At 40.4% G+C, this 72,089-nt stretch overlaps 1 protein-coding gene across 4 annotated transcripts; it reads left to right on the forward strand.

Annotated features, from left to right (window-relative positions):
- Window positions 1-1,337: 1,337 nt before the first annotated feature.
- Window positions 1,338-59,832, forward strand: kbtbd8 (kelch repeat and BTB (POZ) domain containing 8). 4 transcript variants are annotated; one of them, XM_072582501.1, is made up of 4 exons: window positions 1,338-1,399; window positions 34,022-34,229; window positions 35,172-36,289; window positions 54,645-59,832. In XM_072582501.1, exons 1-4 carry the CDS (start codon window positions 1,384-1,386, stop codon window positions 55,106-55,108), a joined length of 1,806 nt encoding a protein of 601 aa, XP_072438602.1. In that variant the 5' UTR covers window positions 1,338-1,383; the 3' UTR covers window positions 55,109-59,832. The 4 variants fall into 4 exon arrangements, with proteins under 4 accessions (XP_072438602.1, XP_072438603.1, XP_072438604.1 ...); XM_072582502.1 differs by having other exon boundaries at window positions 1,387-1,403; XM_072582503.1 differs by lacking the exon at window positions 1,338-1,399 and adding an exon at window positions 17,113-17,159.
- The last annotated feature ends 12,257 nt before the right edge of the window (window positions 59,833-72,089 follow it).

Here is a 72,089-nt window from a genome sequence, read left to right on the forward strand (position 1 = left end):
ATTGGTGAGCCTGTGGAATTCTTTGCCACAGAAAGCAATTGAGGCTAAAACATTGAATGTTTCCAAGAAGGAGTTACAAATAGTTCTCAGAATTAAAAGGATAAAAGGACATGGGGAAGATGCAGGAATAAAATACTGAATTAGACAATCAGTCCTGAATCATATAGAATGCCTGAGCAGTGTCAAAGGACTGAATGGCCTACTCCTGCTCCTATTTTCTATGTTCCTAAGTTATTTCAAACTCAATCCAGGGGTTAGTCATGGTCATTCATCCACTTGAGCCGGACATTGTCAGAGAATATATCAGAATACTGACTGGGAGTGGACAACTGTGCTGGACGGTCAGCATTAGCTATCATGGAATCGCAAAGCTCCATGTGGTGGGTCTCTACATGTTGGCTGCCTGGGCACAGTGAAGTAAAAAGGGGGATGCAGTTCCTGGGGTGGGAGGCAACAAAACAGAGCCCAGACTACACTGAGCTGTGTCTGTGTCACCTCATCCCCTTCTTATTGCACAATCCTACTCTCTCTCAGGAATCAGTCTGGTGAATCATCACTGCACACCCTCTACAGCAAGTATATGCTTCTTTCGGTATTGAAGACCAAAAACGCATATCCAGTGTTCCAGTTGTCCTTACATCAAGACTCTGTACAATTGAATTAGGACACCTTTAGTCTTGTATTTAGAGGAAAATACTGCAGACGCTATAAACCTGAAATAAAAACTGAAAATGCTAGTGAGACTCAACAGGTCAAAGAGAAAATTTTCGAAAAGTTAAAAGTGTCGAGTCGTGTGTGTATTTCTTTTTCTGGCTTTATTCTTGTACTCAAGCCTTCATCCGAAGAGCTCCGGGCAAGTGGGACTATCTCAGCTCCTCTTGCAGAGAGCTGGGACTTAGATGGACACTCCACAGTCTATCTCTATGTGTGCTGTAACATTTCCAGGATCCCAAATGATGACAGTGGGATCTATAGATCCTTCCACACCTACATATCCTGCAGGAAAAGACAGCTGCGGTGGTGAACCGTCAGGTTTAAAATGCACCCTCAAGTCAGCTGAGGTGCTGGGGGTAGGGGAAGGAGAGAGCGCACTCACGGCTCCAGCTTATATCTCAGTGACAGCTGCGGGCGCGCGGTGCCGCACGGGCATGAGGCGTGCACACCCGCCGGTCCGCGGACGGGTGGACGAGCACGTGCGCGCGCCCGCGCCTGCACGCACCGCTCGCGCTGATTGGCGGTTACCGTTGCCGGGCGCGCGGGTGCAGCATCAAGAGGAGGAGGAGGAGGAGGAGGAGGCGAAGGAAGGAGAAGGAAGAAGAAGGAGGGGAGGGGGGGGAACGGCGGGGGAAAGGCCGCTCGCCGTTATTCGCAGGCGGTGGTAGAATGGCTGCAGCAGCGGGTCAGTAAGTTGGGTCTCTCCACCGGTTCGGTATTCGGAAGCGAGGCGTGTGGCTGGGACTGAAGGAAGGGGGGGTGGACGGACGGACGGCCGGCCGGCGGTAGTGGTTGGGATCGACCGATAGCGACTTGTTAAATACCGGCCTGGGAGCCTGAGGCTGTGGGAGCGAGTGGGTGGGGGGGTGGTGGATGGGGAAACAATGGGCCGCCGGTTAGAGACTGGGCTGGGCTAGCTCAGGGTTTCGGGGGCTTTGAGAAACTGGGTAGGCCCTGTCCCTGAGGCACCTCCTGGGTAACTTCTGCCTTTTTAAAATATTCTCTCTCACGCTCACACACACACTTTAAAAGAAGTATTTTCCGCGTCGTTGCTTTGTTTGATCATTCCCCTTGAGATTTCTGTCAGGGGAACCTTTCTTGTCAGGGTCTAAACAATTGTTCTACTTTCAAACTCACTCGTTTCATTTCAAGAGAGAAATTATTTTTCAGTGAAACTCAATAGTGTTATACTTGTATTCTACTCTTTGCATCAGGTAAGTATTAAAGTTTCAGTTGATTTGGTTAGGTGGTGATGGGTAAACGCTTGAGTACTTCTGGTCCGATACCCGATGCAACTTTAGGAGATAAATTGAGTACTTTAAGTGGAATAGTAGCAACGTACTTACTTTTCTTGGTTACTAGACTGTATCTCAATATCTTTTAGATGTGAATTTGTGTTTAGGGTAGGAGTTACTGCACTTAAATGTAATTTCATACGTATTGTGTATGAAATTTTAAAGTTACGTTGTCATTTTCATTTGGAAGAAAGTTGAGAGGTGAGTTGTAGGTCTATAGTAGACCAGATAGTCAGTTCACAGGAATAGCTACTTGATTTCTGGTGATTTTGATTTGATTAGAGTGTGGAAACAGGCCCTTCGACACAACAAGTCCACACCAATCCTCCGAAGAGTAACCCACCCTGACCCATTCCCCTATATTTTACCCTTTCACCTAACACTCTGGGCAATTTAGCATGGCCAGTTCACCAAACCTGCACATTTTTGGACTGTGGGAGGAAACCTGAGCACCCGAAAGAAACCCACGCAGACACTGGGAGAATGTGCAAACTCCACACGGGCAGTTGCCTGAGGTGGGAATTGAACCCAGGTCTCTGGTGCTGTGAGGCAGCAGTGCTGACCACTATGCCACTGTGCTGCCCAACCCTGGGGTTGAATTCTAGATGGGTATACTCTACTCAAAGATCAGAGATGGTGACTTATGAGATTAAGCAAGTAAATTTGATTGTCTGTTTATCATATCTGCACAGTGGTATATACAAGGTAAAAACTGCAGATGCTGGAAACCAGATTCTGGATTAGTGGTGCTGGAAGAGCACAGCAGTTCAGGCAGCATCCAAGGAGCTTCAAAATCGACGTTTCGGGCAAAAGCCCTTCATCAGGAATCCTGATGAAGGGCTTTTGCCCGAAACGTCGATTTTGAAGCTCCTTGGATGCTGCCTGAACTGCTGTGCTCTTCCAGCACCACTAATCCAGAACAGTGGTGGTATATAGTCAAGAGGGAGTTGTCATGGAAATTTTCACATTGACTCTGGAACCCATGAAGTCACATGGCATTAGGTAAAACATGGGCAGGGAAACTTTTCAGATTTCTTTACTATCTGCACCTTTGATTGGATCTGTAATCCTCCATGTTGAGCGTAAATTGGGAAAAGCACTGAGGGTGGCAAGCAAACTGAATGTCAACTGGATGTAGAATTTTAATGTCCACCACCAAGAGTGAATTGAAAGCACCACCATTTACCTAGTTGACAGTCCTAATCGAGACAGCTGTATGTGTGGCAAGTGTGAGGGAGCTAGCACGAAGGCAAAACATACTTAACCCCATCCATTCTTATGCATATGTGTTTGACAGTATTGGCAGGGGTAAGAATAAGAATTCCTTGTGGTGACACATTGAGGATGCCTTTCATTGTAGAATAAATAGGGTAATTTTCAACATCTAGCAATTCAAAATGAAGCATCCATGAGGCATTGTGGATCATGAGCAATAGCATAATTGTTTTCAACCACAGTTTGTAACTATGTGCCCTTCATATTCTGCATTAAGTTACTACCAAGCCAGTCAAATGATAACACAGCCACACATGACTATTTGCATGTCAGACAGCAGAGGTAATATGTAACAGACATGGCTAAGAGCTCCTGCAACTAATGGATCAGATGTGAGCTCTGCGTTACTGCCACATCTCAGTGAACAATTAAACAACTGACAAGAAGAGGAGGCTCCACAAATATTCCCATCTGCAGTGATAGGCAAACCCAAAATATCATTACAAAAGTCAAGGCAAAAACATCTGTATAATATTCAGCCAGAAGTACTGAGTAGTTGATCCATCTTGGTCTTCTCAGTTTCCAAGCGTTAACCCATTCCTAGGCTTTAGCCAATTTGACTTGCTCCTTGTGGTATCAAGAAATGTTTGAAAATGCTGGACAGCAAAGGAAATGGGCTCTTAAAATATTCTGTCACTAGTACTGAGCACTTGTGTTAGAGAACCAGTACGGCCCCTAGACCAGCAGATCCATTACAGCTGCAATGCTGGCATTTACTTGCCAATGTGATGTCCAAATAAAGCTGGTCAAACCCAGCCTATTCAATTATAACTGTTACAGTCTACACTCTTTTTCATAAAGATATACAGCATGGAAATGGACTCTTCAGTCCAATCCATACCGATTGGATATCGTATAATAAATCTAGTTCCGTTTGCCAGTATTTGGCCTATCAGCAAAGTGATGAGTTGCGGATGTCAACAGTGCTATCTAGCAGCACTTGCTCAGCGATAACCTTACTGCTGTTCAGATTAGTTTCTACTGATGATACTCAGCTCCTGACCTCATTGCAACCTTAGTCCAAATTCTGACAAAAGAGCTGAACTCCAGAGGTGAGTGTGACTACCCTTGGCATCAATTTGGTTTTAAGGTGTGTTAGCAAAACCAATGTTATTGGAAATTCTCTACTGATTGTGATGATTAGACATCAATCATGTTAGTTCCAGAACATCACTGCATGAATTCCTCAAGGTAGATATTTTCTCATCAATCTGTTCAGAGTTGTTCTTTCATACTTCTGGAGCAGATAGGACTTGAAACCAGCACCTCTGGCCCAGAAGTAGCAACAATACCACTGTCACGAGCAATCATTATTAGCAGCAAAATTAATGCAACCACCAATAATGCTGTTCTGTGGCAATTAATAATAACAACTCATCGATGTTCAATGCCTTCTGCAAGGATTACCCTGCTTCGTTACAGACCTGGCTCAAACACTGACTGAGACTACCTCTTGACAACCTGGCAGCCTTTGTACTGTTTTAAAAAAAAAATTGAGATCTTGGGAAAACTCTCCAGTGGCTGGAGTCATATTAACATAAAAGATGGTAGTTGTGGTTCTTGAATCCAGCCATTATCCTAAGCCCAGTGGTCTTATGAGCTTCATCAATAGCCTCTGTCATGTCAGCAGTAGTGATGATTTTTATACTGATTTTATTCACAACTCTGCAATAAATTAAATGTTAAGTAAAAAGTAACAATTGTGCCACAGAAGTGCAAACTAATGACCATCTTCAACAAGAGAGTCTTAGGTATTCTCTCTGTTATTCAATGATATTAGCATTCTGAAATTATGCCATCTTCAACCTCTTGGGTTCATTATTGACCAGAAACCTAACTGAACTAACCTCAATACCATGGGTACCAGTAAAGGTTAAATATTGATTATTCTGCAGTGTGATTCATCTGATTTTCAAAAGCTTTTTCACAGTAGATAAGTCTGGTAGAAAATGTTACACTCACCTGGTGGAGTGGTGCCCTTATGATACTTGAGCGCAACACCATCCAGAATAAAGCAGCCCAATAGATTGGCATTTATTCACTAATTTTAAGCATTCTTCCCTCTCTGATACAAGTGCACAATGGTAGCATTGTGTGCCAACTGCTATACTATATTACAGTATTTCATTCTGGTTGCTTTCACAGTGCCTGTGGCCACTTCTACCCAGGCATGTAAGGACAATGGGCACATTGAAAACCATCAGCTGAAAATTGTCCTCCAAGTTGCAAATCATTGCAATTTAGAATATATTCCCATTCCTTTACTGTTTGCTGGGTGAAAACCAAGGAACCTCCTATGTAGCAGCTAAGTGCATACACTATACAGCCATTAGAGGTCCAAGAAAACTGCTTAGCGTCAGCTTGTAGCCAGTTAGAGATGAGCAGTGGCAAAGTTTATCCTTCAAGACTATAGACTTTCTGTTCTGCATTCCACGGTTTTTGTAAATATGCTGAAAATTTGTTTAGCTCTGTTTTGAAATATTACATTTCATCTTCTGTCTTCATTCTGAAGCTTTCAACAGTTGGATCTCTCCATCTATTCTGTGTTGTCCCTTCAAAACATTTGTTAATTCTTCCCATACCTTCTGTGGTAAACAGTCCAGTTTCTTTCAAGTTTTATAACTTGTATGTTTTTCCTACAATTCTGTCTTTGGGATCATTGAGCTGGCTCTGCAGAGTCGCATTCATTATCCATAATTGTCTGACTATGGGATTCTAAATTTGAAGATCCACTGACTGACTATTTTCTGAAAGATTGCCAATTGTTAGCTTTATATGCATACCTTGGATTTCTGTTTTACTGGTTTGTGTGGCTATTCAAGGCTGTATGGTGAAAGAGGTCCTTCAGCTTTTCCCATCTTAATTGACTGCAAACGTCTGAAGCATGTCAAGTGGACATTAGCATGATAAATGTGGCAATAATAAAATTAATTAAAACTTAAGGATTGTAGTTCATGTGGTTTCAAGGTTGTGCAAGATGGTAGCTCCTGGATACCCTTGTGATCTAGGGCAAATATATCTGAAATAAGTGTTTGAAGTTTGAGCTGGAGGCTGAACTGTAAACACTGCTGCACATTGGGGATTGGACCAACAAGGCATGTAGCAGTATGAGAGTATAATGAGGCACAGAGTAAAAAAAATTCTCTGCCCAAAAAGAGCAAAAGTCCAGACTACTACACTGTCTGCTTGGTGCCATGAAATGGAATATCTGCTCAGGACCGGAGAAGAGCTTACAGTGGGAGGGAGAAGATCCAGACATCAGGGTCCATGTAGGGTATCCACGATGGAGTAAGCAGCATCTGAGCAGCTTTGCCCAGGGCTTGTCTACTCTGTTCGCTTTTTAAATTTTTTTTTGTCTTTTTTTAGTTTTGCTTAGTTTTTAGTTTTACTTCTGTGTTGCGGCAGAAGCTAAGTAACGAGAAAGGTGATAGGAAGGCAGCTTCATTTGCGTCTGGATTGGTTGCAGTAGCTGATGAGCCCCGAGCCGGACTCTAGTGAAAGGCAGCGAAGGGGCTGGTGAGCCTGCCATGGGACTCTGGCAGCAGCTCTGAGGAGGCAGCTGACAGAGGGGTGAGCACGGGACCCAGTAATAGCTGCTACATTGGCAGAGGCGTCATCAGTGAGGTAGGCCCAACAGTGAAAGCTGGTGCTTGAGGAATGGGAACTTTGTTGAGTCTGGCAGTGTAGGCAGCAAAGCAGTGGTGGAAGAGTTATGGATTGTCTTTAAGCTTTTGTTTTTATTATTAATCTATTCCAAATGGTGAAAGTGGAAGCTGTTCGCTATTTTACTGTTTTTCCCAGTAAAATGCCTATGATAAAATTATCTTGACCCAATGTCAGTCCAACTGACTGATGGACTGACCAACATAGGTGGAATTAGGAAAACCACCGACTAGGCATTGATTTGCCAATAGAATCTCAATGGTAATAATCTTTGGACTATTACCTATGCTCTATGCAAATTGACATCATTTTAAAATTGCAAAAATGAATATGTCTCAAAGATTGGTGTGGGAGAAGTAGGTTCTGTTTCAAACACCACTCTAGCAGAACTGGGGAAAGTAGTATCTGTACTGTTGGGATGGTCCATACATGAACCTTGCTGGGACCAGTCTTCGTCCAAACCCCACAACTAAAGACGTAGAGAGGGATTTAAATTAAATAGTGGAAAGGGATCAAATATGGAAAGATGTGTTCTATGAAGGAGTAGAAGTAAGTAGTAATGTGACCAACAAAGATCAGAGAATGGCAGGAAGTGGCAGGGACGGGAATAAAAAATGAAGTAGACAAGGTATCTAGACCAGATGTTGCAAAGATATTTGGACAATTGGACTGCATTCTGGGGAAGGTGGGACCTGTATAAAGGACGGGTTGCACCTGAACCAGAAGGGCACCAATATCCTGGGGGGTAGGTTTGCTAGCACTCTTCGGGGGGGTTTAAACTAATTTGGCAGGGGGATGGGATCCGGACTTGTAGTCCAGCAAGTAAGCTAGCTGTGTGTCAGGATGCCCAAGACTGTAGGGAGGCTGTGGAGAAGGTAGCACTGACAGGGACTACTTGCGGACACAGATGGGCTCAAGTGCGTATACTTCAACGCAAGGAGTATCAGAAATAAGGTGGGTGAACTTAAGGCGTGGATCGGTACCTGGGACTACGATGTTGTGGCCATCACGGAAACATGGATAGATGAGGGACAGGAATGGCTGTTGGAGGTTCCTGGTTACAGATGTTTCAGTAAGATTAGGGAGGATGGTAAAAAAGGAGGGGGGGTGGCATTGCTAATTAGAAATGGTATAACGGCTGCAGAAAGGAAGTTTGAGGGGGATCTGCCTCTGGAGGTAGTATGGGCTGAAGTCAGAAATAGGAAAGGTGCAGTCACCTTGTTGGGTGTTTATTATAGGCCCCCCAATAGCAGCAGAGATGTGGAGAAACAGATTGGGAAACAGATTTTGGAAAGGTGCAGAAGCCACAGGGTCGTAGTCATGGGCGACTTCAACTTCCCAAATATTGATTGGAAGCTCTTTAGATCAAGTAGATTGGATGGGGCGGTGTTTGTGCAGTGTGTCCAGGAAGCTTTTCTAACGCAGTATGTAGAGTGTCCAACCAGAGGGGAGGCCATATTGGATTTGGTACTCGGTAATGAACCGGGACAAGTGGTGGGCTTGTTAGTGGGTGAACATTTTGGTGATGGTGACCACAATTCTGTGACTTTCACCTTTAGTTATGGAGAGAGATAGGTGCGCACAACAAGGAAGATTTTACAATTCGGGGAAGGGAAATTACGATGCTGTAAGACAGGATTTGAGGAGCATACGTTGGGAGCATGGGCTGTCAGGGAAGGATGTGGTGGAAATGTGGAACTTTTTCAAGGAGCAGATACGACGTGTCCTTGATATGTATGTACCGATCAGGCAGGAAAGAAATGGTCGTGTGAGGGAGCCTTGGTTGACGAGGGAGGTTGAATGTCTAGTAAAGAGGAAGAAGGAGGCTTACATAAGGTTGAGGAAACAGGGTTCAGACAGAGCAGTGGAGGGATACAGGATAGCCAGAAGGGACCTGAAGAAAGGGATTAGGAGAGCTAAGAGAGGGCATGAAAAATCCTTGGCGGATAGGATCAAGGATAACCCCAAGGCATTCTATGCGTATGTGAGAAACCTAAGAATGACAAGAACGAGGGTAGGTCCGATCAAGGACAGTAGTGGGAGACTGTGTATTGAGTCGGAAGAGATAGGAGAGGTCTTGAACAAGTACTTCTCTTCAGTATTTACGAACGAGAGGGACCGTATTGTTGAAGAGGAGAGTGTGAAACGGACTGATAAGCTAGAAGAGATACCTGTTAGGAAGGAAGATGTGTTGGACATTTTGAACAACTTGAGGATAGACAAGTCCCCCGGGCCTGACGGGATATATCCTAGGATTATGTGGGAAGCAAGAGAGGAAATTGCAGTACCGTTGGCAATGATCTTCTTGTCTTCACTGGCAACGGGGGTGGTACCAGGGGACTGGAGAGTAGCGAATGTTGTGCCCCTGTTCAAAAAAGGGAATAGGGATAACCCCGGGAATTACAGGCCAGTTAGTCTTACTTCTGTGGTAGGCAAAGTAATGGAAAGGGGTACTGAGGGATAGGATTTACGAGTATCTGGAAAGACACTGCTTGATTAGGGACAGCCAGCACGGATTTGTGAAGGGTAGGTCTTGCCTTACAAGTCCTATTAAATTCTTCGAGGAGGTGACCAAGCATGTGGATGAGGGTAGAGCAGTGGATGTAGTGTACATGGATTTTAGTAAGGCATTTGATAAGGTTCCCCATGGTAGGCTTATGCGGAAAGTTAGGAGGCATGGGATAGAGGGAAATTTGGCCAATTGGATAGAAAACTGGCTAACCGGTCGAAGGCAGAGAGTGGTGGTAGATGGTAAATATTCAGCCTGGAGCCCAGTTACAAGTGGAGTTCCGCAGGGATCAGTTCTGGGTCCTCTGCTGTTTGTAATTTTTATTAATGACTTAGATGAGGGAGTCGAAGGGTGGGTCAGTAAATTTGCAGATGATACAAAGATAGGTGGAGTTGTGGACAGTGAGGAGGGCTGTTGTCGGCTGCAGAGGGACTTAGATATGATGCAGAGCTGGGCTGAGGAGTGGCAGATGGAGTTCAACCCTGCCAAGTGTGAGGTTGTCCATTTTGGAAGAACAAATAAGAATGCGGAATACAGGGTTAATGGTAGGGTTCTTAGTCAGGTGGAGGAACAGAGGGATCTTGGGGTCTATGTACATAGATCTTTGAAGGTTGCCACTCAGGTGGATAGAGTTTGTAAGAAGGCCTATGGAGTATTGTCGTTCATTAGCAGAGGGATTGAATTCAAGAGTCGTGAAGTGATGTTGCAGCTGTACAGGACTTTGGTTAGGCCACAGTTGGAGTACTGTGTGCAGTTCTGGTCGCCTCACTTTAGGAAAGATGTGGAAGCTTTGGAGAGGGTGCAGAGAAGATTTACCAGGATGTTGCCTGGAATGGAGAGTAGGTCGTACGAGGATAGGTTGAGAGTTCCCGTTGGAACGGCGAAGGATGAGGGGTGACTTGATAGAGGTTTATAAGATGATCAGAGGAATAGATAGAGTAGACAGTCAGAAACTTTTTCCCCGGGTACAACACCGTGTTACAAGGGGACATAAATTTAAGGTGAAGGGTGGAAGGTACAGGGGAGATGTCAGGGGTGGGTTCTTTACCCAGAGAGTGGTGGGGGCATGGAATGTGCTGCCCGTGGGAGTGGTAGAGTCAGAATCATTGGCGACCTTTAAGCGGCATTTGGATAGGTACATAGATGGGTGCTTAATCTAGGTTAGAAGTTCGGCACAACATCGTGGGCCGAAGGGCCTGTTCTGTGCTGTATTGTTCTATGTTCTAAAGCTAAAGGCTCTGTATTTGTCCATAACATTCATAGCAAAATTACCAAATTTGATATTTTTGAAGTATATCATATGATCTGATAGCTATTATGGAGACATGGCATTATGATGAAAGATCCTGGCTGTTGAGGGTACTCAACATTTGGAGAAAAATAAGAAGTTGGGTAAGGTGGAAGGGTGATGAAAAATATGATGCTGGAAAAACACATCAGGCCAGGCAGCATCTGAGGAGCAGGAGAATCGACGTTTCGGACGTAAGCCCTTCTTCAGGAAGGGCTTATGCTCGAAACGTCAATTCTCCTGCTCCTCGGATACTGCCTGGTCTGCTGTGTTTTTCCAGTATCAGGTTTTTCAACTCTGGTCTCCAGCATCTGCAGTCCTCACTTTCTCCTAAGTTGGAAGGGTGGCTCTGTTAATCAATGATGGCACTTTGTGTAGTCGTTGCAGGTGGCCTGCTTTTGTGAGATCAGGATTTGCTTTACGTTTGGGTGGAAATGTAGAATAAAGTCACCAATAGGATTGGTTTATAGGCCACCCAACAGTAATTATAGTGTGGGATAAAATATATAAAAATAAATATTATGTACTGGTGAATAACTGTTGTCTATAATCATGGGTGATTTAAATCTACAAAAAACTGGAAAAAGCAGATTGCTGACAGTAGCTTGAATGAGGAGTTCATAGAATCCTTTCATTTGGTTCCATGATGGAAGCAGAGTAGAGCTTTTCTGCCAGAGCTTGTCGGCACCATTTGTTTCATGTTTTTTTTGTTTCTTTATTGTTTCTTTTCCTTCTCTTCTTGATGTCCTGAACTCGTGCCCTCAGTGCAGCATGACATAGAGTCATAGAGATGTACAGCATGGAAACAGACTCTTCGGTCCAACCCTCCATGCCAGCTGCCAGCACCTGGCCCATATCCCTCCAAACCCTTCCTATTCATATACCCGTCCAAATGCCTTTTAAATGTTGCAACTGTACCAGCCTTCACCACTTCCTCTGGCAGCTCATTCCATACACGTACCATCCACTATGTGGAAAAAGTTGCCCTTGGGTCTCTTTTATATCTTTCCCCTGTCACCCTAAACCTATGCCCTCTGGCTCTGGACTCCCCGAACCCAGGGAAAAGACTTTGTCTATTTACCCTATCCATGCCCCTCATGATTTTGTAAACCTCTATAAGGACGCCCCTAACCCTCCGACACTCCAGGGAAAACAGCCCTAGCCTGTTCAGCCTCTCCCTATAGCTCAAATCCTCCAACCCTGGCAACATCCTTGTAAATCTTTTCTGAACCCTTTCAAGTTTCACAGCATCTTCCCGATAGGAAGGAGACCAGAATTGCACGCAATATTCCAAAAGTGGCCTAACCAATGTCCTGTACAGCCGCAGCATGACTCCTTTACTCAATACTCTGACCATACCAAATGCCTTCTTCATTATCCTATCTCCCTGCAACTCCGTTTTCAAGGAGCTATGAACCTGCACTCCAAGGTCTCTTTATTCAGCAACACTCTCTAGGCCCTTACTGTTAAGTGGAAGTCCTGCTAAGATTTGCTTTCCCAAAATGCAGCATCTTGCACTTGTCTGAATTAATATTTCATCTGCCACTTCTCAGCCCCATTGGCCCATCTGGTTAACATCCTGTTGTAATCTGAGGTAACCTCCTTCGCTGTCCACTACACCTTCAATTTTGGTGACATCTGCAAACTTACTAACTGTACCTCTTTTGCTCGCATCCAAATTATTTATGTAAATGACAAATGGTAGAGGACCACGCACCGATCCTTGCGGCACTCCACTGGTCACAGGCCTCCAGTCTGAAAAATAACCCTCCACCACCACCCTCTGTCTTCTATCTTTGAGCCAGTTCTGTATCCAAATGGCTAGTTCTCCCTGTATTCCATGAGATCTAACTTTGCTAACCAGTCTCCCATGGGGAATCTTGTCGAACACCTTTCTGAAGTCCATATAGATCACATCTACTGCTCTGCCCTCATCAATCCTCTTTGTTAATTATTCAAAAAACTCAATCAAGTTTGTGAGAGATGATTTCCCACACGCACAGCCATGTTGATTATCCCTAATCTGTCCTTGCCTTTCCAAATACATGTACCTCCTGTCCCTCAGGATTCCCTCCAACAACTTGCCCACTTCCGATGTCAGGCTCACTGGCCTCTAGTTCCCTGGCTTGTCCTTACCACCTTTCTTAAACAGTGGCACCATGTTAGCCAACCTCCAGTCTTCCGGCACCTCACCTGTGACTCTCGATGATACAAATATCTCAGCAACAGGCCCAGCAATCACTTCTCTGGCATCCCACAGTTCTAGGGTACACCTGATAGGGTCCTGGAGATTTATCCACCTTTATGCGTTTCAAGACACCCAGCACTTTCTCCTTTTGTAATATGGACATTTTGAAGGTATCACCATCTGTTTCCCTACATCTTCCATATCCTTTTTCACAGTAAATGCTGATGCAAAATAATCATTTAGTGTCTTTCCCATTTACTACAGCTCCACACAAAGGTCACCTTGCTGATCTTTAAGGGGTCCTATTCTCTCCCTATTTACCTTTTTGTCCTTAATGTATTTGTAAAACCCTTTGGATTCTCCTTAATTCTATTTGCCAAAGCTATCTCATGTGTCCATTTTGCCGTCCTGATTTCCCTCTTTAAGGATATTTCTACAGCCTTTATACTGTTCTGAGGATTCACTCAATCTATCCTGTCTGTACCTGACATATGCTTCCTTCTTTTTCTTTACCAAACCCTCAATTTCTTTAGTCATCCAGCATTCCCTATAGTTACCAGCCTTCCCTTCACCCTAACAGGAATATACTTCCTCTGGATTCTCGTTATCTCATTTCTGAAGGCTTCCCATTTTCTAGCCAACCTTTCACCTGCGAGCATCTGCCCACAATCAGCTTTTGAAAGTTCTTGCCTAATACTGTCCAAATTGGCCTTTTTCCAATTTAGAACTTCAACTTTTAGATCTGGTCTATCCTTTTCCATCACTATTTAAAATCTAATAGAATTATGGTCGCTGGCCCCAAAGTGCTCCCCACTGACACCTTGGTCACCTGCCCTGCCTTATTTCCCAACAGTACGTCAAATTTTTCACCTTCTTTCGTAGGTACATCCACATACTGAATCGGAAAAATTTCTTGTATAAACTTAACAAATTCCTCTCCATCTAAACCCTTAACACTATAGCTGTCCCAGTCTGTTTGGAAATGATGGTCTCCCAGCACCCTGAGGCAGTCTTTTGGGTCAGAAGGAGTTTTATTCTGAATTTTTAAATTTTGCTATTTTCCTAATTTATTCCTATGGTTTGTAATTCTTTATTTCTTTATTTTCCTAAGAACTTGTACTGAAGAATCTTTATCCATAATATTGCACCACAAGGGACAAATTGTAAACTTTTCACTGCATTCACTTGAGTACATGTGACAATAAAACCAATTCAATGCAATTTATGGTGGTTTTTGTTTATTTTGAGCAGTGCATTTTCCTTCCAAGGACACAGCAGATTTATCTAGACTAATTGTATTATGTGACAGGATTAATGAATGTCCTCAGAGTTAGAGCACAGAAAAAAGCCTTTTGGCCCATTGTATCCATGCCAGTCAAAAATGACCACCTAATTATTCTAAACCCATTTCCCAACGAGACCCATAGCCTTGTATGCCTTACCATGGCGAGTGAACATTTAAATATTTAAATGTTATGATAAGGCACCTTTAGGTAGCAGCAGCCAGGATATGTTTCAATTTTGCATCCAATTTGAAAGGGAGAAGCTTGGGCTAGTCAAGAATTTTAAATATATTTAAGGGCATCAGTCTCGATTTGAAATCTGAACTAGCTGACTATAATTGGCGTACTAAGCTTGGTGATGGACCAATGGAGAAAGTGAGGACTGCAGATGCTGGAGATCAGAGCTGAAAATGTGTTGCTGGAAAAGTGCAGCAGGTCAGGCAGCATCCAAGGAGCAGGAGAATCGACGTTTCAGGCATGAGCCCGAAGGGCTGAAGAAGGGCTCATGCCCGAAACGTCGATTCTCCTGCTCCTTGGATACTGCCTGACCTGCTGCGCTTTTCCAGCAACACATTTTCAGCTCTGATGGACCAATGGCAATAGTGACATACATTTAAAGAAATATTTCATAATGCTTAGAATAAGTATATTCTTTGAGATTCTGGGAAGATTTGTATGTTCCTACTATAAACAAAAATGCTAAAGAGAGGACCCAGCACTCATGGTTAACAAAAGTTAGGAAATGCATCAAATTTAAGAAAAAAGCATGATTGCACAAAGTTGAGTGGCAGTGTGAGATGATTGGTCGGAGTATATGGAATGACTAAAAGGCAAACCCAAAATTAGAATTTGAGGGAAGCTAGCTAGGAATCTAAAAATGGACAACAAATGTTTATAAAATATTCCAAAATGAAAATAGTAAGTAAAGTATGCCTTTCCTATAAAGAATATAGTAAACACTCCTGTACTACTTATAAGTCAGGAGGTGGAAGCAGGTCAGGAACTTGATGAAATAATAGCAGTTGTAGGGAAACTACTGCAGTTGTGGACTAATAAAGCTCTAGGTCCAGATGGGCAGCATCCTGTGGTCTTAAGAGGTGGCTAATGGACTTGTCATGCATGAGTGTTAATTTTCTAAAATACACTAAATTCAGGCATGTTTTTATCCGAATGAATAACAGACGTAACTCCTCTATTCAAGAAGGGAGCAAGGCAAGAAGCAAGGTAGTTTGACTTTTTTTTTTGTGGAAAAGGTGTTGGAATCAGTCATGGTGTATAACTGCGCACTTAGAAAACTCGACATTAGGGAAGAGTCAATTTATTGAAAGAGTAATAAACACTTTCAATGGAGGTGTCTATAGATGTATGAATGCCTGTGGAAAGCCAAGTATAAATCAGGCACTGCAACAAAGGTTATTGCCAAAAATATGGTTTAGAGGGAATGTATTAGCAATGTCAGAAGATTGACTAGATAGCCAGTCAGTATGTATAAATGAGTATTTATCTGATTGGTGAGATGTGAAAAGTGGAATCCTGCACTGTGTCCGCAGATTCGGCCTTTTACAATTTGGATCAATGACTTGAATGAAGGGAGTGAAGGTATGGTAGCTAAATTTATCGACGGCATTGAGATAGGAAAATATGTTGTGAAGGTGGCACAGTAATTAGCACTGTTGTGTCAGAATGCCAGGGACCTGGGTTTGATTTCTGCCTTAGGCAACTATGTGGCGTTTGCATGTTCTCACTGTGTCTGCGTGGGTTTCCTCTGTCTGCTCCTATTGTTCCCAAAGATGTGCAGGTTAGGTGGATTGGCCATGCCCTGTAGTGTTCGGGGATGTGCAGGCTGGCTGGGTTAACTATGGTAAATGTGGTGTTATGGGATCGTATGGGATGCTGGACAAATGGTTGGTGTAGGCTTGATGTGCTGAATAAACTCAGTCTGCACTGCAGTGATGGCATGATTCCAATAAGACCAGGATCATGCAGGTGGATTGAGATTGTTTGAGTGACAAATCTGGTAGATGGCACTTGGTATGTGGAAAATGTGAAGTTGTTCACTTGTGCATGATGAAAAAGACAAAGTGTTACTTAAATGGTGAATGACTGCAGAGTTCTGAGGTACTGGGGGGGTTTAGCTGTTGTGGTTCATGTGTGACAAAAATGTAGTATGCCAGAACAGCATGTAATCACAAAGGCTAATGGGATATTATCCTCTTTATTATGCAAGAATTTTGTCTTAAAAAATTATACTTTTGCAAAGGGCATTGGTGAGACCACGTCTATGTGGATGACTGCAATTTTGGTCTAATTTAAGGAAGGATTTGATGCATTGGAGGTGTTTCAGAGGAGGCTTACCAGATTGTTACCTGGAATGTGTTGATTGTCTTATGAGGATATGTTGGAAAGTCTGGTTGTGCTTCTACTAGAGTTGAGAAGAATGAATGGCATGTATGAATAAGATTCTGAATGGTCTTATGTTTGACAAGGAAAGAATATTTGTGGGTCAGTCCAGAGTTGGGTTGCACTTTTGCAATTGTGGGGCTCACCCTTTTAGAGGAGAATTATTTTTCTGTTAGAGGTTTGTGTGACTTTGGAACTCTGTCTCAAAGTGGTGTTGGCAGGTTCTTTGAATATTTTTAAGGCAGAGGGGCATAAGTTCTTGTCAGGCAGGCATATTGATGGGAATGTGGAATTTGAAACACCGATTCACCATGTTTTTATTGAATGACTGAGCAAGTTCAAAGGTGAACAGCTATATTTCTTAAGTTTGTTTACGAAGTTTATAGCTTGAAATATTGAACACAACAGAAGGATTTCATTTGGCTCTTCAGGTTCATGGCCAAGTTGGTGAATTTTATACAAAGGGAAGAATTACCTTTCTTAGCATTTGATTGGATGGATTGACCTCCTAATTGGCATATTTGTCAAGCCCTCTAAGCATATGGTAAGCATTTTTGGTCATGCTATGTCCAAGATATTAAAGTGATTTTCTGTGTATTTTCTCTCAATGGTGACAGCTGTGTTGTAATCTAAGGCTTGAGATGGCACTTATTGGAAGGAGATGCCTTAAAATCAATTGATGGTTAACTCCCATGGTACACAATGACTATGAAGATTAACTTGATAGAGTTGCTGGTTTATGCATAAGTACTGTTCTGTCAAGACCAACAGCATTCCAACCTATTTATGATTGGAAAGGATCACACAACATGACTTAATGTTTTATTAATTAAATATTTTAAAATGCTATTGACCAAATACTTTTCAAAGTAACTTTTACTTCATGCATTTGAACAAAGAATGGTACAGGCCAGGAAGAGGCTCTTGGTCCACCAAGCCTGTGCTGACACATGACGCTTTTTCTCTAAGTGGAAAACCCTTTTGCCTCCAAGCTGTCCACATCCCCCTCATACCTGCCTATTCATGTATCTGTCAAGATGTCTCTTAAATATTGCTGTTGTATCTGCTTCTACATTCTCCTTTGACAGCACATTCCAGGCATTTATCATTGTGTTTTCAAGAAAAACTTGCCCCTTACATCTCATTTGAACTTTTCCCTTTTTACCTTAAATCTATATCCCATAGTATTTCTATCTTGGGGAAAAAATATATCCATTCTAATCTCTATCAGGTGTGTCCTCAGCCTCTGACATTGAAGTGAAATCAAACTGACTTTGCTCAATCTCTTCTTGTAGCTAATACCTTCCAAACCAGACAACATCCCAGTAAGCCTTTTCTTTGCCATCTCCAAAGCCTCCACATCCTTCTGGTAGTGTGGCAACCAGGAATGCATGCAGTATTCCAAATGTGGTCTAACTAAAGTTCTATACAACTGCAGCATGAATGTTTGCCTTTATAAGTATCTTGTACAGCACTCTTCTGGGAATCATCGTCCTTTTCAGATTCCAGTGGATTCTTATTTCCCAGTTCTGACACGCAGATACTTTGTGACCGTTTTCAGGTGTTTCCCTTGGTTTTCAGGAATTTCATTAATCCATCGCTGAAAGTAAAATCAATTGTGCACGAAAAAACATAATTATCTTGCATCTCCTTCACTGTATAATTGTCTTAAGCCTTTTTTTGACTCCGACAATCACACCACCCAGACTTATTATCAGGCAGATTTCAGAACTTAAGCACCCTCCTTTGCCCAAAACTAACCTTTATAAACTCCATGCTTAAACACTGTAATGTGTATTCAGGCTACCTGAGCATTTGTTCCTATTTTGTCGTCTTCCCCATTAATCAACTTAGCCAGGCATTCACAGTTTACGGCAAAACATGAAGATTGAATACTTGATAATTGGCGGGTGATCAGAGCCTCCAATAGAGTAGCTCAAAAGAAAGTTTTATGTTTTTCCCACCACTTCCCCAGCTTCTGCTACAGCCATATTTCCTGTCTTGTTCTGGAAGTATTATTCTCAAATAATGTTTTCTGGGGCTGATCTTTCGGGTTTTTTTTGTGTTTAAATGAAATACAGAGATCTACTGATAATCCAGTCCGTATATTCAGTGGGTATTAGTGAGTCACTGCAACCCAAGTGTAAACTCTAGTAACTAGGTTCATTGAGTTTAAAAGAAAGTGAGAACTAGCATTTTCTTTTATATATATTGGGAGGCCTTGGGAGTTTACATTTGGTGAGTATTACATTCTTGTCTTTTGTATGACTGAGATGTTCTAATCTTAATGCAAGGACCAGCACTGTGTAATTATCAGTACAATCTACTGCAATCTAATACAAGTAAACTTTAATCTTAACATAGTTGATTTAAAATTTTGCAGAATTTCTATAACAAGAAGAAACAAATACGCGCAAATTCTCACATTTGTTTAAAAACCATTCTTTCCAACTGTAACTGCAGTTGTGCTTTGAATTCTAATTTTACAATAGATTGAAATTTTTCTATATATACTCTAATGTTGGTGTATCTAAAGTGGTCAGAAATAAGACAGTACAGGGCTGTTTTTACTTGAATATTTTAACTTTTTTTGCTAATTTGCATGGAATGTTGTTGGTATTTTGAATGCTGTTGGTGAAAATTAAGCCTGCTGCAAACGCTGCTTTGTCTTCAGTAAGATAGTTCAATAAGAGATTAGCATTATATTTTAAAAACATCAAAACTTTTGAGATTAGGATTTTGCGAAATCTCTGTATAGAGAAAGCCAAGCCAATTTGAATTATAAAAAGAGAAAGAATTGCAGATGCTGGCAATCTGAAACAAAAACAAACTCGTGTCTGGAAGTATCTGTGGAGAGAATGCACAGCTAACAATTCTAGTCCAGTGATCCTTCTTTAGAACTGAGTGTGGTGAGGAAAGGTTGGTATAAATGTCAAAGGTGGGGTAGGGGAAGGGGATAGGAGTAAATGATAGGTGGAGACAGAGCCCAGGAGATAGAGCTGCAGTTGGGCAGGTGAAGGAATGAGTAATAGTCAGCATTGTAGTATCAGATGCTAATGGGGCCATTAATAGTTGAGTGAGTTGGTTGTGGTAGCAGTCCATGTGATCACAAAGTCTAATGTGTAGGGGTTGGGGAAGATGTTTGGACCCTAAAATTGTTGAGCTTGATACTTCATCTAAGGCTGCAGGGTCCCAAGTGGAAATGAGATGCTTATTTTCAGTTTTGTTTTTGTTCCAATTTGAATTACAGTTGGCAAAGGTTTGAAAAATACTGGAATGGAAAGCTCCCAAGTTGTATTCTAAAATCTGTGTCTGATGGTAATACAAATGAAATTTGACTTTTATTATTGTAAATCAGTGCCTCTTGTTGTGATGTTTGACATCACAGCCAGCATTTGTAGTATGGGATGGTTTAACGATAGTGACTTTTATCGTTGGAATTTTTGGAAAGTGACTGGTTTCAATGAGGGAGGAAAACGCTTCAATAGGAACTAATTATCCTACTTCTGTACCACCTGCCCCATTTATATTACTTTTGATAAAGCCTCTGAGCAATGTGGAATAATTGAAGTGTGAATCACTTTTTGTCTTGTGCTGACAAAATGGGAAAAAAAAACAATAGAACATGCTTCATAATTATGCAATAAATAAAAAAAACTAGTTTGAATTGAAGTGTACTGAATAAAACATTAGGAAATAGTATGAACATAATTTGAATATCTCAATCAGATTGTGTCACAAGACTCCTCTGTCAGATTTTACATGTACTTAATTAAACTTTTTAATTATACATGTAAAGTACCTAAAGGTAAAAAATTTTGTTCTAACTGGAACCTTTGACTATTTAATCTTGGAAGGCTCAGGTTCAGTCCAAAAACGGAGTCAATTTTTGGATAACGGGCAGAAATGAGAAAGTCATTAGGATAATGAAATTATTTTTAACCAGTTTGCTTGGACTTAGAGTCATAGAGATGTACAGCATGGAAACATACCCTTTGGTCCAACCCATCCATGCCGACCAGATATCCCAACCCAATCTAGTCCCACCTGCAAGCACCCGGCCCATATCCCTCCAAACCCTTCCTATTCATATACCCATCCAAACGCCGCTTAAATGTTGCAATTGTACCAGCCTCCACCACATCCTCTGGCAGTTCATTCCATACACGTATCACCCTCTGCGTGAAAAAGTTGCCCCTTAGGTCTCTTTTATATCTTTCCCCTCTCACCCTAAACCTATGCCCTCTAGTTCTGGACTCCCCGACCCCAGGGAAAAGATTTTGTCTATTTATCCCATCCATGCCCCTCATAATTTTGTAAACCTCTAAAAGGTCACCCCTCAGCTTCCGCGCTCCAGTGAAAACAGCTCCAGTCTGTTCAGCCTCTCCCTGTAGCTCGTATCCTCCAACCCTGGCAACATCCTTGTAAATCTTTTCTGAACCCTTTCAAGTTTCACAACATCTTTCCAATAGGAAAGAGACCAGAATTGCACGCAACATTCCAACAGTGGCCTAACCAATGTCCCATACAGCCGCAACATGTCCTCCCAACTCCTTTAATCAGTACTCTGACCAATAAAGGAAAGCATACCAAATGTCGCCTTCACTATCCTATCTACCTGGGACTCTACTTTCAAGGAGCTATGAACATGCACTCCAAGGTCTCTTTGTTCAGCAACACTCCCTAGGACCTTACTATTAAGTGTATAAGTCCTGCTAAGATTTGCTTTCCCAAAATGCAGCACCTCGCATTTATCTGAATTAAACTCCATCTGCCACTTCTCAGCTCATTGGCCCATCTGGTCCAGATCCTGTTGTAATCTGAGGTAACTCTCTTCGCTGTCCACTACACCTCCAATTTTGGTGTCATCTGCAAACTTATTAACTATACCTCTTCCAAATCTTTTATGTAAATGACAAAAGGTAGAGGGCCCTGTACCACTCCACTGGTCACAGGCCTCCAGTCTGAAAAACAACCCTCCACCGCCACCCTCTGTCTTCTACCTTTGGAGCTAGTTCTGTATCCAAATGACTAGTTCTTCCTATATTCCATGGGACCTAACCTTGCTAATCAGTCTCCCATGGGGAACCTTGTTGAACACCTTTCTGAAGTCCATATAGATCACATCTACTGCTCTGCCCTCATCAATCCTCTGTTACTTCAAAAAACTCAATCAAGTTTGTGAGACATAATTTCCCATGCACAAATCCATATTGACTATCGCGAATCAGTCCTTGCCTTTCCAAATACGTATACATCCTGTCCCTCAGGATTCCCTCCAACAACATGCCTACCACCGAGGTCAGGCTCACCGGATTATAGTTCCCTGGCTTGTCTTTACCGCCCTCCTTAAACAGTGGCAACATGTTTGCCAATCTCCAGTCTTCCGGCACCTTACCTGTGACTCTCGATGATACAAATATCTCAGCAACAGGCCCAGCAATCACTTCTCTAGCTTCCCACAGAGTTCTCTGGTACACCTGATCAGGTCCTAGGGATTTATCTACCTTTAATCGTTTCAAGACATCCAGCACTTCCTCCTCTGTAAACTGGGCATTTTGCAAGATGTCACCATCTATTTCCCTACAGTCTATATCTTCCATATCCTTTTCCACAGTAAATACTGATGCAAAATATTCATTTAGCGCATCTCCCATTTTCTGCAGCTCCACACAAAGGCCACTTTGCTGATCTTTGAGGGGCCCTATTCTCTCCCTAGTTACCCTTTTGTCCTTAATGTATTTGTAAAAACCCTTTGGATTCTCCTTAATTTTATTTACCAAAGCTATTTCATGTGTCCATTTTGCCCTCCTGATTTCCCTCTTAAGTATACTCCTACTTCCTTTATGCTCTAAGGATTCACTCGATCTATCCTGTCTATACCTGACATATCCTTCCTTCTTTTTCTTAACCAAAACCTCAATTTCTTTAATCATCCTACATTCCCTATACCCTACCAGCCTTCCCTTTCACCCTGACAGGAATATACTTTCTCTGGATCCCTGTTATCTCATTTCTGAAGGCTTCCCATTTTCCAGCCATCCCTTTACCTGCGAGCATCTGCCTCCAATCAGTGTTTGAAAGTTTTTGCTGAATACCGTCCAAATTGGCCTTTCTCCAATTTAGAACTTCAACTTTTAGATCTGGTCTATCATTTTCCATCATTATTTTAAAACGAATAGAATTATGGTCGCTGGCCCCAAAGTGCTCCCCCACTGACCCCTCAGTCACCTGCTCTGCCTTATTTCCCAAAAGTAGGTCAAGTTTTGCACCTCCTCTAGTAGGTACATCCACATACTGAATCAGAAAATTGTCTTGTACACACTTAAAAAATTCTTCTCCATCTGAACCTTTAACACTACGGCAGTCCCAGTCGACATTTGGCAAGTTAAAATCCCCTACCATAACTACCCTATTAGTCTTACAGATAGCTAAGATCTCCTTACAAGTTTGTTTCTCAATTTCCTTCTGACTATTGGGGGGTCTATCATCCCTTTCTTATTTCTCAGTTCCATCCAAATAACTTCCCTGGATGTATTACCGGGAATATCCTCCCTCAGCATAGCTGTAATGCCATCCCTTACCAAAAATGCCACTCCCCCTCCTCTCTTGCCTCCCTTTCTATCTTTCCTGTAGCATTTGTATCCTGGAACATTAAGCTGCCAGTTCTGCCAATCCCTGAGCCATGATATCCCAGTCCCATGTTCCTAACCATGCCCTGAGTTCATCTGCCTTCCCTGTTAGACCCCTTGCAATGAAATAAATGCAGTTTAATTTATTAATCCTACCTTGACCCTGCCTGCCCTGACTCACTTGTGTTCTCGGCTGTACCAGTCTCAGATCGATCTTTTTCCTCACTATCTCCCTGGGTCCCCCCCCTCACCATACTAGTTTAAATCCTCCCAAGCAGTTCTAGCAAATTTCCCTGCCAGTATATTAGTCCCCTTCCAATTTAGCTGCAATCTGTCCTTCTTGTACAGGTCATTTCTACCCCAAAAGAGATTCTAATGATCCAAAAATGTGAATCCTTCTCCCATACACCAGGTCCTCAGCCATGCATTCATCTGCTCTATCCTCCTATTCCTGCCATCACTAGCTTGTAGCACTGGGAGTAATCCAGATATTACTCCGCTTGAGGACCTCCTTTTTAAATTTCTGTCTAACTCTCTGTAACCTCCCTTCAGAGTCTCAACCTTTTTCCTTTCCAGTGTCGTTGGTTCCAATGTGGGCAATGGCCTCCTGGTCCCTCTTCCCCCATGAGAACAAACTGCACCCTCTCTGAGACGTCCTTGATCCTGGCACCAGGGAAACAACACCCCATTCTGCTTTTTCTCTGCTAGCCACAAATGTCTGTCTGTGCCTCAGACTACAGAATCTCCTAACACAATTGATCTCTTGGAAGCCGGCATACCCCTCGTTGCACTAGAGCCAGTCTCAATACCAGAAACTTGGCTGTTCGTGCTACGTTCCCCTGAGAGTCCATCACCCCCTACATTTTCCAAAACAGCATACCTTTTTGAAATGGGTATATCCACAAAAGATTCCTGCCCTAGGTGCCGACCTCTCTCTCCCTTCCTGGTGTTAACCCATCTATGTGACTGTATCTGAGACTTCTCATCCCTCCCCCTGCCCCCCCCCCCCCCCCCCCCCCCCCTCCCCAGCCCCAATAATCACCATCCATAACAAACTGTTGCTGTTGCAAATTCCTCATTGCTTCTATCTGTCTCTCCAACCGATCCACTCGATCTGATAAGATTTGCATCCAACAGCATTTATGGCAGATATAATCTGTCGTAACCCTTAAACTCTCTTTAAACTCCCACATCTGACGAGAAGTACATATCACTGCAAAGGCCATTTTTGCTCTTTCACAATCTACAGACCCAGAAAATAATACCGTCTTATTCCTCTACAAACACTGCCCCAGGTTAAATTAATAGCTATGGCTTATATTTTAAGTTTGATCAAGAGACTTCTCTCCAAAAACATATAATCAAGAAAGAATCCACTATACTCACTACTGCACCCTTTCTCTTGGACAGACTTAAAACAACAATTAACTTATCTGATTCTGTGAACTTCGCCCAACAGTTCCTCCAAGATTAGTTGTGAAATTCACTTTGTTCATTTTCCCAGATGCACTCTGATGTCCAGCGATGGACTTGTGACACACCTAGGGCAAGTAGGACTTGAACACAGCTTTGGTCCAGAGAGCTGGTCATTACCCCTTTGCTGCAAGACTCAAGAGGTTCTTACACAAGATTAGAACTTGAGGTTTTGAAGTAATTTTCTTTCTTATTCAGCCTTTGTGTACATGTGATAACATACCTCTAAGGCAGGTGAGAGTTGAACCCTGACCTTCTAGAACATAGAACAAAACAGCACTTCGGCCCTCGACTTTGCACTGACCTGTGAATTAATCTAAGCCCATCCTATCCAAGGATTGTTTAAATGCCCCTAATGTGACTGAGTTAACTACATTAGCAGGCGCTGCACACCCTCACCACTCTCTGAATAAAGAACCTGCCTCTGACTTATGTCTTAAATCTATCACCTCTCAATTTGTAGCTATACCCCCCTCATACAAGCTGACTTCATTCTAGGAAAAATACTTTTACTGCCTACCTTATCTAATCCTATGATCATCTTGTATGTCTCTATCAAATTCCCTCTTAGCCTCCTTCTCTCCAATGAGAACAGACCCAAGTCTCTCAGCCTTTCCTCATAAGACCTTCCCTTCAGACCAGGCAACATTCTGGTAAATCTCCTCTGCATCTTTTTCAATGCTTCAACATCTCTTAACAGCACTATAAACCTATGTACATGGACCCCAAGATCCCTCTGCACAGAGGTAGGGACACTGTCACAGCACCACAAGAATCCCAAACAACATTAATAATTTCTCAAAATGGTATAACTGGAGGTACTTGTGCACTTTAGACAGGACCTAATATATTAGAATTCTAAAGAATAGATTAGATTAGAGATTAGATTACTTAGTGTGGAAACAGGCCCTTCGGCCCAACAAGTCCACACCAATCCTCCGAAGAGCAACCCACCCAGACCCATTCCATTAAACCTGACACTACGGGAAATTTAGCATGGCCAATTCACCTAGCCTGCACATCTTTGGACTGTGCGAGCAAACCGGAGGAAACTCACGCAGACACTGGGAGAATGTGCAAACTCCACACAGATAGTTGCCCAAGGCAGGAATTGAACCCAGGTCTCTGGCGCTGTGAGGCAGTAGTGCTAACCACTGTGCCACCGTGCCGTCCATTAGGGTATAGTTCTATTAATTTCCAAAAAGGTATGTGGGTTCTGTTTGGTGGAGGTGTTGCCATAGTGAGTGTACCAGAAAACCGTTGTCCCCCAAGCTTTTGTTTATCTGCAAAGGGCACAAAGCCTGGATAGGTTTTCATTTTCTGAGATCAGATTAATATACATCGCTTACCTATGCTTCTAAAAGTTGCATTGCGAGCCTGCCTGATGATCTTTAAATTGGTTATTATTTCCAATTAGCACAGTTGTGGTTATTCAATAAATGTTGTGCATTCATGGAATTGTTTTGAATGTTGGTCTCCATGTTCTGGGTTTTGAAGGCGCAGTCTAATTGAGTACGATCTTGTTGCTGTTAGGTTCTTTTCCTTGAGATTCTTGCACACCTGATTCAACTACAATATGCCAACTTCTGTGAACAGCCGAAATTTATTAAGCAAGTACAAGCTTTGGAGGATCACTTAAAACTCTTCGCAATGCTTGTGCAGTGTGCTAAGAGGAGCTCTCTGAACAAAGGAATCAGTTCTTCCTTTACACAAAATCTCCCATCACAGTCAGTAATGCTCACAAGACAACCCCCAGTCACTCCCTCACATCACATGCCACTCAAGACACAGATGATCTCCAGAAACAGTGTAATTTAGATCATTCCTTAAGATCTGGTGTGAATCATTTTTTTAACTGCACTGAGTAGTCAAAACTTTAGCTGCAATATTCTTATTGATTCTGAATAAGGGATGATAATGTAAATGTGCTCTGAATAATAGGAGTGATTTCTTTTTACATTGTACCTGCAAAACAGAGAAACATATCACCCTACCTCCAGGACATCCAATTATTTTAAGTCAGCAGAGCAAATTAACCCCTTAACATCTCAGTTGCAAGCAGCCTGTCATGGAAATTAAATCAACTTGACTCAAATGCTAGCAAGAGCAAAGAAAAAGTTTATTTTTGGACTGTGCAGAGTTGACCCAATACATTGACAAGGTGCTTCATGCAAGGGGTGCCTGACTGCTTTCACATATTCCCTTTATACTATACTTCACTTCTCCTTATCAACATCTCAAGGCCAAGAGCCTGGGACATTCGAGTTCCTTTCCACATATGGAGTTGTTTTTCTCATTCCTTGACTGTTGATATGATAGTTTACTGTCGGTTTAACTTGACATTTTTTCTGTCTGTCTGCAACGCTTTGCAAAGTCAGGCCCTTACTACTTTGTTTCAACCATGCTTTTATAGATTTCACAATAAATGTTAATTTTCCATTACACAGCCAAAAAGACTTGCTGTTTGATATGATCCATCTGCCCTTGTACCACTGGCACTGAAATTCATTTCCCATGTTACTCAGTATGTGGTAGGCTGAATGGCTTTTGGATTGACAGTAGTCTCTGGTGAAGAAAGCCTCTTGTATTACAATTTCATAGCCGAGTGAAACAGTGAACTTCAACTGTTCCTCAAATTATTGGGATACCTTACCTTTCCAGGGTAATCTGAAATAAATGTATTTTTTAACAACAAGTATAATGTCATTGGACCTATTTATGAGTGTGTTTGATGCACAGCCAGACTGTTGGCATAACCATTACAAAGTCATAGTCATATAGCACAAAAAACAGACCCTTCAGTCTACTCAGTCTATGCCAAACCTAATCCCAAACTAAATCGTAGGGTTCCATTGATATACCCTTTTTGAAATGAAGACTGCATGGTGAACAAATAGCTTGTGCCCCCATTTACGTAGTTGCCAATAAATGTAATTTTACAGTTTATGGCGATAGAGAAGTTTTCAGTCCATCATTTAACCTGTGATAGTAGACAGCAGGACTGGCAAAATCCTCAAGTAGCATGTTTAGGAAAAAGCGCTTGCTGGGTAGTTCCGTTTCAGAGGTGAATTTGTGTGTGATGGACTCATTTAAGTTATGTAGGAAATTGTGTTGTATAATGTGAGCCAATGCTACCTTGCTAATCTATCCACTGTCTCTTGTGTTGTCTGCCTAGTCATTGATGAGCTAAAATTTCATCCAGTTAAAATATAATGAAAACGATAGCTATTACCTTTTATTCTGCAATGTTGCTTCCCTGGACACTGCTGGAGACTGAACCCAAGTACTTGCAAACTAAGTGACACACTGGGCTTTCAGTTGAGTTTCTTAACCCACTTCTGATTTACTGTCACTCCCTTGGCACAGCTGCTGTCGCATCCCTCATCTGGTGTTCTGTTAAGTTCAAACTCCTTATTTCTGTGCTTTTCTTACCTGATCTAAAGTTAAGCTCACTCAAACCTTTTCCAGATCCTGATGTCATTGCACTCCTGTGACCTATTATGCTATGTTTACTGAGCAATGACTTGAATGTAAAACTCTCATGTTTGTATTTAAATCTATCTCCAAGGCATTGCTTCTCTCTATCTCACTACCGATAATCTGTTTTGGTCTCTTGTGCATCTTCCACATTTAATTCTGATGGTCATGCCTTCCACTGTGCTTACCTACATCTGAATTTCCTCTGTACTACTTCACACTCATTCTCCTTGAACACCGTTCTTAAGCTTGCTTCTTTGGTCTAGATTCTGGTCTCGTATCTGAACAGCCTGATGCCTCCTTTTAACTGTCACGTTTCATCTTGCTTTTTTTTGAACCAACTTGGGATGTTTTCTTTTAGGAATGGTAGTATAAATTAACATTCTTGAATAAAGAAATGATTGGTACCTACAATATTTTTGTCTAAACGGAAAAAGCTAACTTTTAAAACTGATTTTATTTAAAAGAATTCAGTCGTATTGTTTCATTTCCCAACAGTACTCTTCATTATTACATAATTCACATAGTTTGTACAATACAGTTTGGTTTGTGAGTTAGGTATAGTTTGTTTGTTTCTGTTCAGTTTCATGAAATATGTATTGGTGTAATATTCTATACAATCTGTATAGTTCTATGTCTCTCTGTACTTTGATATATTCAGATTTCTAGGTGCACAGTGTTAGAACATAGAACAATACAGCACAGAACAGGCTCTTTGGCCCACGATGTTGTGCCGTCATGTTGCTTCAGCTTTAACTTTTGTAACTGGTATTCAAATTTTCATTTTAAATTAGAAAATTGATGGGAGATTAATGGCCTGTTTTTGGTTTAGTCATTTTTCTTTCTAGCGGCCCTCAGTATGTCCAAAAATGAACTGATATTTTATTGAAACAATCAGTGCAGGATATCTATTTCATACGGGTCTTTGTTTTTAAAGAAGTGTGATATGCACATGTTTGCCTCCTCCCATTATTACTCTATTTAGGTTTTGCAAAAGAATACCAATTTGTTTGTTGAGTGATCAAAGACAGTAAGATCATAGAGCATAGGACGAGAAATTCAGCCATTCGGCCCATTGAGTCTGCTTCACCATTCAATCATGGCTGATACGTTTTTCACCTCCATTCTCCTGCTTTCTCCCCATAACCTTTTCATCACGTTGACAATCAAGAACCTATCTATCTTGATCTTAAATGTACTCAATCACCTGGCCTCCACAACCTTCTGTGGCAGTGAAATGCCACAGATTCACCACCCTCTGGCTTAAGAAGTTTCTCTTTATCTCCATTCCAAAGGGTCTTCTCTTTACTCTAAGGTTATGCCCTCAGGTCCAAGTCTCTCCTGCCAGTGGAATTTTCCCAAAGTTCATTCTGTCCAGGCTGTTCAGTATTCTGTAAATTTCAATTAGATCCACTCTTATCCTTTGAAACTCAATTGAATACAGACCCAGAGTCCTCAAACATTCTTCATATGTTAAGGTTTTCATTCCTGGGATCATTCTCGTGAACCTACTCTGGACCTGCTACAGGGCCAGTACATCCTTTGAGGATGAAGCTTTTCAACTCTGGAGAATAATTCCAAAAACTATGGACATTTGAAAAGGTTGAACTTTCCGAAGGTTTTTGACAATGTATTGCATGGCGGATTGTGAGGAAGATTAAAGGGACAGTGACAGTATTGATACAAAACGTTTTAGGGACAATGCAGAATCTATATTTCATGATCCCCAGGGGTCAGTATTAGAATTGGTGCTCCAAATTAATGATCTGGGCACTCGTGTTGGCTGAATGTACAATTTAATATCATTGAATGTTTTATGTCTGCAGGGGGTTCTGTCATTTCTAAATAAATGAAAAAAATAGATTTTGTATTGCCAATAATTTTGTCAAAGTTGCACTTGTGCATCAATATGCTGTTAAGCTCTTTAACATCCAAAATATTGTGATATGTATTTATAAAAATAATTGGGTAACTGGAAGTGAATTTGAATTCAGACTGAAGATTTGAGAGTATTGGTGAACTGATCCAATGTCAGTTGATTTCATACTGATACCCTTAACAGTTCTGTTTCCTTCTTGGCAAATTAGGTGAGCAGTAATGGTGTGAATGATATAAGCAATGATAGATGTTCTCATTGCTTTTGAATGGACTGCTGATGCACAGTGTGAATAAGACTGTGCATGATATATTGATATATTGAGTGCTGATATATTGAGATCAAATTCTATGATAGGTGTGAAAACTGAATTGTTCTTGCGATATTAGAAAAACTGCAGCAAAAACAGAGTAACTGAAGTTACAAACGCACATTGGTTATTTTCAATATTTTCTATGAAAAAGCAAACTAAAATTGTACAAGTTGACATATTTTAATAGCTATTCAAGAGCATAAAATTTGAGAATTAATGAAAAACACATCTTGTTGAAGATTGTTTTAATTTTGCACTTATCAGGGCATTTAACTGAATGTCACTTTAAAGGGAAAACTAAAATACTGAGATGAGAGTACGGATTGGCTGGCCAGTGCACTTTGTTTGGTAGAGTTATTGCAATGGGGAATGTCAACCAGGGTAAACTGGTGCAGTTGGTTAGGATTCTTGTGACTTGTTCTGATAAGTGCAATAGGCAAAGCTTCAGATATATTTTAAGGGAAATTGGTATTGCATTATTTGTCAGCATGTTTACTTTGAATCATCTGTTTATACATAAGCATTTTAATTCATGAGATGGTGGTGGGATAGTGACAGGAAAAGGAATTCTAATCTATTTGTAACAAAATAGAAACAAGCGGCATGGTTGCTCAGTGGTGAGCACTGCTGCCTCACAGCGCCACGGACCCGGGTTTGATACCAGCCTTGAGCGACTGTCTGTATGCAGTTTACACATTCTCCCTGTGTCTGCGTGGGTTTCCTCCCGCAATCCAAAGATGTGCAGGTGAAGTGAATTGGTCATGCTAAATTGCCTGTAGCATTTGGGGATGTGCAGGCATTAGTTAAATGTAGACTAATGGGTTAGGGAAATGGGTCACTCTTCAGAGGGTTGTTGTTGACTTGTACCAAATGGTCTATTTCCACACTGTAGGGATTCTATGAAAATCTAAGTAAAATCATTTTGCTGTGTGAGTATCATGACTGTAAGCAACTCTGGTCAGCGCTTGGGCTTGTTTCTTACCTTCCTTACTTTCATTCTTAACTTCACTCCCATTCCCCTTTATCCTGCATTTTAGCACAATGATATGTGGCATTGTGTAACAAGGTGGATTGTTATTCACTTTTAAAATAAAGTTCTCAGCAAGTAATATGAGAAATAATTGTTACTCAGCAGATGCTTTTTAAATGTGATTTTAGAGGTGCTAGTGTTGGACTGGGGAGTACAAAGTTAAAGATGACACACTATAGTCCAACAGGTTTACTTGGAAGCACTAGTTGTCGGAGCCTTGTTCCTCCTCTGGGTGGTTGATGAAGGAACAGCGCTCTGAAAGCTAGTGCTTCCAAATAAACCTGTTGGAATATAACCTAGTGTTGTGTGATCTTTAACTTGTTAAATGTGTTTTAAGAAACTTATTTTCCTAGCAGCAACAAGAGCATTTAATTCAAAGGTCGCCAAGATAAGATTGCTGTTGACACTCAGCGTTGTATCAAAAATCAAAATATCTGATGTTGGAGCAGACAGGTGGTGTTGCTGTCTCAATCCATCCTTCCACATTGCTGCAATGTGAATATTTTCTTGTTCTACTCTGTTAATTTGCCTTTCTAGCTCTCTTTGAAGTTATTTTAGGGTAGGGCAATTGATCTGTTTTGGGGCTAGTGGACTTGGACTTTTTCCTTTTTAGCACTCTGACCGAAGAGCAGAAGAACCACAAATTTACATGTCTACTTCTGATCCATTCTGCTGCATGTTCTTGATTTTTTCCTTCAGTGTCCTTTCATGCAGCATAGTCAATAACTGACAAATCTTTTAATCATTGTTCAATTCTAAGATGGAATGTTTTAATATTTAAGTGAAAAGAAAATTACTCCTAATATCTTGAATGAAATTGTTAGAGATAGCCGCATCCACTTAATTTACCCTCTTGTCAATTCCTCTGTCTCCCCTTGCCCTGGTGATAAGTGTTTGTGGAAAGTGGATGAAGACTAGTGCAAATTTAGGATGCTCGAACCCAAAATCAAGTAACCTAAGATTGATTTAGAAACAACCTATTTAAGGGCAAGGCTGTAAACAGCTGGCAGTTTGTCCTCCAGTGACGACAATGGTAAATTAGGATTGCTATAGAATCTGGAGTCCAGAGTCTAGTGAAACAAATATCTGTTGAATATTTCATATTTTGTTTATTTTTGGTGCCACTCTGTTCCAGAAAATGACTTTAAGTACATAAGCCAGACTGACACCAGCATAGTGCTGCGGAAATGTCGATTGCCAGAGATGTTGCTCTGGGGGGGTCGAGGGTGGATAGACATGGATATGTGGATTGTTGTAACACCTCTCAATGATACTTGTAGGATCTTGCAGTATGAAAAGTAACTACTTGACCCTTCAAAGTAATTAGAGTAAAGATCTTTTTTGATGCGGTACTGTCTTATATGAATGCAAATCTTTCTGCTTTCCAGTTAGTGGATCAAGGGTATGCTGAGATTAAGTCAGTAATAAAACATCTTTTCCATTTAACTTCAGTGCTTGTAATATTTTAGATTGCTACTTAAGTGGTATGAGTTGTAAATAACTAATTTTGAACGTATTAGTTTAGATGGCTTAACTTATTTTTTGGGCTTTGCTAGTTGTTTCATATGTTCAGTTCCAAATACAAGTCCCATTAGCAAGACAACACTGACAATGTGAAGATCAACTTTAAATTCACAATATCTGGAGTTATTGCCAATGATTTACCTAGAAAGCCTGAGAAAAATTACTTTTACTTCAAACCAAGCAGATTCTGGATTTATTGTGACTTGCAAATATTGTAATCATAGACACTCTCTTGCAATAAGCCAAATCTATCAGGAAGAATTTCAGTTTTATTTTTATTGTGACTGGAATGGAATGTACATCAGCCATCTTATAATTTAAGGCACTTTGAAATGTGATGCAGTTATATCTAATTAAAATAGCTACTCCACTTCTATTAAAGTATGCATGGATCCCTTTCACTTCAGATCATTTTCCTCACAACTGATGACCTTTTGTATTAAAAATATTAAACAAGTGGTTGCTAAGAATTATTTATCGTGTTGTATTAACAGGGAATTAGGCTGGAACATGCTAACCTTTTACTTTTGTTCGGGCTGCCTTCTGCCATATCAAGCTTGAATTGTTTGATTTGGTGCTTGAGGAGTGGAAAAAAATTCTTATCCCTGAATTTTACTGCAAAGTTCTCAGCATCTTCATATTGGTATGACTGAAATAAAAATGCCTGAAATAGACATCAAGCAAGCCCATGTCAGCATCTGGTGGGGGTGGAGGGAGGATGATTACTAGTTCAGATAGAATTAGCAGAACTATATTCTGACTGACAGACTTTGAAGTTAATTCTTCACTTATTGGGCATACCATGATAAAGAATCATTGGGCATATAACGTTAAGTCTACTTTTTTCTCCACATGCTGCCAGACCTTCTGAGTTTCTCCAGCAATTTGTCTTTGTTTCAACTCTCCAGCATCCCCGGTTCTTTGGTTTATCATGATTTTGGAAATGGAAATGAAATTATACTTGCTAAATATTTTGTTTATTTTGAGGTTTAGAATGACGTGTGCATTAGTGTGAATATATCTACATGACTGTCAGGTTTTTTGTGTTAAGCAGTGAATAATAGTGCCCTTGTTTCCACAGAATTGAATAAATTTTTACTGGGACACAATGGAGTTTCAAGTCCAAGTCAGAATATCGGGATGGACCCTGCACATGCATGTAGCATTCTGCAGCAGCTTAAATGTATGTACGATGAGCAGCAGCTGACTGACATTGTGGTGGAGGTAGATCATGGAAAAACGTTTTCCTGTCACCGAAATGTACTCGCTGCAATTAGTCCTTACTTTAGGTATGCTTTTGCTGTTTTGGTAGCTAGTCACATTTAATATTACACACCAACATATGGCTTATCAAAGTAGTGGGAATGGACAAAATAGATGTCAACTGAAACAACAATTTTGTCTTCAAAGCTCATTTCTGAAGGATGCGAATGACATACTTTCAAATGAAAAATCTCTTTTTTTGCTTTAAAGAAATCCTTAGCTGGTGTCCAAGATGGCTTTGTTATAAAGAACTGGACTCAAAGTAATTTCAGTTTACAATTATTTTATTCAGTCAGCCACTGCGAAATAAGTTAAATAGTTTTTATAATTTGTTTTCCATAAAATTTTATTTCCTGTATAAAAAGTAGTAAATTAAGTAAAGCTGTTTTATTAGAATCAAATCTAAAAAGCTAATTCTTCAGTCCTTTTTGGATTTCAGCAGTTAATCATAAGTTTAATTTTTGAGTTTGCTTCATGTTAAGATGTAGATTCACAAAGGTTTTGAGTAAAGTAGTTAATGTCAAAGAATTCAGGAAATTGGATTTTTAGGTTGTATCAATTGTTGGTATTCCTCTAAATTAGATGGCTACTAATTCAAACTATTGCATGCTTTCAATGCATAATTTGGGTTGATATCCCAGTGGAATACTGAGGGAGCTCTCTATCAGAAGATTTTTGACATCCCAATTGTTTGAACTACCAGAACTTTCAACATTTGAACTTATTCAAATAACTGAGGTTTCCCAGTTCCCTGACCAACATCCCTTAACCGATGTATCCAAAACAAATTGATCAGTAATTCATCCCATTACTGTTTGTAGATCTTTGCAGTGTAGCAACGCTTATTTGCCCACAACCAGCAGAGTAATTAACTGTGCAAGATGTGCTTTTCTGATGCATGACTAAATGGATGAAAATTGCTTATTCCAGAATAGATTCAATTCATTAAACTATTTTTAATTTCATAGGTCTATGTTCACAAGTGGCCTTACAGAGAGCACACAGAAAAAAGTGCGAATTGTGGGAGTGGAAGATGATGCGATGCGGCTTGTGTTGGACTATGCATATACATCTCGAGTATCACTGACAGAGGTTAATGTACAGGCTCTCTTCACAGCTGCAAGTCTCTTCCAGATCCCATTGTTGCAGGACCAATGTGCCCAGTATATGATCAGCCGACTGGATCCACAGAACTCCATTGGGGTTTTTATGTTTGCTGATGCTTATGGACACCAAGAATTGAAGGAGAAAGCTCAAGATTATATTAGAAAGAAAATTTTGTGTGTTGCCAAAGAGCAGGAGTTCCTCCATTTGACTAAAGACCAGCTCACAAGCATTCTAAACAGTGATGACCTAAATGTGGAAAAGGAAGAGTGTGTTTATGAAAGCATAATTCAGTGGCTTGAGCATAACAGAGACAAAAGGGAGCCACATCTTGCAGACATTTTTGCCAAATGTGTACGTGTACCTCTGATGGAAAAGACTTTTTTACAGAAAATCCCTTGCACTTTTGCACAGGTTATGGCTAGAAACTCCTCAGAACATGGAAACAGTGACGGGGCTGATAGCTGTAGACCAAGACTTGGTATGACTGCTTCACAGATGATTATCTGCTTTGAGGCTGCCAACAAACACTCAGGAAAGAAACAAACTGTGCCTTGTTTAGATACTGTCACAGGAGAAGTCTTCAAATTATGCAAGCCTCCTAATGATTTAAGGGAGGTGGGAATCTTGGTGTCACCTGATAATGATATTTATATTGCAGGAGGTTACAGACCAAGTAACAGTGATGTATCTATAGATCATAAAGCAGAGAGTGATTTCTGGATGCATGACCATGCAGCAAACAGGTGGTTACCCAGAGCTCCATTACTGAGGGCACGAATTGGGTGCAAACTAGTTTATTGTTGTAGCAAAATTTATGCAATTGGAGGTCGGGTGTATGAAGGTGATGGACGGAATGCTCTAAAATCAGTGGAGTGCTATGATGCCAGAGACAATTGCTGGATAGCTGTTTGTCCAATGCCTGTTGCAATGGAGTTTCATGCTGCTGTGGAGTATCAGGATAATATCTATGTACTGCAAGGTAAGTGTGTATGGATGCCCAATGTACCCATTGTTGTATTGCATTAATTTTCATCAGTTTTTATGTAGAGTTTTGACAGTTATAACACATCTTAAACTGAAAGCACTGTAAATAAGATTGGAGCTGAATTTAAGTGTAGCAGGGAATATAGTGGTTAACCTACAAGGGCTTGCACTAAGGATCCAGTGTCATGCATTCAAGTCCAACTAAAGCTGTTAAGGAAATTTAAATTCAATAATTTAAATCTGGAATAAAAAGTTGATCTCAGTAATGTTAAACTCAGATAGAATTTTTGACAATTAGTTTTGATTCACTAATGTCTTTTCTTCCAGCTGATAATACTGGATGGGTACAGGTTGTAGCATTAAAACCTGGATTGATAGACCCTAAGGTTTACTTTGCAATTTGTTTACCTTGGTGGGTGGTCAGTCACTGAACATTTTACATAAGGCTGACATTATACTTAGAATGTAAATTGATGGCAGGAAAGAAAAGGAACGAGACACCCAAACTATATAAAGATATGATAATTTGAAACAATCTTATTCTAAACAACAAAAAGACAGATTCACCTTTTATTTCCCAGTCATGTACTTTACAGAAACAATTCTGGAGAAGTATTCTTTAAAATTTCCCAATAAATTAACAAAGTGCATGCCTTTACCTTTTTAGTGACTTTCTGCACATTCACCAGATGTGATTGTCTCCCCAAGAAATATAGGCATTCTGGCTGGGTCTGTTTTCCCTGGATCATTGGAGGCTGAGGGGTGACCTTTATAGAGGTTTATAAAATCATCAGCGGCATGGATAGGGTAAAGAGCAAGTTCTTTTTCCTGGGTTGGGGGAGTCCGAAACTAGAGAGCATAGGTTTAGGATGAGAGGGGAAAGATTTAAAAGGGACCCTAAGGGGCAGCATGTTCACGCAGAGAGTGGTGCGTGTATGGAATGAAATGCCAGAGGAAGTGGTGGAGGCTGGTACAATTACAATACTTAAAAGTCATCGGGATGCATATATAAATAGGGTTTAGAGGGATATGGGCCAAATACAGGCAAATGGACGACATTAGCTTATGATATTTGGTTGGCATGGACGAGTTGAACCGAAGGGTCTGTTTCCTTGTTGTAATCTCTATGCCTCTGTGACTGTACTGAACTGAACTCTAAGATAATCTGAGGCATAAGTTTTCTGGCCCTGTCTACTTGTACTCCTGAAAGAGCTTAAGACTAATTTCTAGCTTTGTCCTGAAGGCTGCTGAAATATAAACTGTCCTTCTGGTAAGATCGTTTTCTTCTGAACTCAACTTGTCTCTGGCTCCTGGCCATTTGTCTTCCTATATGTTATAAATGCTCAAATTGTCAATATGCAGCAGTTATCTCTCCATGAGCTTGTTGAGACATGTAGCTTAAGTCACATGATTTATTGAAAAGGCTGCCCTTAGCTTAACGTTCCAAATAACTTCCTGACCCTTTAAAAAGCAAATCAGACTCTTGCACCATTGAAATGAAAGATGTATTTACATTAGCTTGAGAATCCAAATTCTCAAATAATAAAATATTACAAACTTCCTTCATACCTAAACTTCCCAAAAAAATACTTTCAGACAATTCGGTTTTCTAGATAAACAGTGCATGGATTTTCACAACAATCCTATTCTACACAAGTCCACGGTGGCTCAGTGGTTAGCACTGCTGCCTCAAAGCACCAGGTCCCAGGTTCAATTCCAGCCTAGGTGACTGTCTGTGTGGAGTTTGCACATTCTCCCCGTGACTGCGTGGGTTTCCTCCGGGTGCTCCAGGTTCCTCGCACAGTCCAAAGATGTGCAGGTTAGGTGAATTGGCCATGCTACATTGCCCAGTGTCAGGTGTATTAGTCAGAGGGAAATGAATCTGGGTGGGTTACTCTTTGGAGGGTCGGTGTGGACTGGTTGGGCCGTAGGGCCTATTTCCACACTGTAGGGAATCTAATCTAAATCCATTTTAATCATCATATTAGGACTTTTGCAGTAAAATGGCACCCACAATGATGCTACTCTCATCAACAGCTGGTTTAAACATCATTCTCTGATACTGCTGGAACTGATGGGGTGACCAGTACAGCTTCAAGTTGTCTGAGGCACCTTGACATTCTTTTATCCATTTGATTTATTTTGCTTCTTTAAATAAATTGTCAGAAAAGCCCCACAGTGCTGAAATTCAGAAGAAACTTGTGACTAAATATACTGTTGCCAGTATGTTACAGAATTTCATATTTTGTCCCAAGCACTGGAAAGTATGAGACCCCCAGTCTTTATTTCTCTTACTGCTGCTTGGTCTTGTCTCTATGTGTCAGTTTACTTTAGCAATTCATTTTTAGCAAAATTTATGATCAAATTCGCTGTTTTGTAACCAATAATACAGTTTGTTCAAATGTTGTAAATCTTTCCAGGTTTGGTTTAACACAATCAAATTTATTAGCTACATAATCCTTTGGTGGCCTTATTGGATAATCTTTAGAGTTTTTTGTGTATTTTGCATTCCAAGTCACATGATTTTATATTGATAAAATCCATCCAGTATTTCAAAAGCTGATACTTAGTCATAGAGATGTACAGCATGGAAACAGACCCTTTGGTCCAAACTGTCCATGCCGGCCAGATATCCCAACCCAGTCTAGTCCCACCTGCCAGCACCCGGCCCATTTGCCTTCAAACCCTTCCTATTCATATACCCCTCCAAATGCCTTTTAAATGTTGCATTTCTACCAGCCTCCACCACAATCTCTGGCAGCATACACGTACCACCCTCTGCATGAAAAAGTTGCCACTTAAGTCTCTTTTATATCTTTTCCCTCTCACCCTAAACCTATGCCCTCTAGTTCTGGACTCCCCAACCCCCGGGAAAAGACTTTGTCTATTTATCCTATCTATGCCCCTCATAATTTTGTAAACCTCTATAAGGTCACCCCTCAGCCTCCGACACTCCAGGGAAAGCAGCCCCAGCCTGTTCAACCTCTCTCTGTAGCTCAGATCCTCCAACCCGGGCACCATCCTTGTAAATCTTTTCAGAATCCTTTCAAGTTTCACGACATCTTTCCGATAGGGAGGAGACCAGAATTGCACGCAACATTCCAACAGTGGCCTAACCAATGTCCCATACAGCCGCAACATGACCTCCCAACTCCTGTACTCAATACTCTGACCAATAAATAAAGCATACCAAACGTCTCCTTCACTATCCTATCTACCTGCAACTCCACTTTCAAGGAGCTAAGAACCGGCACTCCAAGGTCTCTTTGTTCAGCAACAGTCCCTAGGACCTTACCGTTGGGTGTATAAGTCCTGCTAAGATTTGCTTTCCCAAAATGCAGCACCTCTCATTTATCTGAATTAAACTCCATCTGCCACTTCTCAGCCCATTGACCCATCTGGTTCAGGTCCTGTTGTAATCTGAGGTAACCTTCTTTGCTGTCCACTACATCTCCAATTTGGTGTCATCTGTAAACTTACTAACTGTACCTCTTATGCTCGCATCCAAATCATTTATGTAAATAACAAAAAGTAGAGGGCCCAGCACTGATCCTTGTGGCACTCCACTGGTCACAGGCCTCCAGTCTGAAAAACAACCCTCCACCACCACCACCCTGTCTTCTATCTTTGAGCCAGTTCTGTATCCAAATGGTTAGTTCTCCCTGTATTCCATAAGATCTCACCCCCCCCCCCCCGCCCCATGGGGAACCTTGTTGAAAGTCTTACTGAAGTCCATATAGATCACATCTACCGCTCTGCACTCATCAATCATCTTTACTTGTTCAAAAAACTCAATCAAGTTTTTGAGAGATGATTTCCCACTCACAAATCCATGTTGACTATCGCGAATCAGTCCTTGCCTTTCCAAATACATGTACATCCTGTCCCTCAGGATTCCCTCCAATAACTTGCCCACCACAACGTCAGGTTCACTGGTCTATAGTTCCTTGGCTTGTCCTTATCACCTTTCTTAAACATTGGCAACACATTAGCCAAACTCCAGTCTTCTGGCACCTCACCTGTGACTATCGATGATACAAGTATCTCAGTAAGAGGCCCAGCAATCACTTCTCTAGCTTCCCACAGAGTTTGAGGTTACACCTGATCAGGTCCTGGGGATTTATCCACCTTTACTGTTTAAAGGTATCCAGCACTTCCTCCTCTGTAATCTGGACATTTTGCAAGATTCTTTAGTCAGTTGAACTTGCCAATATCCTTTTAACGCATCAATCTTTGTAAACAAATGTGCTTGTTCAACCCTCTCAATCCAGTCCTCCAATTGAGGAATCAGCTATTAATCCGTCTTTGTTACCACATTAACTTTGTGATAATCGATGCAGTCATTTTGACCCATCTGGTTCGGCATCATCATAATAGGTGAGCTCCAGCTTTTAAAACTGTTGTTTTCTATCGTAAATGTGCTGTCTTGTCTCATTTGAGCTGACTTCTGTGCTTTGTATGTAATATATTCCCTACGTAAACATAATATATAGTCAGATGTTTTCCTGCCCTTTTTACACCAATAAATGCATTCTACTCATAGCTTTTTATAAACACTTACCTAGCTTTCTCGGAGATAAAATATTATGCTATCTAACTTTTTCAGCATCACTATTTTGTAATCATATCACTGGAGAGTCTGATTTATTATCCAATTGCTCTGATATTTCTATTTGACTCCCTATTTGGTTTACCACTAAATGCACTTCTAACCTGACAATCCTTCTTATTGTTATACTGATTTAACATATCACTTTAACATATGACACTTCGTGTTTTTTAATACACTCCAGAGTAATCTGTGTATAATTCACATCATTGAATTTTCACATTGAGTGTGTTTTTGATTTGGTCCAGTGAACCTTGCTTTTAATACTTCACAGAAAATAGGTTATAGTATTAACACCTTGTCTCCTACAATAAAATTCTGGATGTTAGTCTTTTTATTAGCTCTTATTTTTCATTGAGGATTTTTAAAATACTTTATTAAAAATCTCACAATTTTGTCCACCCCAGTCCAATACCGGCACCTCCACATAATAAATACTTTAAGGACAACTCTCACACTTTGGTTAATTTTTCTTGAAAGCCTGAAACACAGGTTGTTAGTTTAAACTCTGGAATTTTTGATTTTTAAATTTCCCATTTTTAATTTAAGTGGTCCTCTCACCTGGTGTTCATATTTCAGTTCAAAAAGACTGAATCCTCTGGATTCACTAAAGGCATCCCTAATGGAAAACAATAATAAGGGAATTCTTTCATCCCAGTGCTGCATTCCTGGCAATAAGGTCCAGTCTTGGTGTTTAAAGTTTGTTGACATCTTTCTAATGCTCTTTCAAATTGTGGGTGACAAAGGGAGGACAAAAATTGTTTTATTGAGTTTTCATGATGCAAAATATTTGTGGCAATCTTTATCCATATTTTGGGTTAAATCTTGGAAGAAATTGGAACTAATTGTTCCATAAAAGAACTTTGTAATTTTCTCCAAAGGCAGCATCTCAAAAAATCTTGTCCACGTACCTGAAATTGTTAAGATATTTATTCTCATTCCAAGATTGAGTACTGCAGATTAAAGGAATAGTGAAGTCTTGCTTCAGTGCATTAGAGCTTGATTAGACCCCAACTGGAGTACTGTGTACAGTTTTAGTCTCCTTATCTCAAGAAATATATTATTGCCATAGAGAGTGTGCCTCAAAGGTTCACCAGCCTTGTTATGGAATGGCAGGACTTTGTGAAGAGGGATTGGGCAAACTGAGACTGGAGTTTTGCAGAATGACCGAATAGCTAATTAAAATTTAGAAAATAATGAAAAGGATCAACAGGGTAGATACTGGTGTGATATTTCTCATAATGACGGAATCTTAATCTAGGAGATGGTTTAAAAATAAGGAGAATGCAACTTAATCGTGTGAGTAGAATTTATTTTACTCAGGATTGTAAACTTTTAGAATTCTTTACCAGAGGGGGCTGTAGAGGCTCGGTTTTTGAGTATGTTTAGGATAGTGAGTGACAGATTCTTGATTACAGGTGGTGTACAGGCTTATGGGAATGAAGTTAGTGAAAGGTATTGGACTTCTGATCAGTCATGAGCATATTGAATGTCAAGCCTTGACAGGCTGAATGGCCTATCTTGCTCCTTTTTTCCAGCACAATTTATTAAAACCTTGGTTATGGTTCTTTTGAAAGCTGTATCAGATTTCAAAGTGCAGGCAGAATTGATGGTTGGGATTTCTGCATTGTTGACATAGGGCACATCTGGCAAAATATGACCAAGTCATTAAATGCTAACTAATAAAAATATTTTAGTTTTTCCCTTTGTTTACCTAATATCTAAGTGACTGACCATTGGAATTTTGTGAACCACTCATTAAAAGTTTATGATACTCAGATGGAATTGTCCCCGATGGACAACACCCATTCCTCATCACCTGGTATTTTGGGTGGTCTCCATTTTCTCATTAGGACTTTGTCTTTTAAATAATTACTTGGGTATTGGTTCTGATTCACTTTGAGCAGACTATTTGATATAGCTTTTTCAATTCCAGATCTGTCTGATCTTGTATTTCTATTAAAGAAGCTAGGCAAAGTATGTCAACCTCATTGTCTTTGTCTTTATCTTTTAGTTTACTTTAAGTTTTTATAAATAACATCTTAGAACTTGATTTCTAAGTCAGTCCCCTTTTTTTGTAGCCACTGTCTCTGTGCGTAATCCTATGAATGTGAGATTTAGTCATAAGAATCAGGAACCTGTCCAGTATATTTTCCTGTAGATTATCGGTTTCTTCTACTGGTTTATCAAATAACATTGCTAAGGCCAATATTTTTGAACCAGCCCAGGTCATTCCCAAAATCAAATCAATTCCTTTTATAGTGATTTATTGCGCTAATGCAACTGAAAATTGTCTTTAATAAGTCACTCTTTATTTCACCTCTACATATTGTGATATTTTTCTATTATCTTCGTAACAGGACCAGTTTTTAACTTCACTGTGCACTTCCAATTAAAATTTTCTCCTTCATTAGCCTCATTAGCAAGACAAATTGTATGAGCTCCATTTATTGCTTATGAACTATTCATTGTTCTGCCTCTTTCGAAATTCAGGAAGACGATAGCCTAGTGGTGGTGTTCTGGGGACTGGTGTTCAGATCCCCCCCCACGGTAGATGGTAGAAGTTGAAATCAATGAAAATCTAGGAATCGGGGTCTAATAATAACCATTAATCCATTGTCAATTGTCAGAAAAACCCATCTGATTCAATAATATGCCTTCAGGGATGGAAGCTGCCATCCTTTCTTGGTCTGGTTTGCGTGTGACTCCAGACCCACAACAATGTGGTTTAACTCTTCACTGCCCTCTGGGCAGTTAGAGGTGGGCAGTAAATGCTTGTCTAGCCAGTGATGTTCTCAATCTGTGAACAAATTTTTAAAAATACACTCCCTTTTTGAAATAAAATAATCAACATCTCCAGTTGCCTTCGGCAGCAATTATAGGAAATTGTTTGACTGTCTTGATTCATCTCTTTCCTACTGGTAGGTTCCAAGAAAACATGCTCCACTTGTACTGCTGCTGCAGGTTGAGTACAGTTTTTATTTTGCTTTTGCATTCTTTGCCAAACATTCCTTTTAATGTAATAGGATTCCCATTTAATTCCCAGCAATTAGCTTTAGTATATCCAATCTTATTACAGTTGCAGCATATTACTTATTTAATCACTTTTAAGATTCTAACCTTCCTCTTTCTGTTTGTTCAATAAAACTAATGCCTTTCAACCCAGATTATTTTCTATTCTTCAACTTCTTTCATGATATGCACCTGATCAATTTTCCCAACTCTCTGTGTGAGATATCCTAGATATTTGCTAGAGCTGCTCTGCTTTAGAATTTCATATGTGACAGTCCTCAAAATAAGTCTTAAGAATTGCCAGAATACTTTTTGGAGTTCTCTCACTATCATGGTTTGCCTCACATTTTCAAAGTTTTCTCAACTTCAGTGATTAAAACCACTGATCCCATAACATTTTTCTTTTAGCAAATTTTTAAAATATCCAATTAGCTGTCTGTCTTCTAGTCCTAAACTTTAACTGATATGTTTCGGGATCATGAATGCTTTTTTTTTTGTTTAAATGTTTATTAAAAACAGTATTATGTTCTTTAGGTTGCTCTTCCTGACAAACTTGATTGTGTATTCATGGTTGTTCCTACCTTTGAAACTCAGTTACGACCCAAATATCTTTTAACTACTTCAACTTCCCAACTAACTTTTTTTAAATAAGGCAAAATATCTTTCAGCTTCATCCTCTGTAAATTTAAGCGTTAAGTATAGGTACCTAATCTAATCAAATCCCTCGAAAATTGCCAGTGTGACCCCCCCCCCCATCCCAACTGCTGATCGATAAAGGAAGGAGACAGCTAGCAGGAAACTAAAGGCTGCTTAGTCTAGTATCTGCCATTGAGGAAAATGCTAGAGTCTGTTGTTTATAAGAAATTAGCAGAATAGTTCAAAAAATGTTAAACTACATTGACTCTGATTATTTTTGTAAGAGGGATCCTAAATTTGAGAATATAACAAAGCCAAGTTAATAAAGGGAAGTTAGGAGATGTAGACTGTATTCCATGCATTGTTTTTTTTTACAGCTGGTCTGTATGTGGCAGTGGCTTCTAGAAGTCAACACATCAGCATGCTGTTTGGTTTAATAAAACTGTTGAGCAGCTTTAAGGTTATGCAACCTACAGGAAACGTGGGATTGTAGCATAAAAATAAATTTGATAAAATTAAATAAAATTTAAAAATGACTGAAAAAGTTCAGCAGGTTTGGCAGCATTTGTGGAGAAAAATCAGTTAACATTTTGAGTTAAGTCACCCTTCTTCAGGACTGATGGCAAGAAAAATGACAGCTAGAAAAATGTCAGTTTAGTGGAATTTGTGGAGTGGGCCACCAGTCCTAGGGCCTCAATCATTTAACATTAATGACTTGGAAGAGAGTGAACAGTGTAACGTATGCAGATTTGCTGATTAGACAAAAATAGACAAGAGCATGTTGTGCTGACTGCATATGGATAGATTGAGTATGTAAAAAAAAATTAGATGGAGTTTAAAGTAGTAAGTGTGGGGTCATGAACTTTAGTAGGAAAGATCAAAGGCAGACTATTATTTAAATAGTGAGAGACTCCAAAAAGTGCAGTGCAGAGTGACCTGGGTGTTGTACATGAAATGGCAGTCTGGAGTGCAGATGCACTAAGAAAGAATGAAGGGAAATGAAATTTTAGCCTTCGTTGCCCGGGAGGTTGGAATTAAAAATGAGAGACTTGCTAAAACTTACAAGCTGTTGTTGAGGCTACAATTATTTGTGGTCCCTTTATTTAAAAAGGGATACTTTGACATTGGTGGCAGTTCAAAAGCGATTCACTAGACAATTCCTTGGATGAAGGAGGTGTCTATCAAGAATGACAAAAACAGATTTAGCCCTTATTCATTAGAGTTTAGATGAATGAAGAGTAATCTTATTAGCATGCACAGTATTCTGAGGGGGCTTGACAAGGTCAATATTGAGAAACAAACAGACAAAGTTGGATAAACTGTAATTTTTTTCTCTGTTCTGAAGCATCTTCATTCCAGACAAGTAGTTAATTTCATTTTTCTCTCTGCAGATGCTGTCAGACATGTTTAGTTTCTTCAGCATTTTGTGTGTTTGTTTCAGATTTCCAGCATCTACAGTATTTTGCTTGTATTAGATTGTTCAGAAGATGTTTCCATTAGTTGGAGAACTAAACGATATCATTACAGATTAAATACGCACTCATTTAAAACTGAGATGCAGAAGAATTCCTTCTGAGAGTAGCGAATGTCTAGAGTTCTCTACCTCCAGATTTTGGAGGCAAGATTGCTGAATGTATTTAAAGAGGAAGTAGATTTTTTGAAGTAGCGAGAACTTGAGGGCTATGAGAAACTGATGAGGTCTAGGCAGACCAGCCATAGTCTTATAAAATGGCAGGACAGGCTTGAGGGGCTGAATGGCCTAATACTGTTCTACGTTCTCTTTGGAAGCTGAATCATCCTCTGAACTACTGCTTCGTTCCCCTGACTTTCCAATTCCAGCTTTTGTATTTCCAGTTTTTGTTTTCCTTTCTTTGTGTTCAATTTTGATTGCCCTTTCTGTTTTCATTTTCATTCCATGGCTCTCTTTTTCCAATTCAAGTTTTTGCATTTACTAAGTCATGTTTCTATTTCTAACTAAATGTTAGCTGATTCTAGGTTATCAATTTTAGGTTTCACTTGTTTTATTTCTGAATGCTGGGTAATAATTTTAAACATATCAAGTTTTTCTGATCCTGCTTTTATTTCTATCTTGAACTTATTCACTAGCTCCATGTAGCTATAGTCAAAGATTTCAAATAATTAGCTGTTTATATTTTCTACCAGAAACGCTTTAGCAATGGTCAAATCAGCTTTGGCATACTGCATGCAGTTCTGGTTGCCACATTACCAGAAGTATGTGGATGCTTTGGAGAGGGTGCAGAGGAGGTTCACCAGGATGTTGCCTGGTAGGGAGTGCATTCGCTATGAAGAGAGGTCGAGTAGATTAGGATTATTCTCATTAGAAAGACGGAAGTTGAGGGGGGGGGAAACCTGATTTGAGCTCTACAATATCATGAGAGGTATGGACGGGGTGGATAGCAAGAAACCTTTTCCCCCAGAGTGGGGGAATTCAATTACTAGGGGTTAGGAGCTCAAAGTGAGAGGGGAAAAGTTTAAGGGAGATAGGCATGTAAAGTTATTTACGGAGAGGGTGGTGGGTGCCTGGAACACTGGTAGTAAAGGTGGGCATGATAACATCATTTAAGATATATCTAGACCGATAAACGAACGGGCAGGGAGCAGAGGCGTTCAGACCCTTCGGAAATGGGTGACTAGTTTAGATAGAGGATCTAGATTGGTGCAGGCTTCGAGGGCTGAAGGGCCTATTCGTGTGTTGTAATTTTCTTTGTTCTCTGTAATCGGAACAAATCCTGTTTTTATTCCCAGAAGTTACACGCGCATGTTTTCTTTAAAGGTTGATTGATCTGTTTTGCACAAGCCTCACTTTCTTATGCTCCCATCTGATGGTAATGCTGTCAATGATAGATTTCAGAGTAAAATCTGGGTCAGTAGACCATAAGTTTTATTTTTGTAATTTGGCTACCTAGTAGTCAGTCACTGAACACCGGCTACTAATGCACTTATAACAAAATAATATAACTTTATTAAACAAAGTAAACAAAATACCAAGCAATACATGCTTGGCAATTTGGGATGATGTTACAAACAGCTGAAAAGAATCAATTCTTGTTCCCAGCTATATCCTTTACAAATATTCAACTTGGGTGAAGTGTCACTTCTTCTGTCTTCACTTGAAAATTTCTGACTGAGCTGAGCTGGTTGCGTTTCCTTTTTGATGACTTTCTGTACATTCACCGGATGTAATTCTTACCATCTTTCCGCAAGATGTACAGACAGCCTAACTTGCTGCTTTTTCCTCACTGAGCCCTAAGAAACGATGTAGAATTTTTCAAACCTTCTTAATTAGACGACTGCTAAACAGTCTTAAGGCTGCTGAAAATTAAATTGCCCTTCTTGTAAAGATCTTTTTCTTCTGAACTCAAACTGCCTGTGGCCCTAGCCACCTGTCTTGCTGTAGGTTGTCAGTACTAAAGTCAACAGTAACCAACAATTATTGCACCAGGAAGCTTGTTTAGCCATTTAGCTTAATTCACATGATTTCTTGGGACACTATCTTTAGTTTATTGTCACAAGTAACATTCTGACCCTTAAAAGAGAAAAACACCCTCTCAGCGCTGAAAATCAAAATGCCAGTTTACTTCTGCTTTAGAATTAGAGTTCCCATATGATGATACATCTTTCATTTGTTGTGGTCCTGATGTCACAGCGCAGTGTGGTCAGATTTGAAATAACCTAGCAAGCCACTGCTGTCTGAGGCAGACTTTTAAATGCTGGCCTTGCCATTGATGTTTACGGAGTAGAGTGGTGCTGGAAAAGCACAGCAGTTCAGGCAGCATCCGAGGAGCAGGAAAATCGATGTTTCGGGCAAAAGCCCTTCATCAGGAATACAGGCAGAGTGCCTGAAGGGTGGAGAGATAAATGAGAGGAGGGTGGGGGTGGGGAGAAAGTAGCATAGAGTACAGTAGGTGGGTGGGGGAGGGGATGAAGGTGATAGGTCAGAGAGGAGGGTGGAGTGGATAGGTGGAAAAGATGATAGGCCGGTAGGAGAGGTCATGGGGACGGTGCTGAGCTGGAAGTTTGGAACTGGGGTGAGGTGGGGGAAGGGGAAATGAGGAAACTGGTGAAGTCCACATTGATGCCCTGGGGTTGAAGTGTTCCGAGGCAGAAGATGTGTTCTTTCTCCAGGCGTCAGGTGGTGAGGGAGCAGTGGTGAAGGAGGCCCAGGACCTCCATGTCCTCGGCTGAGTGGGAGGGGGAGTTGAAATGTTAGGCCACAAGGCAGTGTGGTTGATTGGTGCAGGTGTCCCAGAGATGTTCCCTAAATTGCTCTGCTAGGAGGCGTCCAGTCTCCCCAATGTAGAGACCGCATCGGGAGCAACGGATACAATAAATGATATTGGTGGATGTGTAGGTAAAATTTTTGATGGATGTGGAAGGCACATTTAGGGCCTTGAATGGAGGTGAGTAAGGTGGTGTGGGCGCAGGTTTTGCAATTCCTGCAGTAGCAGGGGGAAGGTGCCAGGACAGGAGGGTGGGTTGTTGGGGGGCGTGGACCTGACCAGGTAGTCATGGAGGGAACGGTCTTTGCGGAAGGCGGAAAGGGGTGGGGAGGGAAATATATCCCTGGTGGTGGGGTCTGTTTGGAGGTGGCAGAAATGTCGGCGGATGATTTTGTTTATGCGAAGGTTGGTATGGTGGAAGGTGAGCACCAGGGGGATTCTGAACTTGTTACGGTTGGAGGGGTGGGGTCTGAGGGTGGATGTGCGGGATGTGGACGAGATGCTTTGGAGGGCATCTTTAACCACGTGGGAAGAGAAATTGCGGTCTCTAAAGGAGGCCGCCATCTGGTGTGTTCTGTGGTGGAACTGCTCCTCCTGGGAGCAGATACAGCGGAGGCCGAGGAATTGGGAATACAGGGTGGTATTTTTGCAGGAGGTAGGGTGGGAAGAGGTGTAATCCAGGTAGCTGTGGGAGTCGGGTTTGTAAAAAAAAAAAACTGTCGGTGTCCAGTCGGTCGTCATTAGTGGAGATGGAGAGGTCCAGGAGGGGAGGGAGGTGTCAGAGATGGTCCAAGTAAATTTAAGATTGGGGTGGAATGTGTTGGTGAAGTTGATGAATTGCTCAACCTCCTCGCGAGAGCACGAGGTGGCGCCAATGCAGTCATCAATGTAGCAGAGGAAGTGGTGCCGGTGTAATTACAGAAGATCGACTGTTCTACGTAGCCAACAAAGAGACCCGCATAGCTGGGGCCCATATGGGGTGAGTAAGGGCTCCATTGGGGCTCATGTCTACCCTTTTGGTCTGGAGGAAATGGGAGGATTCGAAGGAGAAATTGTTAAGGGTGAGGACCAGTTCGGCCAAACGAATGAGTGTCGGTGGAAGTGTACTGTTGGGGACGTTGGGAGAGGAAGAAACTGAGGGCTTGGAGGCCCTGGTCATGGCGGATGGAGGTGTAGAGGGATTGGATATCCATGATGAAGATGAGGCGTTGGGGACAGGGGAAACAGAAGTCTTGGAGGAAGTGGAGGGCATGGGTGGTGTCTCGAACGTATGTGGGGAGTTTGTGGACTGGGGGGGATAGGACAGTGTCGAGGTAGGTAGAGGAGTTCACTGGGACAGGAGCATGCTGAGACAATGGGTCAGCCAGGGTGGTCAGGCTTGTGGATTTTGGGAAGGAGGTAGAACCGGGCAGTGCTGGGTTCCCAGACTGAGTTTGGAAGCTGTGGGTGGGAGATCTCCTGAGGTGATGAGGTTCTGTATTGTCTGGGAGATGATGGTTTGGTGAGGGAAGGTGGGGGGGGGGGTGTCATGGCAGAGGGGATGGTAGGAGGAGGTGTCCTTGAGTTGGCATCTGGCTTTAGCGGTGTAGAGGTCAGTGTGCCAGGGATATATTTCTCTCCCCATGCCTTTCCGCCCTCCGTGACTATCTGGTCAAGTCCACGCCCCCAACAACCCACCCTCCTGTCCTGGCACATTCCCCTGTCACTGCAGGAATTGCAAAATCTGCGCCCACACCACCTCCCTCGCCTCCATCCAAGGCCCTAAAGGAGCTTTCCACATCCATCAAAGTTTTACCTGCACATCCACCAATATCATTTATTGTATCAGTTGCTCCCGATGTGGTCTCCTCTACAGTGGGGAGACTGGATGCCTCCTAGCAGAGTGCCTTAGGGAACATCTCTGGGACACCCGCACCAATCAACCACACCGCCCTGTGGCCCAGCTTTCAACTCCCCCTCCCACTCAGCCGAGGACATGGAGGTCCTGGGCCTCCTTCACCGTCGCTCCCTCACCACTCGACGCCTGGAGGAAGAACGTCTCATCTTCCGCCTCGGAACACTTCAACCCCAGGGTATCAATGTGGACTTCACCAGTTTCCTCATTTCCTCTTTCCCCCATCTCACCCCAGTTCCAAACTTCCAGGTCAGCATCATCCCCATGACCTGTCCTACCTGCCTATCTTCTTTTCCACCTATCCACTCCACCCTCCTCTCTGACCTATCACCTTCATCCCACCCCCATCCACCCATTGTACTCTTTGCTACCTTCCCCCACCCTCCTCCCTGACCTATCACCTTCATCCGTACCCCCACTCACCTACTGTACTCTATGCTACTTTCTTCCCACCCCCACCCCCACCCCCACCCTCCTCTCAATTATCTCTCCACCCTTTAGGCACTCTACCTGTATTCCTGATGAAGGGCTTTTGCCCGAAACATTGATTTTCCTGCTCTTCGGATGCTGCCTGAACTGCTGTGCTTTTCCAGCACCATTCTACTCCAGAATCTGGTTTCCAGCATCTGCAGTCATTGTTTTTACCTAATTGATGTTTATGGCTCAAGCATGAATAAAATCAATCTCTTACAATTCAGTCATTCTGCTTTGAGGAAATTATCACTTCAGTGATTCATTTGAATTTGCTGTTTTGCCATGTTTAGCGACAGCTGATGACAGAAGTACTACTTTTAAATTTTGAGCTCATTTCAATGTCAATTTGACAGTGAGTTTGCTGAGTTCATGTAAATGCCCTGAAGCAATACCATTTAATATTAAAGCAGTTGCTGGTAAGTCAGGTTGTTTGTTGACATGATGTGCAGGTGAAGTTTTCTTTTTTGCTTTTAACTGCAATAATTTGAGTATTTGTTATATTTATATTTGCATGCTTTGCTAAAATTCAGCTCTGATCTCATTCAGGCTGATCTTAATTAAGGTGGGATAGTTATCAGGCCTTTGATTCTAATTGTAACAGAACTAAGAAGTTCTAAATTCGATGCTCAGACTGAAAAGGATCACAGTTGATAAAATGTAATCCTTTCCCTGTAATTGATTGATTATCAAGGCCTTTGGCTATTAATGCTGTGAAGGTCTTATTCTAGTGTGGGATACAGAATTCTCATTCCTGACTCTCAGCTTCTACCAGTCATGAGCAACTATCACTGTTAGTTGTAAAATGCAAATTGGATTAACTCTGGCTCGTTGGTAGAGAGATTGATAACATTTTACAAAGTGATTTAATATATACTTAGCCTGTGCACCAAAATTGATTCATAATAGTTCACCATTCTCAGTAATTGGTAGTAATCTCCTCTTATCAAGAACTGTCTTCATTTATTTATTTTTCCACACATTTGCTTTCTATTTCCTACTCCCCTCATCTCTTACAACAAAGAAAATCAATTATTTTAAGTTTCAGATGCATGCTACTATGTATTAGAGAAATATTAGAACTGTTTGTAATACGTAATATGTTCAGTGATTATGGGGTGGAGCGAACAAATATCTTTAACCAGAGTGTACTTGTCTGCTAATACAGGTTTTTAAAATTTACATCGACAATGTTCTGTCCTATTTTAAATTCTGTTTCCCTCAGTTACCTTGATGCAGATCATGATTCTCTGACTGAAAACTGGAAAAGTGACTCACTCCCTACTGCTGTCAGGCTCTTGAATGAGGTTGCTCCCTACTACCACACCCCTTGCAGGGAATATTGTCTAATTTTTCTTCAAGAATTAAGAATAATTGAAGGGATGAATTTCATTCAAAGGTTTAGACGGAACAGTAAATCAAAATGATCTTGATCCTTGTATCCTAAGAATGTGATTTGTAATGTTTCATTATACATAATCCTGTTATGTTTGTGATGTCAGGTAAAGCTGGCTCCTTCAGTCAAATTGCATGATGCACTTGCATCTATTTTGGGTTGAAGTGATTCATTATTTTGTTGCTTGTGTATCTTCTGCTGTGCCATCAACCTGCTTTCAAATAATACACAATTTATTTTGGAAACTTTAAAATCTTAATTGATTAGTCACTTTCTTGTTTTGATCACCTTGGTCCCCTTTTATAATGAATATTTTGGCAGAAGACCGCATTCAATATTGGATTTGTTCTTTCATTTTAAGGCATATTTGACTGATAGTTAATACCCTTCCCCATGCCTTAAGGCTGGCATGCATTTTTCTGATTTCAGTTTTAAACCACCTTTTATATGGTACTTGTTAATGAAAACATTGCATGTAATTAAGCTCTCCCTGGAAAGGCCTGCACTAATTTCCTTTCCTAACTGCTATGAGAAGTTACTGGTGAGCCATTTAAACTAAACCTTTTCTTGGAATTTGTCTTTCATATGGGTGTTCCCAGAATTGAGTAAACTGAAAATTGAAAATAAAAATTTGACCACATGGCAATCGTGGAGTGGTTGAACATATCCATGTGCTACTATTTCTGAGATATTGTTGTACATTGCATCCTATTTATTTTGCATTTAACATTGAGAAAGCAACTACTTGTTACTTTGCTACAAGCTACAGAATACCATTTTCATAGATTCCTGAACCATTTTTATCAGAATTGTTCAAAAAATCATTCTAGGGCAGCTTCTGAAGAAAGTCAATAGTTAAATATTAAAATCTCTTTAACTAGAATGGCTTTATGTCCTCATCACTGCATGCATAAGATATAGAATGCCAAAAAATTCTAAATTAAATCTTCAGATTGGCAATATAAATTTTAAGTGTGGCTCTTGACTGTCTGGTTGGGACTTAGCCAGTCCTCAGTGGTTTTGTAGCTAATTGAATTTTCTTTGGTAAATTACATTGCATTGCAATGTTTCTTTAAAATATTTCTTTAACTACTTAGTCTGAATCACAGACTACGTTTTGCAAGTGTTGATTGAACTAACATGTTAGAGTACTAAAAAATACGTTGCTAATATATTATCATCCAGTGCTAGCATGCGTACCACAGTAAATTATGCTAACAATGTTCTGGCAGAGGTGTTCCATCATTACTTTATCATTTATCGAGATGACTAGACTGTGAAATAGAATGTTTCCATGAGTTCTAGCTACATATGTGTGGTTTTAATGTACTTTTATGCCTTGTGTTTTTCTGCAATTTGACTTGACTGTCAATGGGAGGCTGGTCATTTGTTTTTGATGAATATCTGTATTAATTATCATTTGAGTTCAAACACACTGCAGTTGCTGTAATCCTGAAAGTGCTGCTTGCCCTGGAAACACATAAATTCATGCACATATCCCTGTTTTTTTCCAGAGAGAACGTGTATGCGCACTCAATAAATGAACAGCAAATGACTTCCAAATGGCTCCTCAGCAATGCTGTGATCAATTTTGTATTAAGCCTATTTATTAAATGACCGTCATAATTTATGCATTCCCTGTGGCAACTATTTACCACTGACTAACCAATCAGCACTGTTCCTTAATGCCATATGTTGTTTTTTTCCTTGACTCTTGCAAATTGTCCTGATGAGTGCAAGTTGAAAAAAATTTAACGATACCTTATTCCAGCCGCCTTCACTACCAAGCAATTATGTTGCATTTAAAAACTGATAACTGGGTTAGTAAAAAGGTGTGATCAAGAACTTAAATGAAATGTAAAATGTTACAGGTAAAAAGTCTAGTCATTTGTTTATTTGCAGATGGGTTTACATGTTTTTAGTGACCCCGAATGCATTGTGATGTGGTTGGTTGGTGATCTGATGCGTATAATTGACTTGGTCAGTGGACTGATATCTTTATAGCATCCAGTTTAGTTAATTGGATAATAAAACCACACCTTCAAACATTTTCTGTTGAACAATGTCTGAATTGTCTTTTCTTTTGTTTAGGTGAGTTTTTTCTGTGCTACAATCCTCTCAAAGACTACTGGGGCTGTTTGACACCAATGAGTGTGCCTAGATCCCAGGGGCTGTCAGCTGTCTGCAAAGGTTCCATCTACTATGTAGCTGGAATTTGTAAAGCACATCAAAGAATGCTTACAGTGGAGAGTTATGATATCCAACTTAATAAATGGATGCAAAAGAAGGACCTTCCTCTGGATCAATCGACAAACCCCTACATTAAACTTTTCTTGCTTCTTGACAAACTGCATCTTTTTGTGCGAGCAACGCAAGTGGTAGTAGAGGAACACGTTTTCCGTACTAGTCGAAAGAATTCTTTATACCAATATGATGAAGAATCTGATGAGTGGAAGAAAGTATACGAGTCACCAGACAAGCTATGGGACCTAGGCCGCCATTTTGAATGTGTTGTTGCCAAACTCTATCCGCAGTGTCTTCAAAAAGTGTTTTGATTTTCCTGCAATTTGCATGAACTATTGGTGTGACATGGGCTAACAGTATTTTGTGTAATCAAAATGGCTGTTTTAAAAGCACTAAGGAAAACGGATAGGTGCTTTTGAAAGTAGCAGTGTTTGAACTTGTTCAGAAGTTTAGTTTTATAATCAAATTTTACTAACTTTTCACTGGTGCTGGGGAATATAAAAGTGCAATTACTTACATGAATTATAGCTTATTTTTATTTTTAGCTTGCTCATTCAGTGGCATTTCTTGAATCAGATTGCAGTTGTCCATTGCCTGGCAATCTTAAAACTATGCAGACTAGCAGGCAAAATTCAGCTTGGCAGTAAGAAATTGTTTTGCCCAATGTTATGGAAAAACTAAAGCCTTTAATGATACATACGGGTATAAATTTGTTCAAATTTGTTTAATAGCATCTGTATTTTTTAAGTGTCTGTATTTGAGAATTGACCATTTTACATTTAATGACCTGATTCAAATGTGAAGATATTTTAATGGCTAGATCTTGATGGGGAAACAAGTGAATTGAATGGTTTCTTCATCACCTAGAGTAACCAACTGAAGTGTTGTACCAGGATCAAGCCTTGAAATTAAAACATACTGCATAGAATAATAGTTATGTAAAACTGTTTCACTTAGCCCCTCCATTAAATCCCTTCATTGCTTTAAATTATACAGCTTTGAAAGTTAGAAAATGTGCAATTAACAAGGGCAAGCCTTTAAACTGTTTAGGAAGCTGATGCAACTATTTAGAGGTACATGTACCTACTGTTGTAACAGAGTATATTGTTTTAGTGTGGAACAGAATGGGGAAAAGACTATCTTTTTATACAAAAATGGCTTCTGGTAGTATTGGGATTGTTCTGCGGTACTGCAGAGAAACTAAAATCTTACCACTTGACTTAACTTTGTCAGGCAGCATTCCATGCTGCCTGCATTTCATTTGAACAGTCTAGAATTGCAGTGAAATGCTTGGTATTTTGTAAATTCTGAATGAAGTGGATAAGATGTGAATTTTTCCCTGTTGGATATACTTCTCACTACTGCAGAAGCTGAAAGCTATGATTGCCCTCCTTCTATGGAGCAATGTCATTTATTATGCATTTTACATGAAGTAAATCTTGTTTTCATTTCCAGTGTATATACTGCAGTTTTTTTTTGAAATTGCAGCACAATCCACCTATGATGTGAATTGGCACAGATATAAAGCATTCCTGTCTTGGACTGAGTTCATATTAGCAGTACTTCTAACATTGGTGTGAACTTACGAAGGTAAAAATGTGATTGCTCTATTTTGATTGTCATCTGCATTTCTGTTAATGAAGGTATGCATTTTTAATTAAACATTTTAAAACTGTAATTAATTAAAATTTATGCTTACATTTGTCAAGAACGTTCGGTGAATTAATCTGTTCATCTATCAAAGCTCTAACATTTTCAATTTGTTCACAACTGATTTTGTAAAGGTGCATTTCTTGATTTTAAAATCACTAAACATAACCTCCTTGCATTGTAAAGCATGGCCTGTTTAAACTCAATGCACACTTAGCAGATATTTTCAGTGCTACTCAATGCTGAAAAGTTCTTTAAAATTAAACTGATTTTTTTTAAAAAAATCAATCTAATTCAGCAAATAGTTTATTTGCACTAGATAGTAAAAATGATCTTCCCAGTATTTAGCAGGCAAACCTCTCGTAGAAAAAAATTGTGGTCTTGATTCCATTTTTGCCTGTCAGCGTGCGTTTAATTTTCATGAAAAGAATTAGGATTGACTCTTTCTTTCTTTATTTTTTCTTTCATTACCTCTTGGACAACTTGAGGTAAAGTACATTGATTTGAACTTTACTCATCTCCAACCAGTTGATTTGATTGTGTTTGAAGTCTTGTAAATTGTTCTGTGTATCTTCATCTAATTTTGAATGGGCTGTACACATTGGAGAAAGTTTTAGTGAAGACCCAATTGTGGAATTTACAGTATCAAAGTTGTGCAAGTATCTTTGCATTCCATTAAAGGTGAAGGCTAATTTAGAATTTAGATATCCTTGATACAATTCAAAAAGTATATTTAAAAAAAAGATGATCTGAGAGCCATATAAATTAATGTAATCTAAGTTGAGCTAGTCAATCAAACTGAGTGAGAATAATTGAATCATCATGTTGATGGATACCTAGTCGTTCCATCCTGCACAAACCCCCTGATCCTTGTGCAAAAATAGTTTCATAACTTTACATGTTATTCTTTCAATCAGTTCAGCAGTGGGCAGCACTGGCTGAGTGTCATGTTTGCCACCTTTCTAAGTTTATCAAAAATGCAGTTAGTTAGGTTTTTATTGTTTACTAGGTGTTCTCAGTGAGTTATTTATGAAAGATGTATGAGTATGATTATTTTAGGCTTTAAGTGGTGCAGATGTTTTAGTTAGTATTATAAAACTAGACTGTAGTTCAGATTGATGGGAGCTTCCTTTGGTAGTAAAGAAATTACTAGGAGCCTAGGTTTTGGTCAGAATACAGAACCACCCACAAAGTAGTTGGTGTATTACTATCACCTGTTTGCTCTTCTAAATACCAGATCAGACCATAATGTGGGCTAAAGGCTTCATATGAGTGCCAATGTTTGTTTGATACTAGAATTTCACATCCATTTGGAGCCTTTGCCTTTACTCTAATGCTCAATTATTTTTTTAAAAAATAGGCATTCAATTATTTGCTGATTATTAGCATGCAAAATCTCGCCAGACTGGGGAAAAAGTATATCCACGCAGTAAAATTTCATCTTTAGGGAGCTGGTGTCTAAACTTGGATTTTACCATTTTTCATTTTGGCCCCATTCCATCCTTGCCTGGAAAGCTTGTTCCTTATGACTTTACTATTTCTGGTATTTACAGTTTTGACTTCCAGGGCTCCATACTGCCATGGGTATAACACAGTATCTTGTGCAACAAAATAAACATAACCAAATTTCAGAAGCCTTTTGATTGTTAAATGTACCAACACACAATGTTCAGGTGAGCATCTCCTATAGGTACCAGTTACAATCGCTATTGTTTAGAAGATCTGAAGCATTTAGTACCTCAAGTGAACTGATAGATAAGCCATGTGCTAATAGGTTAGATTTTGTTTTTTTGTTTTGAACTATCACAAAATCCTTTACTGTAATGCATGATCAGTTCCATGTACATCAGCTGTCTTAATTCCACGATAGTAAAACATAAATGATTTAAATACCTTCATTCTAAATGCAGTGCATTTTTCCTATTTAAGAATTTTATATGCAGGTAGTTCCAAAATATTATATTCTTGCATCCTCTAGCAGCTTGAAAAGTTAAATTCTTTTCCAAGAAGGAATTCTGCCCACAAACTTGGCTTGCATTTTAACCACCTCTTAATAGCAATGGAGGAAATCTAAAATAAACATTTACTGTCTGCAGGGAAAAAATTAATATGGCAGCTATAGTTTACAAAATTAAAATGGCAAAACTTAGGTTTTGTTTAATGCATAATTGAGTGTGCATTAAATTAGGTTAAACAAAGTAATGAAGGTTCAGTTAAATGTTTATTGCCAGTAAAATTTTAGGTATGACATTGTTTTACAGAAATTAGTGATACAACTAAATCATTGTTTTTTTTCTGAACACTCTGGTTCCATAAAACAATGCACCGCAAAGAAATCCCCTAATTCTCTTTTCACTTTTTTTTTCAGTATGAAGAAATTATGCTCTTTTTTTTTTATTTTTAACCACTTACCACTTCGTTACTGCAAACTTTTTGAAGCACCTTTCCATATGTAGTGTTGCATTGAGTAGTGTAAGAAGCTATAGAAAAGTGTGTTGCTTAGTTTTCAGAAATCCTGTAATTTTCTTAATTAGTTAACATTGCTGCTGGTTAGGACAATCTTTTATTTATAAGAGGATATATTGACCTTTTGGGGGAGAACGTTGAATTGACATGATAAACTAAATATATGAAATTGAGTTGGATTAGCAAATGAGTCCTCATTGCACCATAATATTCAACTTGAATTGTATGAATACAAAAGCTGGTTTCTGATTTGTGAAATTAAATTTGTCTGCATTTTTTTTAAAATGTTCATAGAATTTAGATCTATTTGCACTGTAGATTTGCTGAATTATTTGTTCTTTGCTTCAACTGTCAATGCTCATTCCATGTGTGCAAAGACTTAGCTATAGTTAACATTTGATGTGACTTGAAATGTATGTTCAGGTTTAAATGTAATCACTTGAATTTTTTGAGAATTGTAAAAAGACATCTAGCTGTACTTGCACATGATTTGAGTTGAATGCTTCAGAATTGGTGCTCAGATGGGATAAGCTGGTTTACTTGATATGTGATGTAGTTTAAAGTATTGTGACTTGTAACAAACTGAAAGTATATTCTTGAAATAAATTGATTAAATGTGAACAATTGAGGTTATTCTACTCTGTAGGCAGTAATTGTTTTGAATATTTCTTTCCTGTTTCACATTTTTTTTGCATGCTCCACAAAGTAAGACCAACAAATGTAATCCAGATCATCATCATTTTAGGAGTACTCTAATTTCTTTATGGAATATTCAAAGTTCACCTCTCCTGGACATCAATCTGCCAGTGTTTATTGCAGAAAGTTATTCTGATATCTGTTAATTTCAAACTGTAGACATTTATCATGGTGTCAGCTATGAAGTGTAGCATACTCATGTCATTTCTCTGGTGAAGTCATCCATTTAATTTGCTGATGAATAAAGTATCAACTGAAATCACATTGCACTTTATCATTTGAGCTAAATGTGGCAACATTGGTTGCAGAATGCTTCCAAAACTGTAATTAGATTACAGTGCCATCAGGGAAATGTGCCTTTGGCCCTTCTCTCTTTTTTTTGATATGAATAACTTGTTCAGTGCTGCCAGAAATTGAAATGTTGGTATCAAATGTTGTGCTATAATCTTTAATGAAGGACAAATTTTCTTGGTATAGTTTGCCACTTCTGAGCCATATGTCTGGCCATGAGTTTACAGATTGATTACAATTCTGCTGATAGCTCATTGTTTTGTGGATGCCCAGTTTCTACTTGCTAAATCTGTTCAAAATCTTTCCCGTTTAGCACTGGGAATCCTCAATGCGAATATGGGGCTTTGTCTTTTAAGGATGGTACTCACTCTCAACAATACTTCACAAACATTAACTAGCCACTAAACGCCACGACCTGCTATCCCTAGTATCTATATACACAGATGGCAAGGACTATAAATTTGACTGGGACAACACAACAATAATAGGTCAAGCCAAACAGAGGACAGCCAGAGAATTCCTACGAGCATGGCACTCATCCACTGACTTCTTCAATAGCCCATTGGCCTAGATCCAATATACCAGCCACTGCAATGAACAACCGGAACTGGCAACTGGAAGCAGGAGGAACAAAACCATATAAATTCCAACTGACACAGTACAACAGTGCTTCACAGGAGGTTCCACAGCACTGAGGATGTCACCTAGAATGGGGATGAAACGTCTGCAATCCAAATTCCTAGCTCGACAAACACCTCCACAACAACTTCAACTGGCACCCGAGCTACAAATCTTTACACAAGCCTTACCTTTACTGATCCACCTATTGTAGAAACATGCACCTGCGACAGTAAAGTTAAGATCAAGGAGGTTTTTCTCCTTTTGCTGGTTCCCTCACCACTAGCTGCAGATCCCATCTGGCTGCTTTGTCCTTTAGGACTCAGACAGATGACTTTGTAATAGTGCTATTAATTGACACTGGAGTCACCAACCCAGAGTCTTTGTCACCCTCTTTTTCTTCCAAATGGTGGTCACATATAAGCCATTCCAAGTAAGGGCAACTAATTTCCTTCTCTCTAAAGGACATTTGTAGATCAAATAGTCTTTACAATGCTCAACTGAGTGGTTATCATTTGACTAGCTTTTTAATTCCAATGTTTTATTAAATTCAAAATTCCTCATTTATCATGTTAGGGTTTAAACCTGTATCCCCAGAGAATTGAGAGTCCAGTGTTATGGACCAGGGCAGACCCGCCCCTCAAAACGTTTCAAGAAAGTAGCCTGGACCCTAACCTTTTGAGTTGTTTTAAGCAGGTGTGAGGTGGATATTACTGCAGTGATGCAGCTGGCCCAACATTTCCCATAAACACCCCCTTGGCAAAAAAGGGAAAATCAGATACAGGTTCTTACAGGAGATTCAGCATGGAACGTCCTTCCACATGCAGCTGTTTCTTTGGATTCCCCAGCTTAAACCAAACCAGAGAAAAGCTGAGTTGGGAGAATTTGCCACTCCCTTTTCATTGTATAAGTGTGTTTGTTTTTTAAACTTGAAAGCGTTTTGCCTGAAGTAGTACCTGTTGGCTATATTCAAATTGACCCTCAAACCCATCCAAGCCAGATACTTCGGAACTTGTGTTTACAACCCCTCTCAAAAAAAAAACAAGGGCAGGGTAACTTTAAGGGAGCAGCATCATCATTCCTCCCTCCTTCAAACAAAAAAAATGAACCATCATTAACCAAAGAAGGCTTCTTTTTAAAACCCCTTAATCTTACACCTACATGCATTGACTATAAACTTGCACAACTTGCATTCTGTTTCAGTCTGTTTACTCCTGACACCGAATGTTTCCGTTTCTTATCCAAGTTTCGACAGTATGTCGGCAATCACGTTTTTTCGTCCTGCCACATGCACAATTTTCAAATTGGTTGTAATAAGAAGTCTGGAATTTTTGTCCTTAAATTTCTCCACAAACTTCAATGGGTTATGATCAGTGTATATGATTGTCTCAGATAAATGGTAAAACGTTGAAATGTTGTAACGCGAACACCAAGGTCAAAGTCTCCTTCTCAACTGTTGAATATTTCTGCTGATGAATGTTCAACTTCCTAGAGAAATACCCAATAGGTCTTTCTATTTTCTTGCTGTCTTCCTGTAAGAACACAGCACCAAAACTCTCATCACTTGTATCGATAGCCATCATGAGTGGCTGTGTGTAATTAGGTGTAGGTAATACTGGCGCAGTGATTATCACAGCTTTCAGGCTGTCAAATAACTTGCCTATCTTTAGCATTTCAGTGAGTGTAGCAGCCACACTGCTAAAATTTGGAGTGAATTTTCAATAAAACACACTCAATCCCAGGATTCGTAGTACTGCTCTTTTTGTCAATGGTATGGAAAACTCCCCAGTTACCTCTCATTTTCACATTCTGGGTCATTTGTCCATGTTCAGATACATGGCCCAGGAATGTGATTTAGACTTTGGCAAATTCACTTTTAGCTAGATTTATCATCAAGCTTGCCTCCTGAAATCAGTTGAACAAATGTTGCAAATATTCCTTCCATGTGTGACTCAAAATCACCAGGTCATCTATATATAATGACACAATTGGGTAATCTGGAAATGAACTTTACTGTTAGTCTCTGAAATGTGGCTGGCACAGTTTTCATTCTAAATGGCTTGACTTAAAATTATACAGTCCATTCAGCATTACGAAAGCTGAAATTGTCTTTGCTTTTTTGGACAAAGGTACCTGTCAGTATCCTCTGAGCAAGTCCAGCTTAGAATTCTAAGTTGCTTGTCCCACCTTTTCAACACAGTCTTCTAAATGTGGAATCGGATATGCATCAGTCTTAACTGCATTGACTTTGCAATAGTCCGCATGTAACCATTGGGTACCATCCGATTTTGGCATCATTACTGTGGATGAGCTCCAGTCAGAGGTGTACAGCATGAAAACAGACCCTTCGGTCCAATTCGTCCATACCGACCAGATATCCCAACTAATCTAGTCCTATTTGACAGCACTTGGCCCATTTCACTCTCTAAACCCTTCCTATTCATATACCCATCCAGATGCCTTTTAAATGTTGCAATTGTATCAGCCTCCACCACATCCGCTGCCTGCTCATTCCTTACAAGCAACACCCTCTGCTTGAAAAAGTTGCCATTAGGTCCCTTTTATATCTTTCCCCTTTCACCCTAAACCTATGCCCTTTAGTTCTGGACTCCCTCACCCCAGGGAAAAGACTTTTGTCTATTTATTGAATCCATGCCCCTCATGATTTTATAATCCTTTGAGGTTACCCTTCAGCCTTTGCTCCAGGGAAAACAACCCCAGCCTATTCAGCCTCTCACTATAGCTCAAATCTGCCAACCCAGGCGACATCCTTGTAAATCTTTTCTGAACCCTTTCAAGTTTCACAACATCCATCCGATTGGAAGGAGACCAGAGTTGCACGCAATATTCCAAAAGTGGCCTAACCAATGCCCTGAACAGTCGTAACATGACCTCCCAACTCCTATACTCAATGCTCTGACCAATCTATCTGCAACTCTACTTTCAAGGAGCTATGAACCTGCACTCCAAGGTCTCTGTTCAGCAACACTCCCTAGGACCTTACCATTAAGTGTACAGGTCCTGCTAAGATTTGCTTTCCCAAAATGCAACACCTCACATTTATCTAAATTAAACTCAGTCTGCCACTCCTCGGCCCATTGGCCCATCTGATCAAGATTCAGTTGCAATCTGAGTTAACCACCTTGGTTGTCTACTACACCTCCAATTTTGGTGTCATCTGCAAACTTATGAACTATACCTCTTACGCTCACATCCAAATCATTTATATAAATTATGAAACAGAGTGGACCCAGCACCAATCCTTGTGGCACTCTACTGGTCACAGGCCTCCAGTCTGAAAAACAACTCTCCTCCACCACCCTCTGCCTTCCATCTTCGAGCTAGTTCTGTATCCAAAGGGCTAGTTATCCCCATATTCCATGAGATCTAACCTTGCTAACCAGCCTCCTATGGGGAATCTTGCACAATGCCTTACTGAAGTCCATGTAGGTCACGTCCACTGCTCTGCCTTCACCAATCCTCTGTTATTTCTTCGAAAAATCAAATTTGTGAGAGATGATTTCCCACACACAAAGCCATGTTGACTATCCCTAATCAGTCCTTGCTTTTCCAAATATGTGTAAATCCTGTCTCTCAGGATTCCCTCCAACAATTTGCCCACCACTGAGGTCAGGCTCACTGGTCTATAGTTCCTTGGCTTGTCTTTACCACCTTTCTTAAATAGTGGCACCGCATTAGCCAACTTTCAGACTTCTAGCACCTCACCTGTGATTATCGATGATACAAATATCTCCGCAAGAGGCTCAGCATCACTTTCCTAGCTTCCCACAGGATTCTTGGATACACCTGATCAGGTCCTGGGGATTTATCCACCTTTATACATTTCAAGACATCCAGTGCTTCCTCCTCTGTAATATGGACATTTTTTCAAGATGTCACCATCTATTTCCCCACATTCTATATCTTGCATGTTCTTCACAGTAAACACTGATGCAAAATACTCATTTAGTTAACTCTCCCATCTCCTGCGGCTCCAAGTAAGGGCTGCCTTGCTGATCTTTGATGGGCCTTATTCACTCTCCAGTTACCCTTTTGTCCTTAATATATTTGTAAAAACCCTTTGGATTCTCCTTAACCCTATTTGCCAAAGCTATCTGACGTCCCCTTTTTGCCCTTCTGATTTCCCTCTTAAGTATACTCTTACTGCCTTTCTACTCTTCTAAGAATTCATTCGTTCTCTCCTGTCTATACCTGACATATGCTTCCTTTTTCTTAACCAAGCCCTAAATTTTTCTAGTCATTCAGCATGCCCTACACTTGCTAGCGTTTCCTTTCACCTTACAGGAATATACTGTCTCTGCACTGGTTATCCCATTTCTGAAGGCTTCCCGTTTTCCAGCCGTCCCTTTACCTGTGAACATCTGCACCCAATCAGCTTTTAAAAGTTCTTGCCTAATACTGTCAAAATTAGCCTTCCTCCAATTTAGAACTTCAACTGTTAGATCTGGTCTCTCTTTTTCTATCACTAATTTAAAAGGAATAGAATTATGGTTGCTGGCCCCAAAGTGCTCCCCCACTGACACCTCAGTCACCTGCCGTGCCTTATTTCCCAAGAGTGGGTCAAATTTTGTACCTTCTCTTGCAGGTACATCCACCTACTGACTCAAAACATTCTTGTACACTCTTAAGCAAATTCTACTCCATCTAAATCCTTAACACTATGGCAGTCCCAGACTATGGAAAGTTAAAATCCCCTGCCATAACCACCTTATTATTCTTACAGATTACTGAGATCCCAATAAGGTGACCATCTCTTTCTTATTTCTCAGTTCCACCCAAATAACTTCCCTGGATGTATTTCCAGGAATATCCTGGCTAAGTACAGCTGTAATCAAATGCACCACTTCCCCGTCTCTCTTGCCTCCCTTTCTATCCTTCCTTATAGCATTTGTATCCTGGAACATTAAGTCGCCAGTCCTGTCCATCTCCAAGTCACGTTTCTCTAATTGCTATGATATCCTGGTCCCACATTCCTAACCATGCCCTGAGTTAATCTGCTTTCCCTATTAGGCATCTTGCATTGAAGTAAATGCAGTTTAATTTATCAGTCCTACTTTGTTCTCTGCTTTGTTCCTGACTGTTTGACTCACAACTTTTCTCTATTGTACCAGTCTCGGATAAATCTCTTTCTTCAGTATCTCCCTGGGTCCCACCCCCACTTCTTACTAGTTTAAATCCTTCCGAGCAGCTCTTGCAAATCTCCCTGCCGGTATATAAGTCCCCTTCCAATTCAGGTGCCATCCGTCCTTCTTGTCTAAGTCACTTCTACCCCAGAAGAGATTCCAATAATCCAAAATGATAATCCTTCTCCCATACACCAGCTCTTCAGCTGCACATTCATCTGCTCTATCCTCCTATTCCTACCTTCACTAGCTCGTAGCACTGGGAGTAGTCCAGATATTTCTACTCTCAAGGACCTCCCTTTTTAAATTCCTGCCTAACTTTCTATATTCTCCCTTCAGAATCTCATTCTTTTCCCTTCCTTGGTTGTTGGTACCAATGCGAACAATGACCTCCTACTGGGTCCTCTTCCCTTGGAGAACAGTCTCTCTGAGGCATCCTTGATCCTGGCACCAGGGAGGCAACACACCATTCTGATTGTTTGCTACTGGTCGTAGAAACGTCTGTCAGTGCCACTGCCTGTGGTTTTCCAATTTCCTGATGTAATTGAATTTTGCCAGACATTTCATACATCTTCGTGCCATTCAGGCCAGGGCAGTAAAAATGTTCATGTAATTTAGCTTTGATTTTTCTTACCCCTAAATGACTCCCAGTGGTTCATGTGCTACCTGCAACACCTTTCTACAATCTAATGGCAATACGATTTGATGAATTTCTACCCATTTCTCATCAGTCTGAATATGTAATGGTCTCCATTTCCTCATCAAGACATCATTTTTAGGAAAGTAGCACACTGGGATACATCTAGATTCTTCCGTGTATGTTTTTTGATACAATTGCTTTAAATTTTCATTCTTTCTCTGAATTAAAGAGGTCTGCTTTGCCGTCTATCTGCACCTGCTTTGTTTCAACTATTTGATCAAACAGGGTCTCTAATAATTTCACTTCAACTTTCTTATCTATACTCTTTGATCTCTCTTGTTTTAACTGGTGACTTTGTGACCTCATTACCACACCATCTGGAAAAATCCCAGATTATGTGTCTCTTAATAGTTCAGTTGCCATTACTGTCCACTGGCTTTTCAACCACTGTAAGAAGCACTCCTACCTGTGAACCAGCTATATCGTTAGCAGGGACAGATTATATTCGTGGAGCTGAGAGTTTGACCAGTACTCCTGCCACAACTTCTCTACTCTTCACTGGACACTCGAACCTCACTCTACATAATTCAGCACTTATTGTCTCGCTGTGAATTTCTGTTACTAGCACTTTTTCTGGCAATAGTCCTTCAGAGGTACATATCACCTTATCTTCCAATATCAAAGATTGAGAGGATTCTGTATTGCTTAATATTGTAATTTCTTTACCTGCTGCTCTTGGTCAATGCGAGTAAACTTTACCTTTTCAGGTATATGGTTTAAGAAGATCTGGCACTTCCTCCTTAACCAATCTCTGACCAGCTTGTACATTCTGGTGCAGCTTTTTTAGCTGCCACTGTGCTTTCTATTACCACTCCAAAATTCACTGGCTTATCCTGCTTTCCTACATCTGCCTTCTGTTTCCCAGTGCTTTTCTGAATCCACCAATACTATGATTTCACATGACCTATTTTATTGCAGTGAAAACACCTGAGCTTTTTAACTTCTCTTTCCCCTTCAAGCGTTTCCTTTTTACCCTGTGCTCAGTTATCCTTATGATCTTCACTGAGGTCTACTTTTCCCTCTCCACCTGAGGATTTCTCTTTTTTTTCCCCCAATTTCTATCCTTCATGGATTGAAACTGATGTTGGAAGCTAATCTTTGGTTTATGAACCAAATTAGCATTTCAGCTGCTAATCATGCTGTTTTAATTCTGCTTTTCCATAAGTTCTCACAACCTCAGGAAGTGAATTTTTGAATTCCTCCAAAAAAATCATCTAAGAGGGCTGTAGGTTTGCCCTATGTTTAGTGCCCTTATGCAACTATCAAAATTACTTTGTTTGATCCTATCAAACTCAGTGTAGGTTTGACCAGGGTCCCTCCTTAGATTCTTGAAACGTTGTCTATTGGCTTCTGGCACAAGCTCATATGCACTTAAAATGGCTTTCTTCACCACCTCATACACCTGGATTCCTCCTCTGATAGTGATGTGAATACCTCACTAGCTCTACCTGCAAGATTTGTTTGGATCAACAAAATCCACATGGTCACTGGCCACTTCATTTGTTTAGCCACCTTCTTAAATGAGGTGAAAAAGGCTTCTACATTCTTCTCAAATTTAAGCAATGCTTGAACATATTTAAACAGATTCTCACTACTTTGGCTACCATGACTTTGCTTATGTTCACTCTCTAAGCTTACCTTCAGCCTTCATCTGCATCCATTTAAACTGACTTTCCTGACCAAGTGTCAATTTCTGAAGTTCAAACTTCTTATCTTCCTTTCCTCTCCTTATCTCTCTCTCTCTTTTCTCTCTGTTTTTGTTCTGCTAAAGCAATTTGTTCTTTTTCTCTTTGCCCTACTTTTTGATCATAATTCAGTTTCATTTCTTTTGACCTTTACTTTTGCTTGTATCTCAAGCTGCTTAGTTTTCAATTGAATTTTAGCTATTTGCAAAGATTGTGATGGTGTTTCCAAATGCTGTGCTAACTGCTGAGCTATTGTGGTAATTAGCTCTCCTTTTCTCATGGAAGGAGACAGCTCCATCTCCAGCCTTACTGCCAATTCTAGCAGCTTTTCCTTTTTCCCCTTTTGTAATGTCCCAAGGTCACTTCTTCCACCTTTTTCCATCCTCAGAAAACTCCTAGTGATTGAAAGAGCCATTACTATCCCAAACACTGTTTAAAGCAACTGCGATCAACACCCACAACAAAGGATGCACCTACCCATTACTGCCTTTGAGTCCAACAACCCAAATTGGAACTAAAGAACAAATCCCACAGAGGGGTAAGATGTAGAACAACTTGTAGATCTTTACGGGAAGCCTTTTAACTTCATAGAACCTAAACAATCCCGTCCTCGTACAGTTGAGGAATATAAAAACTGCTTACTTCCTAAGTCTAAACATCTAGTATGTGCAATACAAAAATAAAATGCTGAACAACTCAGCAGGTCTAGCAGTAGCTAGAGAGAAGCAATTAATATTTTGAGTGCATATGACTCTGGAACCGAACGGCACTGGAAAATAATTTTAATGCTGTTAACAAGAGCAGTAAATGGAACAGAGAGAGAAGACGCCCTGAGCAAAAGACAAAGGCAGCACTAATTGTAGTATAGGAGTGATTTAGACATAGTTCAATACTTTACTGCAGTTATATAGGGTCTTGTTGAGACCACATCAGAAATATTGCAATGCAATTTTGGTCTCCCTATCTAAGAAAGAACATATTTGTCATTAGAGGGAGTGCAGTAAACATTCATTAGCCTGTTACCAGGAATGGCAGGACTGTGCTATGAGAAGAGATTGGTTTGACTAGACTCATATATACTGAATACTGGATTAGTGGTGCTGGAAGAGCACAGCAGTTCAGGCAGCATCCAACGAGCAGCGAAATCAACGTTTCGGGCAAAAGCCCTTTTTACCTCATATATACTGAAGTTCAGAGGATGAGAGGAGATCTGATAGAGTTTTATATGTTTCAAAAATACTCGATGCAGTGACGACTTTTTCCCTAGTTGAAGAGTCTAGAATTCAAACATATTTAGGACTGAGATGACGAATAAAATCTTCACGCATAGGATAGTGAACCTGTGAAATTCTCAACCATAGAAGGCTGTGTAGGCCACATCACTAAATGCATTCAAGAAAAAGAATTAGCTCGCTTGGCTGGATAACTTGTTTGTGATGGACAGATGCTGCCAATTGTGTGGATTCAGTTCCAACCATCAGTTTGAGGTTACCATAGAGAACTCTCCTTCTCAACTTCTCACTTTGCCTGAGGTGTGGTGACCCTTGAGTTAAGCCACCATGTCGTCTCTCCCAAATGAGAGAGCAGCCCAATCAGCTGGTAAGACAATGGTGACTTTACCTTTTGCTTATAATAGATTTATCTGAGTAACACAGATGGCACCAATTCTAAATTTACAGCAGGTTTATTTCCAGTACTTTAAAATATCTCTGCAATGAGATATCTACAGATGTGATCTCAACCTTGATTCCAGATAGAGTCATAGAGATGTACAGCATGGAAACAGACCCTTCGGTCCAACCTGTCCATGCTGACCAGATATCCCAACCTAATTTAGTCCCACTGCCAGCACCCGGTCCATATCCCTCCAAACCCTTCCTATTCATATACCCATCCAAATGCATCTTAAATGCTGCAATTGTACCAGCCTCCACCACATCCTTTGGCAGCTCATTCCATACACGTACCACCCTCTGTATGAAAAAGTTGCCACTTAGGTCTCTCTTATATCTTTCCCCTCTCACCCTAAACTTATGCCCTCTAGTTCTGGACTCCCCAACCCCAGGGAAAAGACTTTGTCTATTTATCCTATCCATGCCCCTCATAATTTTGTAAACCTCTATAAGGTCACCCCTCAAGCTCCGACACTCCAGGGAAAACAGCCCCAGCCTGTTCAGCCTCTCCCTGTAGCTCAAATCCTCCAACCCGGGCACCATCCTTGTAAATCTTTTCAGAACCCTTTCAAGTTTCACAACGTCTTTCTGATAGGAAAGAGACTAGAATTGCATGCAATATTCCAACAGTGGCCTAACCAATGTCCTATATAGCCGCAACATGACCTCCCAACTCCTGGACTCAATACTCTGACCAATAAAGGAAAGCATATCAAACGCCCTCTTCACTATCCTATCTACCTGCGACTCCACTTTCAAGGAGCTATGAACGTGCACTCCAAGGTCTCTTTGTTCAGCAACACTCCCTAGAACCTTACCATTAAGTGTATAAGTCCTGATAAGATTTGCTTTCCCAAAATGCAGCACCTTGCATTTATCTGAATTAAACTCCATCTGCCACTTCTCAGCTCATTGGCCCATCTGGTCAAGATCCTGTTGTAATCTGAGGTAACCCTCTTCGCTGTCCACTGCACCTCCAATTTTGGTGTCATCTGCAAACTTACTAACTATACCTTTTATACTCACATCCAAATCATTTATATAAATGTTGAAAAGTAGAGGACCCAGCACCGATCCTTGTGGCATTCCACTGGTCACAGGCCTCCAGTCTGAAAAACAACCCTCCACCACCACCCTCTGTCTTCTACCTTTGAGCTAGTTCTGAATCCAAATGGCTAGTTCTCCCTGTATTCCATGAGATCTCACCTTGCTAATCAGTCTCCCATGGGGAACCTTGTTGAACGCCTTACTGAAGTCCATCTAGATCACATCTACTGCTCTGCCCTCATCAATCTTCTTTGTTACTTCTTCAAAAAACTCAATCAAATTTGTGAGACATGATTTCCCACGCACAAAGCCATGTTGACTATCCCTAATCAGTCTTTGCCTTTCCAAATACATGTACATCCTGTCCCTCAGGATTCCCTCCAACAACTTGCCCACCACTGAGGTCAGGCTCACCGGTCTATAGTTCTCTGGCTTGTCTTTACCGCCCTTCTTAAATAGTGGCACCACATTTGCCAACCTCCAGTCTTCTGGCACCTTACCTGTGACTCTCGATGATACAAATATCTTGATGATATAGGCCCAGCGATCACTTCTCTAGCTTCCCACAGAGTTCTCGGGTACACCTGATCAGGTCCTGAGGATTTATCCACCTTTAACTGTTTCAAGACATCCAGTACTTCCTCCTCTGTAATCTGGACATTTTTCAAGGTTTCACCATCTATTTCTTCCACAAGGTGTTAGTTACTTCTATTCTCTTACTCCATCTTCAGGGACTGAGGCAGATAAACACAGTGAAAAGACTGTCAAACACAAATCAATTAAGCCTATATCTGCAAATTTCAAATTTATGCTTAATAACATCCTGTGCTTTTAGAATGGAACTAGCTACCTCTGCTATTGCTGTTAGCTTCAGAGGTGGAACTGAATGTTTGTCTGATGAAACCACTTCAGTTACCTTGTTAATGCAGGAGTATATAGCAGGACATGTAACTACTGTGATATCTTGTGGGTGACTGGGAGAACACAGGGCTTATGTTGAAGTTAGCAGAGCTTTTCAGTGCTGCTAGTACATATAGTGCACGTATGATTGGGCCTACAAGGTCACCATTGATTTAATATTCAGTTTATGCTTTATTAGATTAGATTCCTTACAGTGTGGAAGCAGGTCCTTCGGCCCAACCAGTCCACACCGACCCTCCGAAGATTAACCCATCCAGAACCATTTCCCTCCTAACACTACGGGCAATTTAGCATAGCCAATTCACCTGGCCTGCACATCTTTGGATTGTGGGAGGAATGTGCAAACTCCACACAGTCACCCAAGGTGGAATCGAACCTGGGACCCTGATGCTGTGAGGCAG

This window comes from Chiloscyllium punctatum, chromosome 12, assembly GCF_047496795.1.
Source record: "Chiloscyllium punctatum isolate Juve2018m chromosome 12, sChiPun1.3, whole genome shotgun sequence".
NCBI classification, from domain to species: Eukaryota; Metazoa; Chordata; class Chondrichthyes; order Orectolobiformes; family Hemiscylliidae; genus Chiloscyllium; species Chiloscyllium punctatum.

Bases quoted from the DNA above. Each gene is read 5' to 3' on its own strand.
- kbtbd8 (XM_072582501.1), top strand. The intron at 34,230-35,171 runs GTATGCTTTTGC...TTAATTTCATAG, and splicing joins GCAATTAGTCCTTACTTTAG to GTCTATGTTCACAAGTGGCC. The intron at 36,290-54,644 runs GTAAGTGTGTAT...TCTTTTGTTTAG, and splicing joins TAATATCTATGTACTGCAAG to GTGAGTTTTTTCTGTGCTAC.